Raw genomic sequence first — 60,948 nt, 5'->3', positions numbered from 1 at the left:
ATAAGAATTTGTTCTTAACTGACTTGACTGGTTAAATAAAGGTAAAATAAATAAATATATATGATCTATATCTCTCCCTCTCTATAGCTCGCCCTCTATCTATATATCTCTCTCCATCTATATCTATCTCTCCCTCTCTCTCTCTCCCTCTCTCTAACTATATCTATCTCTCTCCAACTATATCTCTCTCCCAGCGACATGTTTTTTACCCTTCTCTCTAAGTTCTTTCTCTCCACACAACGGACAACAGTCTCTCTCTCATTCGTCTGCAGCCTGTAGTAACCCTCCTAGCTAGATGTCGTTCCTCCATCTCTTCAACCGAAAGGTAATGTTATTCTCTCCTTTTCTCTGGGGATTTATCTTCCCTTAGTGCTTTAACTTTCACATTATTTTCATACTTTAGAATTTTCATTACATTCCATCACTATCTTACCTCAAAGTCTTTACTTGGTTTATTATACATATTACACAGTAGTTGGTTGATTAATACACATGCTATTTGTGAAGTTAGGATGTTACAGTAATGATTGCTGTGGTTATGATGTTAATAATTGCTATGTTTATGATGATAATGATTTATGTGGTTATGATGATAATGATTGCTGTGGTTATGATGTTACAGTAATGATTGCTGTGGTTATGATGATAATGATTGCTGTGGTTATTTTATTAATGATTGCTGGGGTTATGATGATAATGATTGCTGTGGTTATGATGATAATGATGGCTGTGGTTATGATGATAATGATTGCTGTGGTTATGGTAATAATGATTTCTGTGGTTATGATGTTAATGATTGCTGTGGTTATGATGTTACAGTAATGATTGCTGTGGTTGTAATGTTAATGATTGCTGTGGTTATGATGTTAATGATTGCTGGGGTTATGATGTTAATGATTGCTGTGGTTATGGTAATAATGATTGATGTGGTTATGATGTTAATGATTGCTGTGGTTATGGCAATAATGATTGCTGTGGTTATGATGTTAATGATTGCTGTGGTTATGATGTTAATGATTGCTGTGGTTATGATGTTACAGTAATGATTGCTGTGGTTATGATGTTAATGATTGCTTTGGTTGTAATGTTAATGATTGCTGGGGTTATGATGTTAATGATTGCTGTGGTTATGATGATAATGATTGATGTGGTTATGATGTTAATGATTGCTGTGGTTATGATTTTAATGATTGCTGTGGTTATGATGTTAATGATTGCTGTGGTTATGATGATAATGATTGCTGTGGTTATGATGTTAATGATTGCTGTGGTTATGATGTTAATGATTGCTGTGGTTATGATGATAATGATTGCTATGGTTGTAATGTTACCGTAATAATTAATGTGGTTGTGATGTTAATGATTGCTGTGGTTGTAATGTTTCCGTAATAATTAATGTGGTTGTGATGTTAATGATTGCTGTGGTTGTAATGTTACCGTAATAATTAATGTGGTTGTGGTGTTAATGATTGCTGTGGTTGTGATGTTACCATAATGATTAATGTGCTTGTGATGTTACCGTAATGATTAATGTGGTTGTGATGTTTCAGTAATGATTGCTTTGGTTGTGATGTTACTGTAATGATTCATGTGCTTGTGATCTAAATGATTGCTATGGTTGTGATGTTACCGTAATGATTAATGTGGTTGTGATGTTTCAGTAATGATTGCTTTGGTTGTGATGTTACTGTAATGATTCATGTGCTTGTGATCTAAATGATTGCTATGGTTGTGATGTTACCGTAATGATTAATGTGGTTGTGATGTTTCAGTAATGATTGCTTTGGTTGTGATGTTACTGTAATGGTTCATGTGCTTGTGATCTAAATGATTGCTATGGTTGTGATGTTACCGTAATGATTAATGTGGTTGTGATGTCTCAGTAATGATTGCTTTGGTTATGATGTTGATGATTGCTGAATGCATAAATGTACGTTACTGAAGAGTTTGGAGTTTGACAACAGTTCCTGGCATCAATACGTAGATTAGACATGTGTAGATGACATTGGATAAAGTCTGACATTTTTTCTCTCTAGATGGAACCTGCAGCAAGTAGATGAACCAGCCGGTTCAGCCTTCAGACCAGAGGGAGAGAGAATCCAGTGCTTGTTGGTGTGCTGTATATGTGTGTGTGTGTGTCTGCCGAGAGAAGAGAGGACTGCCTTCCAGTGTGTGTGTGTCGAAGTGACAGTGTTTCATTGCTTGAGCGGGAGAGTGAGTGTGCGAGTTTCTTGCTCTGAATAGTAGGAGACCGGCAGCTCACTAGTGTGTGTTCATGTGAATGGATGCATGAGCGTGCGAAGGAGAGTGTGTTTTTCCACAGTGTGTGTGTGTGTGTGTGTCCTCCTCTCTGAGGAGTAGTCGGAGGGCAACTCTCTCCCCCTGGCGGGTGTGTGTGTAGATGGCAGTGTGTGTGTGTTCTGCCCTGTCCTCCCTTCTCCTGCTCCTGAGCTGTGGTGTAGCGGGAGGATACCCCTTCAGAGCCCCCATAGACCTGGATGTCACCCCCAGGATCACTGTGACTACCAGCGGTAAGCACACACACGCGCACACACACACACACGCACGCGCACACACACACACACACACACACACACACACACACACACACACACACACACACAATAGATATGTAGAGGGTGTCATGACGTTGGCCTGTTGGGGGAGGTTTATGACCCCCCTAAATACCTTTCCCCTTTTCTCTCTCTCTACTTTATAGAGTTGACTCTTGTAAAGCCTTTGTAACATAGAGAGTCTGGTAACATCCAAAGGTGGGAAACGGAACCATATTTCGATAATCCAACCAGTTGAAAATATGTGTTGGCACTTAATGAATATGATCTCAGATCAGTTGCTGTCTGAGACATTACCACTAATGACAGGATGACATAAACTGTATCTTGGAAAGTTGACACATTCTAGTTATCAGATTCACATGGAATTGTTGTGCAATTTAAATGTTTAAATATGAAACTATTTGTGAAAAGATTCAATGTAATTTTAGCTTCTTAAATGAGAGAACAGTTTGTCATAGAGAAACTCTGCTCACTCAGAGGTCCAAGTGAACAGACTTTGGTTGTAAACTATGAAGCACGCCCTTCTTTCACCACTATATAAACCAGTTGACGGAAATTCAACTTTCTGTTCCGAGCACGTGAGGACGACGCTCCTACGTTAAAAGGGCCCAAATAATAACCTAACGAAATTAGCATCGTGTTCAATGTGAAGGTGACGATCGACACACAGAAAGGATGAATTTAAACTATACCAGCCAGAATATAGCTCGAGCTTAAAAGTATGGCAACTTGGTATGAACTTTGAACTCTTATTCACTCCAGAAGTGATACCTCCTAACCGTTGAGTTAGCAGCAGCCGCTGCAAATTTGAGCGAGGAAAGGATGGATGACGTATCCCATCTAAGACACACAATGATACTACAACGTATCTAGTTTACCACCAGAGACATTCTTCAGAGGACAGGTGATCCCTGCTGGGCGACCCGGCCTTCCATCCACGACCAACCTATTGAAGCGCAGCTCAGAGTAAATTTTCCTTGCAATTTCCTTTTCCAATGGATGGTCATTTAGAATGCATAAGACTCTGTATTTACGATAGCACAGCTTCTTCCTTTGTTACTCAGTCTTCCCGCTCTTTCATTCAAAACCCAACCCCCTTTCTTTGTGTAACCAGCCGTCATATCTCTTCCGTCCGCTAGGGACGTTTTCCTTTATGACATCATTTGTAATCAATGTATCTCCCATTCTGTGTAGATGTAATTCTGTGTGATTATTTGGGTATTTAGTAAATAAATAATTAAACCCAATTTTGTATTGCTGATTCAACTTGTTAGCCAGGGTTCGTGAAGATAACCAAGAATTTACAACTTTCAGATGAGACTGAATTAAGTGAAGATTAAATATTGACTGCTACTTAAAGACTACTAGGTCTTTAAGAGTTTAGTCAGAAGATAACAGCTCTATAAACACTCTTTCGTGGTGCCCCAACTTTCTAGTTAATTACATTTACATGATTAGCGTAATCAGGTAATATTAATTACAGAGAAATGGTTTTATAGAATAGCAGGTCATATCACTTAAGCCGGCATAGCCAAAGACACGACAAGGCCAGGAGAAAAGTATTGCTTTGGAGACCCTTTCCTCCCCATCCCTCTCCCTATTTCTCTCTCTCTCTCTTTCTGCCTCTCTGACTCGATAATCCACTGTGCAAACGACTAACTCTGGGAGGCCATAATGTTTGAGCTTAAAACAGAGCAAGAGAGAGGGAGAGAGAGAAAAAAGGACAGCTGTACTCTCACACCTGTGTGTGTGTGTGTGTGTGTGTGTGTGTGTGTGTGTGTGTGTGTGTGTGTGTGTGTGTGTGTGTGTGTGTGTGTGTGTGTGTGTGTGTGTGTGTGTGTGTGTGTGTGTGTGTGTGTCTCTCTCTCTCTTTGGAATGTCCCAGAGTGAATACAAATCTGTCTGTGGTTTTATGCAATCACATCTGGAAGAGTCTATTTGGTCAATGGTTCTCCACTTCTCCCCCCTTCTCTCCTCTTTTCCTCCCTTCTCTCCTCTTCTCCCCCCTCCTCTCCTCTTCTCCTCCCTTATCTCCTCTTGTCCTCCCTTCTCTCCTCTTCTCCTCCCTTCTCTCCCCTTCTCCTCCCTTCTCTCCTCTTCTCCCCCCTTCTCTCCTCTTCTCCTCCCTTCTCTCCTCTTCTCCTCCCTTCTCTTCTCCTCTTCTCTTATCTCACTCATTCTAAATAAACAATTTATCTCTCCTCCTTCTTTCTCATGTTCTTTCCCATGTCCTTTCTCATGTCTTTTCTCATTCCTCTCCTTTTCCTCCATGACTTGCTTGCCGCACCAATCCCTCCTCCCTATTAGACTTGGCTCCCTCTCTCTCTTCCTTCAAGTCTTTATTCTCTCGTCCTTCTCTTTCTTAAGTCTGTATTTTTGTCCTGTCATCACTGTGGCTTTTATCTGCACACTTTTACTAATCTCTTTCATCTAAACGTTACCATGGCAACACTCCAAGCCCACCACAGGGTGGTTAAAATACACACCTAACCTGAAAGGTAGACACAGCGAAATTATGTTGCCGCGAGCAGCACCGCAGATATTGAGATAAGTGAGATGCAAGACTTTGCTCTCACACAGTCACACACAGTATCTGCACATGTGCACGGGTTCCCTTCACTTTGTTCACAGCGTGGAAGCCAGGGCACCAAAACGGGGGAGAAGTTGAGCCTCGCGCTTCAACCCTCTTAGTTCTAGCGGAAATTGACCCACTATGCTGTTTACTTTCTGGATCTACATCATAGCCTATCGCTGAGTCTGATTGATGCTTTGGGAGGTGGTGACTTCCACTGTAAACATTACATAGTTTGAAAGATCCCGTGTGGCTCAGTTGGTAGAACATGGTGCTTGCAATGCCAGGGTTGTGGGTTCAACCCCCACGGGTGGCCAGTAAGAAAATACATGCATTTACTACTGATAAATGAATAAAATGTGACATGAAAGCTCAACAGAAAGAAAGGTTAAGAGTGGAGTGGGGCAAGTAGACATTAACGTGTGTGAAGTTTTTTCCAAAATGAAGACATTGTACTGTGACACAGTCGGTATGGAAAAGAAGCCTTGTGTGTTGACCTTGTACATAGGTGGTAAAGAGACTAGGTGGTGAGAAGATTGGCGGATGCACACAATTCTATGCTTAATGTGTATCAACGTAAAACATGTTTGAGTGTATATACAGTTCAAGTTGGAAGTTTACATACACTTAGTTTGGAATCATTAAAACTCTTTTAATGACTTTTGGCAAGTCGGTTAGGACATCTACTTTGTGCATGACACAAGTAATTTTTCCAACAATTGTTTACAGACAGATAATTTCACTTAAAATTCACTGTATCACAATTCCAGTGGGTCAGAAGTTTACATACACTAAGTTGACTGTGCCATTAAACAGCTTAGAAAATTCCAGAAAATTATGTAATGCCTTTAGAAGCTTCTGCTAATTAACATCATTTGAGTCAATAGGAGGTATACCTGTGGATGTATTTCAAAGCCTACCTCAAACTCAGTGACTGTTTGCTTGAAATCATGGGAAAATCAAAAGAAATCAGCCAATACCTCATCAAAAAATTGTAGACCACAAGTCTGGTTCATCCTTGGGAGCAATTTCCAAATGCCTGAAGGTACCACGTTCATCTGTACAAACAATAGTACGCAAGCATAAACACCATGGGACCACGCAGCCGTCATACCGCTCAGGAAGGAGACGTGTTCTGTCTCCTAGAGATGAACGTACTTTGGTGCGAAATATAATAATAATAATATATCCCATTTAGCAGACGCTTTTGTCCAAAGCGACTTACAAGTCGGCTGGGGCCACTACTTTTGCATATGGGTGGCCCCAGTGGGAATCGAACCCACGACGCTTGGCGTTGCAAGCGCCATGCTCTACCGACTGAGCCACACAGGACGCAAATCAATCCCAGAACAACAGCAAAGGACCTTGTGAAGATGCTGGAGGAAACAGGTGCAAAAGCATCTATATCCAGAGTAAAACGAGTCCTATATCGGCATAACCTGAAAGGCCGCTCAGCAAGGAAGAAGCCACTGCTCCAAAACCGCCATAAAAAAGCCAGACTACGGTTTGCAATTGCAAATTGCAATGGGGACAAAGATCATACTTTTAGGAGAAATGTCCTCTGGTCTGATGAAACAAAAATATAACTGTTTGGCCGTAATGACCATCGTTATGTTTGGAGGAAAAAGAGGGAGGCTTGCAAGCCGAAGAACACCATCCCAACCATGAAGCACAGGGGTGGCAGCATCATGTTGTGGGGGTCCTTTGCTGCAGGAGGGACTGCTGCACTTCACAAAATAGATGGCATCACGAGGGAGGAAATGATGTGGATATATTGAAGCAACATCTCAAGACATCAGTCAGGAAGTTCAAGCTTGGTCGCAAATGGGTTTTCCAAATGGACAAAGATCCCAAGCATACTTCCTAAGTTGTGGCAAAATGGCTTAAGGACAACAAAGTCAAGCTATTGGAGTGTCCATCACAAAGCCCTGACCTCAATCCTATCAGAAATTTGTGGGCAGAACTGAAAAAGCGTGGGCGATCAAGGATGCCTACAAACCTGACTTAGTTACACCAGGTCTATCAGGAGGAATGGGCCAAAATTCATCCATCTTATTGTGGGAAGCTTGTGGAAGGCTACCCGAAACGTTTGACCCAAGTTAAACAATTTAAAGGCAACGCAACCAAATACCAATTGAGGGTATGTAAACTTCTAACCAACTGGGAATGTGATGAAAGAAACAAAGGCTGAAATAAATCATTCTCTCTACTATTATTCTGACATTTCACATTCTTAAAATAAAGTAGTGATCCTAACTGACCTAAGACAGGGCATTTTTACTAGGATTAAATGTCAGGAATTGTGAAAAACGGAGTTTAAATGTATTTGGCTAAGGTGCATGTAAACTTCTGACTTCAACTGTTTCTGAAAACTGTGTTCTGAATTTCTGACCTGATCAGCTGAGGCCCCTTCAAAATATTTACTCAGTAAATAAAGTACACAGGATCTCTCCCTCTCTCATAAACACAAACACACTGTAATTAAAGGTGACAAACAGAATCGCTCATTAATGAGTTGAATAGCAGAGACGGTATGTGAGAATCCAGTATGTGTATTCCCAGTCAAGTTTAGCCGTAGCTGGTCAAACTAAGGCCCATGAATAATTCTTACCATGTACTGTCAGACTTTCAGGTCAACCCTGATGGGATTAAACCCCAGCCTGAGGCGGAGTTGAACTCTGACCGTTAGTATCCCCTGACCCCTCAGTGACCTCTGGATCCTCTCTCTCCCTCTACCACGCTTGGATTGTGTGTGTGAGGGAGGAAGGAAGGGTGATGTTGTCGTTCCTCTTAGGTGTGTGTGCGTTCATGTGTTCGCCTATTTGTGTGTTGGGTGTGTCGTAGTGAGATACAACACACTCATTGTCTCTGCAAACACTCATTGTCTCTGCAAACACTCATTGTCGCTGCAACACACTCATTGTCTCTGCAACACACTCATTGTCTCTGCAACACACTCATTGTCTCTGCAACACACTCATTGTCTCTGCAACACACTCATTGTCTCTGCAACACACTCATTGTCTCAGCAAACACTCATTGTCGCTGCAACACACTCATTGTCTCTGCTCCCAATGACAGGCACATTGTGTATACTGTGTGTGGGTGTGTGAGTGTGGGTTGTTCGTGGATGCACATGCATCAGTGTGTGTGAATGGCCTTGTCTTTCACAGTTGTGCTTGCAGAGGACATCTCACATGATTCCAGGGGAGAGAATAGAATAGGCTGGTTATACAATCACCCAGAAGGAATGTAATATGGCCGCTGTCCTTTGTGTCTGATTACAGTTTTTCTCAGTCGCTTTGGTGCATTTTTCACATCATCCCTAACATGTGCAAAATAATACGTGCATTTCTCAGAACAATTTGTACAAACTGCAATACAATAGATATCTTTCTAGAGTTAGTCAGTCACTAAAAATCCTTAGTACATATCTCAAAAGTAAATATTCATGCCAATGATCATGTCAGTTTCATCAGAATGAGTCAATGAGTCATTGAGTCATTGTTCACGAACAAGGTCGTCAAAATGTTTAGGCATGTTGTCAATGTAACTGTGTACTTTGACAGTATTACCTGATGTAAACTTAGGCTACAGTTTGGATGACCGTTACTTTATTGAAAATGCACAAGGCTGCACTTCTATGGCATATATCAATTTCAACAGTACTATTTACATATTACTGTATGTGGGTTATTGATTGAATGAGACTGGACAACCCAAGGGGCACAAAGGAAAAAAAACAAAATTCGAAAGAAACACAGGAAACCACCCCTAAGGCACAACTTTGCCCGCAGCATTGTTGTGCTGTCTCTACACATCCAGACGTTCCTGTCTGTCGGCCCACATATTCTCATCCACATCACACCGGATAATTTCTCTTCCAATGCAACATGGAAAGAATATTTTGGAATGCCTTATCCATCCTCTGCAGGCGTCTACTGTGATGTCCTCACATGCTGCATCCATTGCAGCCAGCAGGGTCATCTGTGTGTGTGGCTGACGATCGTACACCTTCCATCTCCATGCTGAAAAGAACTCCTCAATTGGGTTAAGGAATGGTGAATAAGGTGGGAGGAATTCTATGAGCATCCTCGGGTGGGTCACAAACCATGCCTTATGATGTTTTATCGATGGAAACTCACATTATCACAAATGACCACATACTTTGGCAAATCCTCTCTAAACAGACCCCTCTCATCATCAGGGATGAGAGCCCTGTAGAGAGTCTCTAAAAAGTTGAGTAAATGCTGGGTGTTGTATGGCCCTATAAGGGGGATATGAGTTAGGGCACCATGCTCCGAAATAGCAGCACACATGGTGATATTTCCTCCCCGTTGGCCTGGCAAATCCACAGTAGCTCTGTGACCGATGATATTCCGACCCCGCCTTCTGCATTTGGTCAGGTTGAAGCCAGCCTCATCTACGTATACAAAGTTGTGAGAGGGTTCACTTGATTCCAACTCCATTATACGCTATATCCCAGAACACACAGTTTAATTTGTTTTGGTAAGGAAGAGTGACATAAAATGTACATATATTGCATGATCATTCCACAGCAATGGAAATGTGTGCAGTTTTTGCTTACTGTACTGTATATCACTATAAAATGTTGCTGTAAAGTAGCTACATAGATATATGTTTTACCCGTACATACTGGTACCGTAGCTCCGTAACTCTGTCCTCATTCCTTTGGAATGGTACACGGTACAGCTGTTTCATACTCATCTGGTTTCTATGCAGCACCCTGTCGATGGTTCAGATGCTAATCGTATGGATGTTTTTAAAGACATCGTTGTCTTCTATAATGGTCCTTTTGTATTTCCCTGAGTCTCATGGCATTGTTTGCTCGGGCCATGGTGCAAATAGCCTCCTCCTGTTGAGGTGTGAAAAGGCGTCCTCTGCCACCAGTTTGAGGTCATCTTGCAGTCCTATGTGGGGAAAAATGCAATGATGCATCGCACACTTTCACATAGACGAAAACTATGCGAACACACATTTTACAGTAAAACATACAGGTGGGTGCATGTAAGGTGCAGTATGTATCTGCATAGAGTATATTTCTGTATGCTGTGAAATACAAGTGGACTACTGTAATATGAAGCATTGTAGGAAGTATACAGTATACTGCTTATATACAGTAACAGTGCACTGTACATTGGTGGACATACCTGTTCTCTCTTCGAAACGTTTTAACTATTGAGAACACGGTTGATCTCCCAATATTCGGCTGCACCCTTCGACCCGCCTCAGCCACTGTAAGGCCATGATTGACAACATGGTCTACAATAGTGGCCCTTATGTCATCAGATATGCGCCTATGTCCTCTTCTGCCTCTTCCTCTGTTTTGCCTTCCACCACGCATCCTTGCTCCTCTTCTTCCTCCTCTTGGCTGTTGACCCTGTTCGTTTCCTGGTCCATCCATTATTGGAAAATTGCAACTCTGTGTTGTGGTCTGTCTATATATGCTTGCCAATTGATTCTTCATGAGATGCACATTTGAGCAATTTAGACAACTGGTTGATTGTTGGTTGAACTAACACTTTACATTCCTTCATGAGTGAGGGTCAATTTCACCTGCACGATTCATCAATTCATGTGTTTGTACAAAAGGTCTAATAGAAATGTGTGTAAAACTATGCTTGACAGTTTATGACAAATAGTTCAACAATTTTGCATGTAATGGCTTATGCAAGGAACCAATGCCTAGATGTTTTGACTATTCAACAGAGAACCATCTACTATATTTTACTATATTTTGATCAACATGACATGAGCAATTGATAATGTGGAAAAAAGCTGACACTTGTACATTATCAATTGCAATTTGTTCAAAGGAATAAGAAATGGCTTTAATGATGTGCACAAGTGACTAGATGATTTGGAATTTGTACAAGTAGTATCAAGAATTGCACCAAAGCGACTGAGAAAAACTGTAATCCCAATGGGAAGTCAAAAACATGTAGAAAGATGGGATTTCAAACCTAGTATAAGAAATGAAACACAAATGTACCAGTTAGGCTGGACATTCACATGAGCAACACAAACACAGTTAGGCTGGACATTCACATGAGCAACACAAACATAGTTAGGCTGGACATTCACATGAGCAACACAAACACAGTTAGGCTGGACATTCACATGAGCAACACAAACACAGTTAGGCTGGACATTCACATGAGCAACACAAACACAGTTAGGCTGGACATTCACATGAGCAACACAAACACAGTTAGGCTGGACATTCACATGAGCAACACAAACACAGTTAGGCTGGACATTCACATGAGCAACACAAACACAGTTAGGCTGGACATTCACATGAGCAACACAAACACAGTTAGGCTGGACATTCACATGAGCAACACAAACACAGTTAGGCTGGACATTCACATGAGCAACACAAACACAGTTAGGCTGGACATTCACATGAGCAACACAAACACAGTTAGGCTGGACATTCACATGAGCAACACAAACATAGTTAGGCTGGACATTCACATGAGCAACACAAACATAGTTAGGCTGGACATTCACATGAGCAACACAAACACAGTTAGGCTGGACATTCACATGAGCAACACAAACATAGTTAGGCTGGACATTCACATGAGCAACACAAACACAGTTAGGCTGGACATCCACATGAGCAACACATGGCCTAACTTCACCCATTTTCTACCAAGTTATCCAGCAACCTAGTTTAATACATATAAAGCATGTAAGGGTGGTTTCCCAGACAGACTTAAGTCTATTTCTAAACTAACACACAGTAGAGGTTGTCCCTTGGAGGTGCTTCTTAGTCCAGAGAGATCGGCCCATAGAGAAGCACCTGTTTTCCAGGGAAATCAGCCCATAGAAAAGCACTTGTCAGTCCAGGGATATCAGCCCATAGAGAAGCACTTGTCAGTCCAGGGATATCAGCCCATAGAGAAGCACTTGTTAGTCCAGGGATATCAGCCCATAGAGAAGCACTTGTCAGTCCAGGGATATCAGCCCATAGAGAAGCACTTGTCAGTCCAGGGATATCAGCCCATAGAGAAGCACTTGTTAGTCCAGGGATATCAGCCCATAGAAAAGCACTTGTCAGTCCAGGGATATCAGCCCATAGAAAAGCACTTGTCAGTCCAGGGATATCAGCCCATAGAAAAGCAATTGTCAGTCCAGGGAAATCAGCCCATAAAGAAAGGAGCTACACAGTACACTCATTGTAAAATATTTTTTATAAAAAAGGTGCTATCTAGAACCTAAAAGGGTTCTTTGGTTGTCCCCATAGGAGAACCCTTAGAAGAGCCTTTTTTTGTTCCAGGAATAACCCTTTCCACAGAGGATCCTACAAGGAACCAAAAAGGGTTCTCCTACGGAGACAACTGAAGAACCCTTTGGAACTCTTTTTAATTATTTGTGAAATGTGTGACCACTCAGCCATGGCCTTAGATAAGTGTCTTCTTAATAACAGCTAAGATGCTACTAGCTACTAGTACCTTCACAGAGCTCAGATAAGTATATTCTTAATTAAGGATGACTCCAACAATGTACCAATATTCTAACATACACGTCTGTACTTAGACGTCAGTTTGGCATAAAGGAGAGGGCACTGCCTAATCCACTGGCTGCCCTAGCGTCAACATCCCCCGGACACAAACTAGTAGCTAGCTAGATGGAGATCACTGAGGTTATTTTTAATGAGTCCATTTCACAAGTGACTAGTTTGCTTCAACTGCCTTCACTAAAACCACTGCAAAGGTCTTGCCTGCAAACTTTGGTTTAGAATCATGACCTTCTGGCATGTCTGCCTACAGGTTATGGTAAGAGTTTTTCATGAGCACAATTCCTGCCTGCATTTTCATCTCCACATAGCCACACTGGTGATTTGTTGGGATAGTTGTCTGTCTGATTCTTTCTCCCCTTTTCAAAGTTACCAAGACAGTCCACCATGATTCCCAGAACCTAGTCACTGCTGTAGCCTACACCCTCAGAAAAAAGTGCTATCTAGAACCTAAAAGGGTTCTTCGGCTGTCCCCATAGGAGACCCCTTCGAATAGCCCCTATTAGTTCCAGGTAGAACCCTTTGGGTTTCATGTAGAACCCTTTCCACATAGATTCTAACTGGAACTAAAAAGAGTTCTACCTGGAACCAAAAATGTTTCTATTGAGGAAACAAAAAGGGTTCCCTAATACAACGATGATGACTTTGATCACAGTTCCGGCCCTTAACATTGTATCAATACAGTGATGTAAATACTCTAGGGATGGTCACAGAGATTGACGGAAAACGTTGACTCCTGTATTAGAGACACAGATAGACTGACAATGAGAATGTATTGTAGTATACACTGATCACATCCAGATGAATGTCTGAGGCACCCACATAATCTTCAGTGGAGTTGACTGAGTATTGAGGTTGAATATAACAGGAAGGATTTTCATCTCATTGTATTATACATAGCCTTGGCGCCGAGATGGCTGCCACACTGGCCAGCTTGAATGTAAATGATTTCTGGCAGCCTGTCCTTTGTTCAATGGATATTTATCCTCCTACAAATGTCCAAATATTTTCTTCATCTATCTATCTCTAAAATACTAAAGACATGTACGTAAAATACATTTTGGGCACATTTCTCAAAGGAAAATGTTATTTAGAATAAAAAATGTACAACATATCAACAATTCCCTCTGGGCAAGTTTGGAGAATCTAAGGATCACCGCACATAAATTGAAGAAAATGAGTTGGCAAAAGTGTAACTTTGGGGAAATGGCATTTGAAGACAAGTACACTGAATTTAGACTACCACACACCAAACACCAAACCCTATTTAGACTTGATCACCATCTCTTCAAAGTAAGTTACTGCATACAGCTCTGAAAAACATTGATACCACTGCAAACGTTTCTCTGGTTTTACTATACGTATGTGTTTGGGTAAAATTACAATTTCGGTTTTATTCTATAAACTCCTGACAACAATTCTCCCAGATTCCAAATAAAAATATTGTCATTTAGAGCATTTATTTGCAGGTTAAAATAAGAAAAGTATTGTGCGAGATACTGTGGCTTGTAGGCCTCTCCAGGTCTTACAACCACTGGGAAATCTGGCGGAGGATCGGTGATGATCTGGGGGTGCTTCATTAATCAGACAGATTTGTCTTTGTGAAGGACGCATGAATCAAGCCACGTACAAGGTTGTCCTGGAAGACAATGTTCCCAAACTCTGAGGATTTGTTTTTCCAGCAGGACACTGCTCCATGCCACACAGCCAGGTCAAACAAGGTGTGGATGGAGGACCTAGAGGCAAAAGAAACGCACACCTTGGTGCAAGGTGCTGGCTAGCGGAGTAGAACACTTAAAAAAATAAAGGAGAGCTGTACACTCTAGGAGCTCAGATGCAATAATATTTATGTCCAACATTTTGACAGACAAGCTGTCTTCATCAGGGTAGAATGACAAACACTGCGAGATGACTCATCTCACCAGATCAAGACCCTGTCATGGCCAGCCCAGTCTCCAGACCTGAACCCCATTGAAAACCTCTGGAATGTGATCAAGAGGAAGATGGATGGTCACAAGCCATCAACACAGACGAGCTGCTTGAATTTTTGCGCCAGGAGTGGCATAAAGTCACCCAACATCAATGTGAAAGACTGGTGGAGAGCAGGCCAAGACGCATGAAAGCTGTGATTGAAAATCAGGGTGATTCCACCAAATATTGATTTCTGAACTCTTCCTAAGTTAAAACATTAGTATTGTGTTGTTAAAAAATGAATATGAACTTATTTCCTTTGCATTATTCGAGGTCTGACAATGCATCTTTTTTGTTATTTTGACCAGTTGCATTTTCGGCAAATAAATGCTCTAAATTACAATATTTTTATTTGGAATTTGGGAGAAACTGTCACGGCTTTCGTCTGTAGAAGGAGAGGCGGACCAAAATGCAGCGTGGTTGTTATTCATTGTACTTTAATAAAGAAACTGTACACGAATAAACTAACAAAACAACAAACGTGCAAAAACCTAAACCAGTCCTATCTGGTGCAAAACACAGAGACAGGAACAATCACCCACAAACACACAGTGAAACCCAGGCTACCTAAATATGGTTCCCAATCAGAGACAATGACTAACACCTGCCTCTGATTGAGAACCATATCAGGCCAGACATAGAAATAGACAAACAAGACATCCAACATAGAATGCCCACTCAGATCACACCCTGACCAAACAAAACATAGAAACATACAAAGTAAACTATGGTCGGGGTGTGACAGAAACGTTGTCAGTAGTTTATAGAATAAAACAGAAATGTTAATTTTACCCAAACGCATACCTATAAATAGTCAAACCAGAGAAAAGGATCATTTTTCAGTGGTCTCTTCATTTCTTCCAGAGCTGTATAGTCCAGATTGTTACATTCTCTATGAAACAGGCTTTGAATTTATGGATGTACTCTACCAGTCAAAGATATTAGAACACCTACTCATTTTAGGGTTTTTCTTTATTTTTACTATTTTCTACATTGTAGAATAATAGCGAAGACATCAAAACTAGGAAATAACATGTATGGAATCATGTAGTAACCTAAAAAGTGTTATAACAAATGCAAAAGGCTAATTACATTGCTGTTGCCCTAGGACACTCCTTCTGTATGTGGGTGTGTCTGTTGTACTGTACCTGTGATGGTTGAGTCATTGTTGCACTCGTCTTGTACAACTGGCTTTCTGCAGTTTAGCTGTACACTGGGTTAGCAATAGAGGCCAGCACTAGGCTGTAAGTACATGTAGTGTAAAGTTCACACACACACTAGTACCCCCCTCTGTGTCTGGTCATTACTATCTCACAGCCTCTCAACTGGATAACTAATTAGAACAGATACTAGGCTGCTGAGTCAGGTTCACACACACACACAGAGAGAGTAGCAGTGTCAATGGGGTCAGGGTGTACATGTTAGAGGTCACTTTAATAAATTGTTCTTTCCTCCATCTCTCTCTCTCTCTCTCTCTCTCTCTCTCTCTCTCTCTCTCCTTCACACACACTCTCTCCCTTTCCTCTCCTCTCCCCTTCTCTCTCACAAGTTCACACACACTCTCCCTTCCTCTCCTCTCCCCTTCTATCTCCCTTTCCTCTCCTCTTCTCTCTCTCACACTCTCTCACCTTCAATCACTCTCTCTCACACCTTCACACACACACACACACACACACACACTCTCACACCTTCACACACACTCTCTCACATCTTCACACACACACACTCTCTCACACTTTCACACACACACACACACACACACACACACACACACACACACACACACACACACACACACACACACACACACACACACACACACACACACACACACACTCTCACACCTTCACACACACACTCTCTCTCCCTCTCTCCCATTCTCTCTCTCGCTCATCTTCTCTCCCTCTCCCTCTCCCATCCCTCTATCTCCCCCCAGGTCTGTTGGGCTGCAGGCGTTTCCAGTCCTCAGTAGTGAACTACAGTACTCTGCTACTAAAGGAGGACATGGGTCTTCTCTACGTGGGGGCCCGAGGGGCTGTGTTCGCTCTCAACGCCACAGACATCTCAGACAGCACAGCTCGCACTGTAAGAGAGAGAGAGAGTGTGACATCAGGGAATTTACAGTAGATCATTTAGGATCCTACCCCTCCCAGGTCTTTTACACTGAACACCTCTATTGCTAGGTTAACAAACCCACCTTGTACCATCTAGGGCTGGCACGATTACCGGATCATCGTTTAACCTACCAGTATGGATGAAGACCGTCATGAAAATGAAATAACCGTCATGACCTTTATATTTTTTGCTGGATCTTACAGCTGACAGTCCAGTTCATTTCCGCGGTGACATGGACTCTTTACAATGTGATGAGACTATGTTGCTCCTTGCTGAAAAAGGCAAGGTGTTGTAGCAAACGAGTCAAATGTTTGCCTTGGCTCGTTCACTGGAGCCGCAGCACATGGAGCCGCAGCACATGGAGCCGCAGCACATGGAGCCGCAGCACATGGAGCCGCAGCACATGGAGCCGCAGCACATGCAGTCAGGAGTGGAGGATAATTCTTCAAATAAATTCTAATCTAATTTTATTTGGCACATGCTTCGTAAACAACAGGTGTAGACTAACAGTGAAATGAGTAACAATAACTTGTCTATATACAAGGGCTACCAGTACTGGGTAATGATAACTTGGTTATACACAAGGGGTACCAGTACTGAGTAATGATAACTTGGTTATACACAAGGGCTACCAGTACTGGGTAATGATAACTTGGTTATACACAAGGGCTACCAGTACTGGGTAATGATAACTTGGTTATATACAAGGGGTACCAGTACTGGGTAATGATAACTTGGTTATACACAAGGGCTACCAGTACTGAGTAATGATAACTTGGTTATACACAAGGGCTACCAGTACTGAGTAATGATAACTTGGTTATATACAAGGGCTACCAGTACTGGGTAATGATAACTTGGTTATACACAAGGGCTACCAGTACTGAGTAATGATAACTTGGTTATACACAAGGGCTACCAGTACTGGGTAATGATAACGTGGTTATATACAAGGGGTACCAGTACTGGGTAATGATAACTTGGTTATACACAAGGGCTACCAGTACTGGGTAATGATAACTTGGTTATATACAAGGGCTACCAGTACTGGGTAATGATAACGTGGTTATACACAAGGGCTACCAGTACTGGGTTATGATAACTTGGTTATACACAAGGGCTACCCGTACTGGGTAATGATAACTTGGTTATACACAAGGGCTACCAGTACTGGGTTATGATAACTTGGTTATACACAAGGGCTACCCGTACTGGGTAATGATAACTTGGTTATACACAAGGGCTACCAGTACTGAGTAATGATAACTTGTCTATATACAAGGGGTACCAGTACTGAGTAATGATAACTTGTCTATATACAAGGGGTACCAGTACTGGGTAATGATAACTTGGTTATATACAAGGGGTACCAGTACTGAGTAATGATAACTTGTCTATATACAAGGGGTACCAGTACTGGGTAATGATAACTTGGTTATATACAAGGGCTACCAGTACTGGGTAATGATAACTTGGTTATATACAAGGGCTACCAGTACTGGGTAATGATAACTTGGTTATATACAAGGGGTACCAGTACTGAGTAATGATTACTTGTCTATATACAAGGGGTACCAGTACTGGGTAATGATAACTTGGTTATACACAAGGGCTACCAGTACTGAGTAATGATAACTTGTCTATATACAAGGGGTACCAGTACTGGGTAATGATAACTTGGTTATATACAAGGGGTACCAATACTGAGTAATGATAACTTGTCTATATACAAGGGGTACCAGTACTGGGTAATGATAACTTGGTTATATACAAGGGGTACCAGTACTGAGTAATGATAACTTGTCTATATACAAGGGGTACCAGTACTGGGTAATGATAACTTCGTTATACACAAGGGCTACCAGTACTGGGTAATGATAACTTGGTTATACACAAGGGCTACCAGTACTGGGTAATGATAACTTGGTTATACACAAGGGCTACCAGTACTGGGTTATGATAACTTGGTTATACACAAGGGCTACCCGTACTGGGTAATGATAACTTGGTTATATACAAGGGCTACCAGTACTGAGTAATGATAACTTGTCTATATACAAGGGGTACCAGTACTGAGTAATGATAACTTGTCTATATACAAGGGGTACCAGTACTGGGTAATGATAACTTGGTTATATACAAGGGGTACCAGTACTGAGTAATGATAACTTGTCTATATACAAGGGGTACCAGTACTGGGTAATGATAACTTGGTTATATACAAGGGCTACCAGTACTGGGTAATGATAACTTGGTTATATACAAGGGCTACCAGTACTGGGTAATGATAACTTGGTTATATACAAGGGGTACCAGTACTGAGTAATGATTACTTGTCTATATACAAGGGGTACCAGTACTGGGTAATGATAACTTGGTTATACACAAGGGCTACCAGTACTGAGTAATGATAACTTGTCTATATACAAGGGGTACCAGTACTGGGTAATGATAACTTGGTTATATACAAGGGGTACCAGTACTGAGTAATGATAACTTGTCTATATACAAGCGGTACCAGTACTGGGTAATGATAACTTGGTTATATACAAGGGGTACCAGTACTGAGTAATGATAACTTGTCTATATACAAGGGGTACCAGTACTGGGTAATGATAACTTCGTTATACACAAGGGCTACCAGTACTGGGTAATGATAACTTGGTTATACACAAGGGCTACCAGTACTGAGTAATGATAACTTGTCTATATACAAGGGGTACCAGTACTGGGTAATGATAACTTGGTTATATACAAGGGGTACCAGTACTGAGTAATGATAACTTGTCTATATACAAGGGGTACCAGTACTGGGTAATGATAACTTGGTTATATACAAGGGGTACCAGTACTGAGTAATGATAACTTGTCTATATACAAGGGTACCAGTACTGGGTAATGATAACTTCGTTATATACAAGGGGTACCAGTACTGAGTAATGATAACTTGTCTATATACAAGGGGTACCAGTACTGGGTAATGATAACTTGGTTATATACAAGGGGTACCAGTACTGAGTAATGATAACTTGTCTATATACAAGGGGTACCAGTACTGGGTAATGATAACTTCGTTATATACAAGGGGTACCAGTACTGGGTAATGATAACTTCGTTATACACAAGGGCTACCAGTACTGGGTAATGATAACTTGGTTATACACAAGGGCTACCAGTACTGAGTAATGATAACTTGTCTATATACAAGGGGTACCAGTACTGGGTAATGATAACTTGGTTATATACAAGGGGTACCAGTACTGAGTAATGATAACTTGTCTATATACAAGGGGTACCAGTACTGGGTAATGATAACTTGGTTATATACAAGGGGTACCAGTACTGAGTAATGATAACTTGTCTATATACAAGGGGTACCAGTACTGGGTAATGATAACTTCGTTATATACAAGGGGTACCAGTACTGAGTAATGATAACTTGTCTATATACAAGGGGTACCAGTACTGGGTAATGATAACTTGGTTATATACAAGGGCTACCAGTACTAAGTCATGATAACTTGTCTATATACAAGGGCTACCAGTACTGGGTAATGATAACTTGGCTATATACAAGGGCTACCAGTACTGAGTCATGATAACTTGGTTATATACAAGGGGTACCAGTACTGAGTCATGATAACTTGGCTATATACAAGGGTTACCAGTACTGAGTAATGATAACTTGGTTATATACAAGGGGTACCAGTACTGAGTCATGATAACTTGGTTATATACAAGTGGTACCAGTACTGAGTCATGATAACTTGGTTATATACAAGGGGTACCAGTACTGAGTAATGATAACTTGGTTATATACAAGGGGTACCAGTACTGAGTAATGATAACTTGTCTATATACAAGGGGTACCAGTACTGAGTCATGATAACTTGGTTATATACAAGGGGTACCAGTACTGAGTCATGATAACTTGGTTATATACAAGGGGTACCAGTACTGAGTAATGATAACTTGTCTATATACAAGGGGTACCAGTACTGAGTCATGATAACTTGGTTATATACAAGGGCTACCAGTACTGAGTAATGATAACTTGTCTATATACAAGGGGTACCAGAACTGAGTCATGATAACTTGGTTATATACAAGGGGTACCAGAACTGAGTCATGATAACTTGGTTATATACAAGGGCTACCAGTACTGAGTAATGATAACGTGGTTATATACAAGGGGTACCAGTACTGAGTCATGATAACTTGGTTATATACAAGGGCTACCAGTACTGAGTAATGATAACTTGGTTATATACAAGGGGTACCAGTACTGAGTCATGATAACTTGGTTATATACAAGGGCTACCAGTACTGAGTAATGATAACTTGGTTATATACAAGGGGTACCAGAACTGAGTCATGATAACTTGGTTATATACAAGGGCTACCAGTACTGAGTAATGATAACTTGGTTATATACAAGGGGTACCAGTACTGAGTCGTGATAACTTGGTTATATACAAGGGCTACCAGTACTGAGTAATGATAACTTGGTTATATACAAGGGGTACCAGTACTGAGTCATGATAACTTGGTTATATACAAGGGCTACCAGTACTGAGTAATGATAACTTGGTTATATACAAGGGGTACCAGAACTGAGTCATGATAACTTGGTTATATACAAGGGGTACCAGTACTGAGTCATGATAACTTGGTTATATACAAGGGCTACCAGTACTGAGTAATGATAACTTGGTTATATACAAGGGGTACCAGTACTGAGTCATGATAACTTGGTTATATACAAGGGCTACCAGTACTGAGTAATGATAACTTGGTTATATACAAGGGGTACCAGAACTGAGTCATGATAACTTGGTTATATACAAGGGCTACCAGTACTGAGTAATGATAACGTGGTTATATACAAGGGGTACCAGTACTGAGTCATGATAACTTGGTTATATACAAGGGCTACCAGTACTGAGTAATGATAACTTGGTTATATACAAGGGGTACCAGTACTGAGTCATGATAACTTGGTTATATACAAGGGCTACCAGTACTGAGTAATGATAACTTGGTTATATACAAGGGCTACCAGTACTGAGTAATGATAACTTGGTTATATACAAGGGGTACCAGTACTGAGTAATGATAACGTGGTTATATACAAGGGGTACCAGTACTGAGTAATGATAACTTGGTTATATACAAGGGGTACCAGTACTGAGTAATGATAACTTGGTTATATACAAGGGGTACCAGTACTGAGTAATGATAACTTGGCTCACTTCTCTTCAATGATTTGAAAGATATGACTGATGTGAAAAATGTGGTCGAACTCCTTCTTGTAGTGAACGAGTCTACTCCTCAATAGAAAGGAGATATTATTGGGACGCAGTGACTGTTTCTCCAGGAGCATTAGCCTACTGTCTAGTTGTACCGTATGGAACATAATAATGAAGATCTGTCACTGTATCTAGCCACACTAGGACAGAAACTCAACACCCTGTTTCAACTGACAACCTGCCATAAAAATGTTGGAAATCTAGTAAGCCAAGAACCCTTGTTAATGTTCTGGTCTCTCTCTCTTTCTCTCTTTCTTTCTCTCTTTGTCTCTCCCTCTGTCTGCCTCTCTCTCTCTGTGTCTTTCTTTGTCTTCATGTCTGTATCTGTCTCTCTATCTCTCCCTCTCCGTCTGTCTGTCTGTCTGTCTGTCTGTCTGTCTCCATCCATCTCTCCCTGTCTCTCTCTCTATATATATATATTGTATCAGATTGAATGGGAAGCCTCGGAGGAGCAGAAGCAGCAGTGTCTGAGCAAAGGGAAAGACGATAAGGTATGTCTTCCTCTCTTTTTTCTCATCCATCTTCTCCACTGCATCTTTCTCTCTCTTTCTTTTTCTCTGTGATGTAATCACCTCGAGGTTTACTCTCTCTTTCTGTCTCCCTCCCTCTCTCCCTCCATCTTTCTCTCATCCTCTCTCCTAGGGAGGTTTAAATCTACTCATCTCAATATGTGTGGAATTTCTATCTCATGTATCATTCATCATAAACAGTTTAACTCTCTCTCTAAACAACCTTATTCTCTCTCTCTTTCTCTCTCCCACCTTCTCTCCATCTCTCCCTCAGTCTCTATCTCTCCCTCTCTCTCTCTATTGCTCCCTCTATCTTCCCCCTCTCTCTCCCTCTCTCTCTCTCTCCCTCTCTATCTATCTCTCTCCCCTTCTCTCTTGCTTTCTCACTCGCTCTCTCTAGCTCTCCCTCGATCTCTCTCTCCCTCACTCACTCTCTCTCTCTCTCCCTCACTCTCTCTCTCTTGTTGATATATTATCTCTCTCTCAACAGACAGAGTGTTATAACCACATCAGGTTTCTCCAGAGATTTAATTCCACTCATCTCTACATGTGTGGGACTCACGCCTTCAAACCTCTTTGTGCGTACATAGTAAGTAACCTGCAGTACAGTACACAACCTACACACACTCATAGAATGAACATGCATAAAATATGTATATTTTTTTTAAAGTAATTTCATGTTCTAGCTAACTAACTCCTTCATGGAATTGTGTGGGTCGACTGTCTCCCTCTTTCCACAGTAATTGACCCAATATGAACCATATTATGCTCTACCACTGTGTTACCAGCCTCCGTAACCTCCTGTTCTCCTGTGTAGGATGAGGAGAGTTTTAAAGTGTCGTCTGAGTTTGAGGAGGGTAGAGAGAAGTGTCCGTATGGACCTGCAACAGGCTACACTGGCCTCATCGTGGGTAAAACAACCATTCTTAGACCCTGTATATACGACTAGCGTATATCCTTTATTGAGATGTGTTCTGTCACCAAACATGGGACCAATGTTTCTGGTCAGGTGTAGATGCAAAAAAGTACAACAACAAAAAAAGAACACACATTTTAACACTCATTTTTGGGGGGCATATTATTCACAATTTAAGTTTATGCTCAATGCTAATGTGTCATACTTATTCTGCAATGTGAACTTACCAATAACCATTGCTGTTCCTGTATTGTCCCAGACCAGCAGATGTACACGGCCTCTCAGTATGAGTTCCAGTGCTCTCCGGACATCCGACGTAACGACCCCTATCCCATGGTGAGGACAGAGGAGGCACCCACTCGCTGGTTTCATGGTGAGTTCCCCGGGGCTAGAATGGCTCCTCTCAAAGAACCTGTACCCATAGCCTCTTCCCTCTGATTGGAAGGACCATACTGGCCAAAGAACCTATACCCATAGCCTCTTCCCTCTGATTGGAAGGACCATACTGGCCAAAGAACCTATACCCATAGCCTCTTCCCTCTGATTGGAAGGACCATACTGGCCAAAGAACCTATACCCATAGCCTCTTCCCTCTGATTGGAAGGACCATACTGGCCAAAGAACCTATACCCATAGCCTCTTCCCTCTGATTGGAAGGACCATACTGGCCAAAGAACCTATACCCATAGCCTCTTCCCTCTGATTGGAAGGACCATACTGGCCAAAGAACCTATACCCATAGCCTCTTCCCTCTGATTGGAAGGACCATACTGGCCAAAGAACCTATACCCATAGCCTCTTCCCTCTGATTGGAAGGACCATACTGGCCAAAGAACCTATACCCATAGCCTCTTCCCTCTGATTGGAAGGACCATACTGGCCAAAGAACCTATACCCATAGCCTCTTCCCTCTGATTGGAAGGACCATACTGGCCAAAGAACCTATACCCATAGCCTTTTCCCTCTGATTGGAAGGACCATACTGGCCAAAGAACCTATACCCATAGCCTCTTCCCTCTGATTGGAAGGACCATACTGGCCAAAGAACCTATACCCATAGCCTCTTCCCTCTGATTGGAAGGACCATACTGGCCAAAGAACCTATACCCATAGCCTCTTCCCTCTGATTGGAAGGACCATACTGGCCAAAGAACCTATACCCATAGCCTCTTCCCTCTGATTGGAAGGACCATACTGGCCAAAGAACCTATACCCATAGCCTCTTCCCTCTGATTGGAAGGACCATACTGGCCAAAGAACCAATGTTAATTTTCATTCTCAAGTCACCTGGTCTTCAAGTCACCTGGTCTTCAAGTCACCTGGTCTTCAAGTCACCCTGCCTTGACTATAGCAGCGCCTTCTGTTCTGCCTCTTATTAAATGTGGATATGTTCTATTTCCGGGAAAAGCAATATTTTAGAATGGATAATTCCTGACTCTCAGTGTGTTTCTGTTTTCCCCAGAGGCTGACTTTGTGGGCAGTGCCCTGGTGAGGGAGAGTGAGGGCAGTACTACCGGAGATGATGATAAAATCTACTACTTCTTTACCGAGAAGAGCCAGGAGCAGACACCATACTACAGCCACATTAGAGTGGCACGGGTTGGACGAGTCTGTAAGGTGAGGAGAGGGAGAGAAGGGAGAGAGATGTGAAGGAGAAAGGAGAGAGGGGTGAGGGAGAGAGAGAGGGGTGAGGAGGGAGAGCGGGGTGAGGGAGAGAGAGAGGGGTGAGGGAAAAAGAGAGGGGTGAGGGAGAGAGAGAGGGGTGAGGAGGGAGAGAGGGGGGTGGGAGGGAGGGAGAGGGGTGAGGAGGGAGAGAGAGGTAAGGAGGGAGAGAGGTGAGGAGGGAGAGAGGTGAAGGGAGAGACAGCTGAAGAGAGGGAGAGAGGGGTGAGGAGGGAGGGGAGGGGTGAGGAGGGAGAGAGGGGTGAGGAGGGAGAGAGGGGTGAGGAGAGAGAGAGAGGGGTGAGGAGGGAGAGAGGGATGAGGAGGGAGAGAGAGGTGAAGGGAGAGAGGGGTGAGGAGGGAGAGAGGGGTGAGGAGGGAGAGAGGGGTGAGGAGGGAGAGAGAGGTGAAGAAAGAGAGGGGTGAGGAGGGAGAGAGAGGTGAAGGAAGAGAGGGGTGAGGAGGGAGAGAGAGGTGAAGGAAGAGAGGGGTGAGGAGGGAGAGAGGGGTGAGGAGGGAGAGAGCTGAAGGGAGAGAGAGAGGGGTGAGGAGGGAGAGAGAGGTGAAGGAAGAGAGGGGTGAGGAGGGAGAGAGAGAGGTGAAGGAAGAGAGGGGTGAGGAGGGAGAGAGAGAGGTGAAGGAAGAGAGGGGTGAGGAGGGAGAGAGCGGTGAGGAGGGAGAGAGAGGTGAAGGAAGAGAGGGGTGAGGAGGGAGAGATGGGTGAGGAGGGAGAGAGAGGTGAGGCTGGATGAGGGTGAGAGGCTGTGGGCAGTGGGAACTGACTTACTGTAGCAGGGAGAACTTTTAAAACAGAACAAAAAGTGAGATATCTGATGAGGACAAGTATCAAAGGGTCTGTTAGCACCCAGTCACCATATCTGATTCTAATGAGGTGCTTCCCGTGTGTGTGTGTGTGTGTGTGTGTGTGTGTGTGTGTGTGTGTGTGTGTGTGTGTGTGTGTGTGTGTGTGTGTGTGTGTGTGTGTGTGTGTGTGTGTGTGTGTGTGTGTGTGTGTGTGTGTGTGTGTGTGTGTGTGTGTGTGTGTGTGTGTGCTCCTCAGTGACTAGTGTCTATCACCACTCTCAACAGGGTTGCTAATGAGCTGTCACAAGGCAATGGTGTTGCTAGGCACATTCCCATAGCTATGCTCTCATCTCAGATCTTCACAGAGCTGCAGTTTAAGAAATGAAACAACCTTGGAGACATGATAATCTCCCTTGACCTCCTTTAAATTGTGCCCAAGAAAGGCATGTTTTCCAGACTCAGTTTGTTGTCTAACTCCCCTCCCATCATCCTCCACTCTTCTCCCTCTCTCGTAGGGAGATAGAGGAGGTCTGTTGACCCTCCAGAAGAGGTGGACATCATTCCTAAAGGCCACACTGATGTGTTCGCTGCCAGAATACAACTTACACTTCAACGTGTTGAAGAGTATTTACACGCTGCCGGGACACACACCTCACGACACGCTCTTCTACGGAGTCTTCAGTCCCGAGTGGTGAGTAATAGTAGAACATTAGAGAAGAGATGAGATGAGAGGAGAGGAGAGGAGAGGAGAGGAGAGGAGAGGAGAGGAGAGGAGAGGAGAGGAGAGGAGAGGAGAGGAGAGGAGAGGAGAGGAGAGGAGAGGAGTATTTTAATGAATATAGTGTTTGTGTGTGTGTGGCTCATGGCACTTGCAACACCAAGGATTTTGAGTTTGATTCCTGCTGGGGCCATCCATATGAAAAGTGTATGCACGCATGACTGTAAGACCCTTTGGATAAAAGTGTCTGCTCAATAAAATATTTGAAGGGAAAAATAGTGGTAGAAACTGACAGAAGGGGCGAGAGAGAAGAGATAGGATGTGTTAGCTGTGTCCAAGGGAAAGGTGTGACAAATGCAGAGATGGATGGAGAGAGATAGAAAGAGAAACAATCTGCAAGGGAAGAGAGGGGTATCAGGAAAAAGGAGAAAGTGGGGGCTTGAGAGAGATCAGGACAGAGAGGGAGGGAGAATCTGCCCAGATCTGTAGTTACAGTGCAAAGTATTCAGATCCACAGACTTTTTCCACATTTTGTTACGTTACAGCCTTATACTAAAATGGATTAAAAAATGTTTTTAAAATATATTACTTGACAGATCATACACGTAACGTTAGCTAGCAAACCAGCCAGCCAGCTAACGTGAGCTAACTAACAGTACGCTTTAACTTGCATTGCAATGAAAATGACTTTCTGACCAAATTAGAAACGTTTAATATCTTGCTAGACTCTCTTACCCGTGTACATGGTTGCTTCTCCCTCTCTGTCACGGATGCCATGGTTGCCCTTAGTTTGAAGATATAATCTGGAGACAAGTGTTTTTGCAGTTATTCGTGAATCTTTCAAAAAAGCAACGCTAGAAAGGATTACCTTCACATACTGAGCAGCTCATGTTATAGACAGAAGCGTGCTAAATGGCAGACCAATCCAAAGTCATCTCTCAGCATGTCCCTCCCACTCATTATCTCAGCCAATCATGTCTAGCAGGAAGGTTCCTGTCTTTTTTATTCATATTTGCAGATGACATACAAGTTTGTTATTAAGGCACCTGAAAGTTCACATGTTCCAGAAGACATTTCTTTGTTGTTTTTATTTTTTATTTATTTTTTATTTTACCCCCTTTTTCTCCCCAATTTCATGGTGTCCAATTGTTAGTAGCTTACTATCTTGTCTCATCGCTACAACTCCCGTACGGGCTCGGGAGAGACGAAGGTTGAAAGCCACTCGTCCTCCGAAACACAACCCAACCAAGCCGCACTGCTTCTTAACACAGCGCGCATCCAACCCGGAAGCCAGCCGCACCAATGTGTCGGAGGAAACACTGTGCACCTGGCAACCTTGGTTAGCTCGCACTGCGCCCAGGAGTCGCTGGTGCGCGATGAGACAATGATATCCTTACCGGCCAAACCCTCCCTAACCCGGACGATGCTAGGCCAATTGTGCATCGCCCCACGGACCTACCGGTCGCGGCTAGCGCTGCGATGCAGTGCCCTAGACCACTGCGCCACCCGGGAGGCCCAGAAGGCATTTCTGCCCAAAAACTCATTTTAATATAAAAATATATAAACAATAAACGTTCAAATGACTCTCCTGTGAAATAGTTACATGCGACATATGCATAGTTTCCTGAGTCACATTTGGTGTTTTGTTGATGGTGGTGGAAAACGCTGTGTCAGGCGCCGCTCCAGAATCTTCCAGAAGTGTTTAGTTGGGTTGAGACCCCTCTTTCAAAGTCACTGAGATCTCTCCTTCGAGCCTTGATAGCCAAAATAATGGGCAACTGGTCATTTCTATACCTGATCTTAAGCATCATGGGATTTTAATTGCTTTAATTAACTCAGGAACCACACCTGTATGGGAGCACCTGCTTTCAATATACTTTGTATCCCTCATTTACTCAAGTGTTTCCTTTATTTTGGTAGTTACCTGTAGTAGCTCAGCTCTGGTCACCAACTCCAGATGGTCAGAGAGGTGTTTACTATTGTATCAGTGTGACATGTTGTTCTCTTCTCTTGAGTTCTGTAGTGTTTACAGACCATGTCCCTGGAGAAACCTAGGAATTCTTGTGGATGGGAACAGTCACTGTTACCTCTTCACCAGACCTGGGTTCAAATAGCATTAGTTTTCTCTCCAATACTTTAGGTTTTCTTGATTTAGTGACTTAGACCAAAAAGTGAAAACCCATTGTTTTTATGTTGGGTATCCTAAACCGTTTAACTGTGTAACTGTTAATCATATCAACATCTTGGTTTGTGCGTGTGTGTACTATAGGAAGAACGTGAAGATATCAGCAGTGTGCCGGTTCTCTCTGTCTGAGGTCCAACGGGTCTTTGACGGGCCCTACATGGAGAATCAGGACTCTGGAGCCGAGGGGAGCGAGTACACTGGAAAGGTCCCTGACCCACGACCTGGATCAGTGAGTATCACACACACAAACACTTGGTCTTTTGCTGTCCAAGAGGACTCCTGTATAACAGGCCCAGTCAGTTCTTCTGAGTTGCTCTCTATCCACTTTATCTTCAGCATCCCAACATCCAATATATTGAGAGAGAGAAAGAGAGAAAGAGAGAAAGAGAGAAAGAGCGACGGACGGACGGACGGACGGACGGACGGACGGACGGACGGACGGACGGACGGACGGACGGACGGACGGACGGACGGACGGACAGACAGACAGACAGACAGACAGACAGACAGACAGACAGACAGACAGACAGACAGACAGACAGACAGACAGACAGACAGACAGACAGACAGACAGACAGGCAGACAGACAGACAGACAGAGTGAAAAACAGAGGGTAAACTGGGAAGGAGAGGTGGAAAGAGATTATAGAACTGCGTGGCAGCTACTTTGATGAGGATCAAACGGAACGAGCTTATGTCATTGAAAGCCGTTTCCATGGCGATTATCACCGGGCCAAGACTTGACAATGGTTGTGATGACTTATTATGGGCTACAAAGCCGTGACTTCATCAAGGAGAGGAGTCGTGATCTACAGTAGTGTTGTTTCAACATTGAAAAGCTTTATTCCCACTCTCCGGGTCTAGCTGTAAAATGGGATAGAGAGGACGTGACGGTTCCGGGTCTTAACTGTAGTGACAGTGTCAATGCCTCTTATCAGAGTTTGGAAAGTAATGTCACAGAGGACAAAGTTAGAGAAGTTGTAGCCTTAGTCAGGTGGAGAGAGATAAGCAGTCTACACGGATACACACACCGAATTCAACTCATAGTGGCCTACTATAAACTATGAACTATAAACTCAATGAGGGTTTGTCTTGTATACTGTAAACTCTGAACCCACCTGCTATACTATAAGGGAGGGCTATATCGCCCACTCATCTCTCTCTATCCATCTATCTATCCATCCGCCCACCCGCCCATAATATATAATATAATGATCAAATATATACTGAGCCTTCAGAAAGTATTCACCCCCTTTACTTCTTCTTTGCCATTTGGCCATCAGATGTGCCACCAACGCTCCTTCTAGGACACATCACTGCACTCTATACTCCTCTGTAAACTGGTCATCTCTGTAACCCCGTCGCAAGGCCCACTGGTTGATGCTTATTTATAAAACCCTCTTAGGCCTCACTCCCCCCTATCTGAGATGTCTACTGCAGCCCTCATCCTCCACATACAACACCCGTTCTGCCAGTCACATTCTGTTAAAGGTCCCCAAAGCACACACATTCCTTTTCAGTTCACTGCAGCTAGCGACTGGAACGAGCTGCAACAAACACTCAAACTGGACAGTTTTATCTCAATCTCTTCATTCAAAGACTCAGTCATGGACACTCTTACTGACAGTTGTGGCTGCTTTGCATGATGTATTGTTGTCTCTACCTTCTTTCCCTTTGTGCTGTTGTCTGTGCCCAATAATGTTTGTACCATGTTTAGTGATGCTACCATGTTGTGCTGCTGCCATGTTGTGTTGCTACCATGTTGTTGTCATGTTGTGTTGCTGCCATGCTATGTTGTTGTCTATGTAGTGTTGTTTCTCTTGTCGTGATGTGTGTTTTGTTCTATATTTACATTGTATTTCTTTTTAATCCCAGCCCCTGTCCCCGCAGGAAGCCTTTTGGTAGGCTGACATCGAAAATAAGAATTGGTTAAATAAATACAACATATATTTTATGTTGTTGTTTTACAGCCTGAATTCAACGTGGATTAAATGTATGTTTTTTGTCACCTACAGACAATACCTGACAATTACAAAGTGAACACATGTTTTTAGACATTTTTGCAGATTCTTTTGAAAAGAAAACAAATAAATATCTAATTTACATAAGTATTCACACCCCTGAGTCAATATATGTTAGAATCACCGTAAGTCTCTAAGAGCTTTTCTTACCTGGATTGTACAATACCCTGTTGATCATTGCTAGACAGACATTTCCAAGTCTTGCCATAGATTTTCACGCAGATTTAAGTCAAAACTGTAACTAAGCTACTCAGGAACATGCAATGTTGTCTTGGTAAGCAACTCCAGTGTAGATTTGGACTTAGGTGTTTTAGGCTATTGTCCTGCTGAAAGGTGAATTTGTCTCCCAGTGTCTGTTGGAAAGCAGACTGAATCATGTTTTCCTCTAGGATTTGACTGTGCTTAGCTCTATTCTGTTTTCTTTTTATCATAAAAATCTCCCTAGTCCTTGCCAATGATACGCATACCCAGAACATGATGCAGCCACCACCATGCTTGAAAAGAAGAAGAGTGGTACTCAGTGATGTGTTGTGTTGGATTTGCACCAAACATAACTCGTTGTATTCAGGACATTAAGTTAATTTCTACTTTAGTAGAAACGTGAAGATATCAGAGATATCTTATTTCAAACGGGATGAATCCTTCTCACCCCCTCTTCCCTCATGCCTCCAGTGTATTACAGACCAGTTGAGATCCAGAGGTATAAACTCCTCCACCTCCCTGCCAGACGACATGTTGAACTTTGTGAGGAGACACCCTCTGATGTCCCAGCAGGTCATGTCTACAGAGCAGCGCCCCTGTTGTTCAGGAGGACAACAGACTACACCCAGCTGGTGGCTCACAGGGTGGAGGGGCTGGACGGGCAGAACTACCATTTACTCTTCATGGGCACAGGTTGGTGTGGGGGGTTATGAGGGGGTGTCTCGGGGGGTGGCTGTACAAGCTTTAAGCTGTGTGTTTTTGTCATCCCAGTAAAGTAATGGAACAGACTTCAAACCACATGTACAGTACATCCCATGGTATGTGTTTGTGTGTGTGTGTTGTGACCCTGTATCTGTCTCCTGTTCCAGACGATGGCTGGCTGCACAGAGCTGTAGAGGTCAAGGGTCATCTACACATTATAGAGGAGCTACAGCTGTTTGACCAACCACAGCGTGTGGATAGCCTGGTTATTTCACATACACAGGTACACACTCACAAACGGACATGCAGGGACATGCACGGACTCTCTCTCTCTGTCTCTCACAAACAATAATATCAAGGTTTGTTTTGTTTAGTGATCTTCTAATTCAAGGATATTTTCAATAACACAAGCCTCAACATACCCTCCCTCCCTCCATCCTCTAGATGAGTGTGTATGTAGGTTCTCCCTCTGGTGTGGTCCAGCTACCCCTCTCCACCTGCAATAGGTACAATTCCTGTTATGACTGTATCTTCTCCCGGGACCCTTACTGTGGCTGGGATGGACAGGACTGTTTGGATATCACAGCACAGACTGACAGGTGAGAGTGTGGTTGGGTGGGGGTTAATGCACTGTGTGTGGTGGGGGGAAGGGGTAATGCTGTGGTGTGATGCTGTGTGTTTGTGTGTGTGGGGTAATGCAGCATGGGTGGGGGGTAATGCAACATTTGTGGGGGATAATGCAGTGTGCTTGTGTGTGGGGATAATGCAGTGTGTGGCGGAGGGGTAATGCAGTGTGTGTGAGCGTGGGGGGTAATGCAGTGTGTGGGGGATAATGCAGTGTGGGGCTAACATTGATGACAGGCTAACAGCGTCTACTCCTCTCCTCAGGTCTAATCTGACCCAGGACGTCCTGTATGGGAACAGAGGATGTGACAACGGTACAGACAGACAGACAGACAGACAAGACAGACAGACAGACAGACCAGACAGACAGACAGACAGACAGACAGACAGACAAGACAGACAGACAGACAGACAGACAGACAGACCAGACAGACAGACAGACAGACAGACAGACAGACAGACAGACAGACAGACAGACAGACAAGACAGACAAGACAGACCAGACAGACAGACAGACAGACAGACAAGACAGACAGACAGACAGACCAGACAGACAGACAGACCAGACAGACCAGACAGACCAGACAGACAGACAGACAGACAGACAGACCAGACAGACAGACAGACAGACAGACAGACAGACAGCAATGATAGGAGTTGCGTTAGGACTAGACACTGGTCTCACTATAGTAGTAATAATACATGGATTTTATATGGCTAGCAAAGATTACATTGTTTATAGTTTAGTCAAGTCCTTCCCACCTTGAAGATAAAGTAGGATGGTTTCAAAGTGATTCTGCACACTGAATGATGAAAGGAAATCTATAGTTAGAATATGCAGAAATACCATCAAATTGTTAGAATAAATATTTAGAGGTTGATTATGCAGCATCCTCATTTCCATAGCATCTATAATAAAATGTACTTTACATTATACTACACATATTAAGAAGTTAGAAAATACTTTTGAGCATTTATTTTCATATGGGAGAATGTAACATAATGGGTTTTTCATGCACCAGTGATTTTAGAGTCATATATGCAGTTTGGGACCCAATATTTACATCGCGAAAAATATCACCAAAATACAATCAGGAAAAATGTTTTATGCTATATTGATAATAAATGTATCAATTACAGTATATGACAAGGTATCAACATTTCCACCTCTTTCATTGTCAATAATTACATTTTGCCCATAGTCTTGATTAAGAATTTGAATAAACTCACTTGTTTGAGACCATAAAATCAATCAACAAAGTGCTGCTAATAGCTTTATATTGAAGATACTGTGATTGAAGAAAAACCTTTCAGAGTTGAAATTATATGAAAAAATCTAATTTCATTATCATCATAGGGCAGCGCACAATTGGCCCAGCATCGTCCGGGTTTGGCCAGGGTAGGTTGTCATTGTAAATAGGAATTTGTTCTTAACTGACCTAGTTAAATAAAGGTTAAGTGAAAATAAATAAATAAAAATCATTTCTACACACTGTCTACCTGTAATAAGTCCTTGACGTTCAGACTGGAGTTTTATATATTAAAACAATCTTCTTCTTTTTTTACTCAGACACTCGCGACCCACCAGTTGAGAATCGCTGGTCTAGGGGCCTTTAGTGACTGTTCTGAGGTCTATAACAGTGTATCAGTCTTATTAACTGGTCTGAGGTCTATAACAGTGTATCAGTCTTATTAACTGGTCTGAGGTCTATAACAGTGTATCAGTCTTATTAACTGGTCTGAGGTCTATAACAGTGTATCAGTCTTATTGACTGGTCTGAGGTCTATAACAGTGTATCAGTCTTATTGACTGTTCTGAGGTCTATAACAGTGTATCAGTCTTATTAACTGGTCTGAGGTCTATAACAGTGTATCAGTCTTATTAACTGGTCTGAGGTCTATAACAGTGTATCAGTCTTATTAACTGGTCTGAGGTCTATAACAGTGTATCAGTCTTATTGACTGTTCTGAGGTCTATAACAGTGTATCAGTCTTATTAACTGGTCTAAGGTCTATAACAGTGTATCAGTCTTATTGACTGTTCTGAGGTCTATAACAGTGTATCAGTCTTATTAACTGGTCTGAGGTCTATAACAGTATATCAGTCTTATTAACTGGTCTGAGGTCTATAACAGTGTATCAGTCTTATTAACTGGTCTGAGGACTATAACAGTGTATCAGTCTTATTGACTGGTCTGAGGTCTATAACAGTGTATCAGTCTTATTAACTGGTCTGAGGTCTATAACAGTGTATCAGTCTTATTAACTGGTCTGAGGTCTATAACAGTGTATCAGTCTTATTAACTGGTCTGAGGTCTATAACAGTGTATCAGTCTTATTAACTGGTCTGAGGTCTATAACAGTGTATCAGTCTTATTAACTGGTCTGAGGTCTATAACAGTGTATCAGTCTTATTAACTGGTCTGAGGTCTATAACAGTGTATCAGTCTTATTAACTGGTCTGAGGTCTATAACAGTGTATCAGTCTTATTAACTGGTCTGAGGTCTATAACAGTGTATCAGTCTTATTAACTGGTCTGAGGTCTATAACAGTGTATCAGTCTTATTAACTGGTCTGAGGTCTATAACAGTGTATCAGTCTTATTTACTGGTCTGAGGTCTATAACAGTGTATCAGTCTTATTAACTGGTCTGAGGTCTATAACAGTGTATCAGTCTTATTAACTGGTCTGAGGTCTATAACAGTGTATCAGTCTTATTAACTGGTCTGAGGTCTATAACAGTGTATCAGTCTTATTAACTGGTCTGAGGTCTATAACAGTGTATCAGTCTTATTAACTGGTCTGAGGTCTATAACAGTGTATCAGTCTTATTAACTGGTCTGAGGTCTATAACAGTGTATCAGTCTTATTAACTGGTCTGAGGTCTATAACAGTGTATCAGTCTTATTAACTGGTCTGAGGTCTATAACAGTGTATCAGTCTTATTAACTGGTCTGAGGTCTATAACAGTGTATCAGTCTTATTGACTGGTCTGAGGTCTATAACAGTGTATCAGTCTTATTGACTGGTCTGAGGTCTATAACAGTGTATCAGTCTTATTAACTGGTCTGAGGTCTATAACAGTGTATCAGTCTTATTAACTGGTCTGAGGTCTATAACAGTATATCACAGTCTTATTGTGAAAAGATATTAATTTTGTATGTGGGTTGCCATTCTTTCAGAGCCGGTCCAGCACCGGAGCCGATCTGTAAAGGTGGGAGATGACGTGCTGCTCCAATGTGAAATTAGCTCCAATCTGGCAACCCCAGTGTGGACTCTGGACGGGTCAGAGCTGCAGGGCTATGGCCTGGACTCTGGCTTCAGGGTGGGCACCGACGGCCTCCTGGTCATCGAGTCCCAACCGGAGCAGAGCGGCGAGTACACCTGCCACGCCCTCGAGAACGGTGTCCGAGTTGCTGTGGTTAAGTACTCTGTGACGGTACGTCTAGATATGCCACACCCCCCTCCCCCACCCATCGACCAATCCCAAGACCATCCCTACTACCCTCCTCCTCCACCCCTCACCCAGCTCTTCCACCCCTCGCTCCCCTCCTCTGAGAGGCCCCTGCCACCCTCTGCACCGGCACCTCTCCCCCCCACCTCAGAGCTGCCACCCTCTGCCCCAGCCCCTCCCCCCCCCACCTCGGAGCTGCTCTCCCCCAGGAGCATGGAGGCTATGTACCTGTCCTTGATCACCATCCTAGGAGGTCTGTGTCTGGTTCTCACCGTGGTCCTCCTCTACCTGGGCTTCTGTCTGCGGGGCAGCCATAGGGGGAAGTACTCTCTCCGCGCTGCCGCCGCCGCAGCCGCCTCTGCCAATCACACGGACAGGAAGAGGAAACACAGGAAGCAGCAGCAGAAACGCCACAGTAGCTCCGCCCACCTGGATCTCAAGACCATCTCCAGCCACTGTAATGGGAACGGGATCTGTAACGGTAACGGCGTCTCCCAACGACCGGGGAACGGTGACACGCACAAAGGGGGCTTCCTCAAGATCGTCCCGAGAGAGGGCCAGCCGTCCCCCAACAAGGATCCCCCCCCCTGCCCCTCCTCTCCCCCCGCCACCTCAGACCCCCCACACCCCCCTCAACCAATCAGAGTGTGACTTGCAAGACTTCCCCAGCCCCAACGGCCTATCGGCGACATTACCCAGCGTCTTGCGGAGGATGCACGGTAACAGCTACATGTTGTTAAGACAGAGTGAGGCGGAGAGCAGCTCCCCTCTCTGCCGCTCCTTCACTGAGGAACTCAACACGATTCTGGAGAAGAGGAAGCACACGCAGCTGCTGCCAAAACCGAACGAGAGCTCTCTGTAGTAGAGGGAACACCTCTCTGTGTCAGGGAGGTAGCTCCCCCTCTGGTGGGAGGACTGAACTGGACCCACTAATATTGTCCATTTAGCAGACGCTTTTTCCAAAGCAACGTACATCAGTGAGTGGCCATTGGTGGCCCAAAACAGAGTGCCGTAGAGATCCTTTGTGGATGACCCATGCTGCTCACAGAGTAAAATGTTTTTAAACTAGCCTGGACTGAATTATGAGAGAAGGAGATGTCCTGCTTATGTTTTTTGGTTGAAGTATCAACTGTGTTTCAAAATAAACTATTTCTGCACACTATTCGCCCCCCTATCGCTATCCCCTGTTTGACTCCCAAAGCCATGGGTTACAGTGAGTACACACATAAGAGAGGCAGAGAGAACCTACCCCAGCTCAGCAGAGCTCAGCAGGCTAGACCTAACCCAGCTCAGCAGAGCTTAGCAGGCTAGACCTAACCCAGCTCAGCAGGCTAGACCTAACCCAGCTCAGCAGGCTAGACCTAACCCAGCTCAGCAGGCTAGACCTAACCCAGCTCAGTAGACTAGACCTAACCCAGCTAGACCTAACCCAGCTAGACCTAACCCAGCTCAGCAGACTAGACCTAACCCAGCTAGACCTAACCCAGCTAGACCTAACCCAGCTCAGCAGACTAGACCTAACCCAGCTCAGCAGGCTAGACCTAACCCAGCTAGACCTAACCCAGCTAGACCTAACCCAGCTAGACCTAACCCAGCTAGACCTAACCCAGCTCAGCAGACTAGACCTAACCCAGCTAGACCTAACCCAGCTAGACCTAACCCAGCTAGTCCTAACCCAGCTAGACCTAACCCAGCTAGACCTAACCCAGCTAGTCCTAACCCAGCTAGACCTAACCCAGCTAGACCTAACCCAGCTAGACCTAACCCAGCTCCAGTCAATACACCTCAGTCTGGATCAATAAAAGATGAGCCCTGGAGGGGGTGATTCAAGGGGCAGGCCTCAAATCTCAGCCCCAGATTAAGGCTCCTCTCTGGGCAGGACACGAGGGGCGGAGACCCTGGAAGTCTCAACACAGCCCAAGATGACAAGGAAGAAGAGGAGGAAGACGAAGAGGCTCACGGGAATATGAGTTCTTGTGAAATGTGACAATGACTTGACTTGTGTTTTTAAATGGAGGCAGCTGTCCAAAGGAGAGACCAGACGTGTTTTAAGATGTTGTGCTCTACACCTTTGTAGCTGGTTTCATATTGGACATTGAGGGCAAAATGTGTTTTTATTCTTAGAAGTTTGTAAATTATGTAAATATTGATTACAATGGTAACACAACATGTAATAACCAAATTTGAGTAATATTATTAACACATATAAACTCTTAACCCCAGACAGAGAGAGTAATGAAAATACCCTTTGTACATTATTTTTGTGTTATAGGAAATTGGACAGTATTAACCGTTTTAATGAAATGTAAATGCCGTTTCCTTCCTTCCCTGGTTATTATCTACTCAACTCAATGGACACTACAACACATCAGGAATATGAGAGAATCAACCCCATCTGAGTAGGAGCCAATGGATTACCAGAATCCATACACTGCTGTCTGTCTCTCTCCTATCCAACCCCAACATAATGGGTCTGAACTATGGTTGGATAGGTCTGAGCTTTACCACAACATCACAGCTAGGCCACAGAGGACCAGACATCATGTACACCTGAGGTAACCAGGCTAAGTTTTGCTTTCTGGCAGTTGGTTGGTTCTACAGACAGGCAGCCAGGCAGACAGACAGACAGGCAGACAGACAGACAGGCAGACAGATATCGTGGCCAGATAGTGACATCCAGGGGAACTCTGTCTAGTTTTCCCCTTTTCTTTGAGTGTTGGTTGTGCGAAAGAGAGGGTAGAGTAGAGAGGATAGGGTAGAGAAGAGAGGGTAGAGTAGAGAGGATAGGATAGGGTAGAGAAGAGAGGGTAGAGTAGAGGGGGTAGAGAAGAGAGGGTAGAGTAGAGAGGTTAGGATAGGGTAGAGAAGAGAGGGTAGAGTAGAGGGGGTAGAGAAGAGAGGGTAGAGTAGAGAGGTTAGGATAGGGTAGAGAAGAGAGGGTAGAGAAGAGAGGGTAGAGTAGAGAGGATAGAGTAGAGAGGATAGGGTAGAGAAGAGAAGGTAGAGTAGAGAGGTTAGGATAGGGTAGAGAAGAGAGGGTAGAGAAGAGAGGGTAGAGTAGAGAGGATAGAGTAGAGAGGATAGGGTAGAGAAGAGAAGGTAGAGTAGAGAGGTTAGGATAGGGTAGAGAAGAGAGGGTAGAGAAGAGAGGGTAGAGTAGAGGGGGTAGATTTCAGCGAAGCAAAATAAAAACATCAAAGGCTGCAGGTACAGGGAATGGAGAGGAGATGAGACTAATGTACACCTTTCTCTGAATCTGATGCTCTTTCTCCATTTCTCTCTCTTTCTCACTCTCTTGCCTTCTTTTCTCATAATTACACATTTTATTTTTCTGCATCTTTTCTTCCTCCTCCAAAAACATCAAAGGCTGCAGGTACAGGGAATGGAGAGGAGATGAGACTAATGTACACCTTTCTCTGAATCTGATGCTCTTTCTCCATTTCTCTCTCTTTCTCACTCTCTTGCCTTCTTTTCTCATAATTACACATTTTATTTTTCTGCATCTTTTCTTCCTCCTCCCTCTCCCTTGTCTCCTGCCTCCCTCTCCCTCATCTCCTGCCTCCCTGCTCTCTCCTCCCTCACCTCGTGTCCTGCCTCCCTGCTCTCTCCTCCCTCACCTCGTGTCCTGCCTCCCTGCTCTCTCCTCCCTCACCTTGTCTCCTACCTCCCTCACCTCGTGTCCTGCCTCCCTGCTCTCTCCTCCCTCACCTCGTGTCCTGCCTCCTTCCTCCCTCATCTCATGTCCTTCCTCCCTCATCTCGTGTCCTGCCTCCTTCCTCCCTCTCCCTCATCTCTTGTCTTTCCTCCCCTTGCATTCACTAGCTATGTTTCCAATAACTTTTCCAGTGTTTTTTTTAGAAAGTTGGCATAGAAAATAGATGTGGTAATTGCCTGCTAGGGTGAATTTCCATTGAACTATTTTGTGTGGATAAAAACAGCTAGACGTATTGATGACACTTTTAAAACAACTAGTGTTGAATACAAACGCAGTGTTTGAAGTGTTTCCATTACCCATTTAGGCAAATTGTGCATTAATACATTGGCCACCGCCTGTATGCCCTTCCACCTACACTATATATACAAAAGTATGTGGACACCCCTTCAAAATAGTGGATTCAGCTATTCAGCCACATCTGTTGCTGACAGGTGTATAAAGTTGAGTACACCGCCATGCAATCTCCATAGACAAACAGTGGCAGTATAATGGCCTTACTGTAGAGCTCAGTGACTTCCAACGTGGCACCGTCATAGGATGCCACCTTTCCAACAAGTCAGTTCGTCAAATTTCTACCCTGCTAAAGCTGCCGCGGCCAAGTAAGGGCTATTATTGTGAAGTGGAAAAGTCTAGGAGCAATAACGGCTCAGCCGCAAAGTGGTAGGCCACGCGTGCTCCCAAAACGACTAAACTGATTGAAGTAACCCTAGATTGTATACTGTCATGGTCAAAACATGTTGATACAACAGTAGCTAAGATGGGGAGAAGTCTGTCCATAATAAAGCGCTGCTCTACCTTTTTAACAACACTATCAACAAGGCAGGTCCTAAAGACACTAGTTTTGTCACACCCGGACCATTGTTCAGTCATGTTGTCAGGTGCCAAAAAGAGGACCTTAAGAAAATTACAATTGACTCCTCACTACTTGTTTTTGTAAGAAGTGTTGACATTGACTGTTTAAACTACTGGCCCACAGCTCGGACACCCATGCATACCCCACAAGACATGCCACCAGAGGTCTCTTCACAATCCCAAGTCCAGAACAGACTATGGGAGGCATACAGACCTACATAGAGCCATGACTACATGGAACTCTATTCCACATCAGGTAACTGGTACAAGCAGTAAAATCGGATTTAAAAAACAGGTAAAAAGACACCTTATGGAACAGCGGGGACTGTGAAGAGACACACACAAAGGTACAGACACACACATATGCACACAAGCGCTAGCACACGCACTCTACACACACGCACTCTACACACACGCACTCTACACACACGCACTCTACACACACGCACTCTACACACAAGCACTCTACACACACGCACTCTACACACACGCACTCTACACACACGCACTCTACACACAAGCACTCTACACACACGCACTCTACACACACACACTCTACACACACGCACTCTACACACACGCACTCTACACACACGCACTCTACACACACGCACTCTACACACACGCACTCTACACACACGCACTCTACACTCACGCACTCTACACACACGCACTCTACACGCACGCACTCTACACACACGCACTCTACACGCACGCACTCTACACGCACGCACTCTACACGCACGCACCCTACGCGCACGCACTCTACACGCACGCACTCTACACACACGCACTCTACACGCACGCACTCTACACACACGCACTCTACACGCACGCACTCTACACGCACTCTACACGCACGCACTCTACACGCACGCACTCTACAAACACGCACTCTACACACACGCACTCTACACGCACGCACTCTACACGCACTCTACACACACGCACTCTACACACACGCACTCTACACACACGCACTCTACACGCACTCTACACGCACTCTACACGCACGCACTCTACACACACGCACTCTACACACACGCACTCTACACGCACTCTACACGCACTCTACACGCACGCACTCTACACACACGCACTCTACACACACGCACTCTACACACACGCACTCTACACGCACGCACTCTACACGCACGCACTCTACGCGCACGCACTCTACACGCACGCACTCTACACGCACGCACTCTACACGCACTCTACACGCACGCACTCTACACACACGCACTCTACACACACGCACTCTACACGCACGCACTCTACACGCACGCACTCTACACGCACGCACTCTACACGCACGCACTCTACACGCACGCACTCTACACACACGCACTCTACACGCACGCACTCTACACGCACTCTACACGCACGCACTCTACACACACGCACTCTACACGCACGCACTCTACACGCACGCACTCTACACGCACGCACTCTAAACGCACGCACTCTACACGCACGCACTCTACACGCACGCACTCTACACGCACGCACTCTACACGCACGCACTCTACACACCCGCACTCTACACACCCGCACTCTACACACACGCACTCTACACACACGCACTCTACACACACGCACTCTACACACACGCACTCTACACACCCGCACTCTACACACACGCACTCTACACACACGCACTCTACACACCCGCACTCTACACACACGCACTCTACACACACGCACTCTACACACACGCACTCTACACACACGCACTCTACACACCCGCACTCTACACACACGCACTCTACACACACGCACTCTACACACCCGCACTCTACACACACGCACTCTACACACACGCACTCTACACACCCGCACTCTACACACACGCACTCTACACACACGCACTCTACACACACGCACTCTACACACACGCACTCTACACACACGCACTCTACACACACGCACTCTACACACACGCACTCTACACACACGCACTCTACACACACGTACTGTACATTGTAATATTGTTGTTTATTTTTTAATTTTTTTATTTATCTGTTATTTTACCAGGTAATTTGACTGAGAACACATTCTCATTTGCAGGAACGACCTGGGGAATAGTTACAGGGGAGAGGAGGGAGGATGAATGAGCCAATTGTAAACTGGGGATTACAAATTAAGTGACCGTGATGGTTTGAGGGCCAGATTGAGAATTTAGCCAGGACTGTCATGTCTTGTTATGTCTGTTCCTGTCCTTTCTCTTCATTCTCTCTCTCTGCTGGTCTTTTTAGGTTACCTTCTCTGTCTCTCATCCCTCAGCTGTTCTACATTTCTCCTAACTAGCTCATTCTCTCTTTCCCCACCTGTTCTCTCTTCCCCCTCTGATTAGGTCTCTATTTCTTTCTCTGTTCCTGCTACTTTCAGTGTCTGATTCTTGTTTGTGTTTTTTGATGCCAGAAGCAAGCTGTCGTCTCGTTTGCTTCCACCTTGTCCTGTCCTGTCGGAGTCTGCCTGGCTGAAGCATCCTGCACTATACTAACGTTCTTTTTGTTCCCCTGACAACGTTGGAAGAGGATTTATGCCATTCCTGTATTTTCATTAAAGAACTCTGTTTTCTGTTAAAACCGCTTTTGGGTCTTCACTCAAGTTCATAACAGAAGAATCAGACCAAGAATGGACCCAGCGGCTCCGGACCCTTTTCACTCCGCCGTCGAGATCCAGGGAGCGATGCTAGGCAGACACGAGGAGGAATTGTCTGCTGCTCAACATGCCGTTGAGACCCTGGCCGTCCAAGTCTCCGACCTCACAAGACGGGTTCACCAACTCCACCTCGATCCACCGCCCACTTCCTGGGTTTCCGAGTCTCCGGAGCCCAGGATCAACAACCCGCCGTGTTACTCTGGGGAGCCCACTGAGTGCCGCTCATTCCTCACTCAGTGTGATGTGGTGTTCTCTCTCCAGCCCAACACTTACTCCAGGAGCGCAGCCCGCATCGCCTACGTCATTTCTCTCCTTACCGGACGGGCGCGTGAGTGGGGCACGGCAGTCTGGGAGGCGAGGGCTGAGTGTATTAACCAGTATCAGGACTTTAAGGAGGAGATGATACGGGTTTTTGACCGTTCTGTTTTTGGCGAGGAGGCTTCCAGGGCCCTGTCTTCCCTATGTCAGGGGAATAGATCCATAACGGATTATTCTATTGAGTTTCGCACTCTCGCTGCCTCTAGTGACTGGAACGAGCCGGCTTTGCTCGCTCGTTTTCTGGAGGGTCTCCACGTCGAGGTTAAGGATGAGATCCTCTCCCGGGAGGTTCCTTCCAGTCTGGACTCCTTAATAGCTCTCGCTATTCGCATAGAGCGACGGTTTGATCTTCGTCGCCGAGCTCGTGGAAAGGAGCTCACGTTCTCCGTTGCTCCCCTCTCCACATCACTGCCACCTGCCGCATCACTGCCACCCTCCCCGCCGGCTCGGATGCTGAGCCTATGCAGCTGGGGGTATTCGCATCTCGGCCAAGGAGAGGGAACGGAGAATCACCAATCGCCTCTGTCTCTACTGCGGCTCCGCTGGTCATTTTGTCACCTCATGTCCAGTAAAGGGCCAGAGCTCATCAGTAAGAGGAGGGCTACTGGTGAGCGCAACTACTCAGGCCTCTCCTTCTGGATCACGCACTACCTTTCCGGTCCATCTCCGCTGGCCCGGTTCATCTGCTTCCTGCAGTGCCTTGATAGACTCTGGGGCGGAGGGCTGTTTTATGGACGAGACCTGGGCTCGGGAACATGACATTCCTCTCAGACAGTTAGGGGAGCCCAGGGCCTTGTTCGCTTTAGATGGTAGTTCTCTCCCCAAGATTCAGCGTGAGACGCTGCCTTTAACCCTCACTGTCTCTGGTAATCATAGCGAAACCATTTCTTTTTTAATTTTTCGTTCACCTTTTACACCTGTTGTTTTGGGTCATCCCTGGCTAGTGCGCCATAACCCTTCTATTAATTGGTCTAGTAATACTATCCTATCCTGGAATGTTTCTTGTCATGTAACCTGTTTAATGTCTGCTATCCCTCCTGTTTCCTCTGTCTCTTCTTCACAGGAGGAGCCTGGCGATTTGACAGGGGTGCCGGAGGAGTATCACGATCTGCGCACGGTGTTCAGTTGTTCCAAGGCCACTTCTCTCCCTCCACACCGGTCGTATGACTGTAGTATTGATCTCCTTCCGGGAACTACTCCCCCGGGGTAGATTATACTCTCTGTCGGCTCCCGAACGTAAGGCTCTCGAGGATTATTTGTCGGTTTCGCTCGACGCCGGTACCATAGTCTCCTCCTCCTCCCCCGCCGGCGCGGGGTTCTTTTTTGTTCAGAAGAAGGACGGGTCCCTGCGCCCATGCGTGGATTATCGAGGGCTGAATGACATAACAGTTAAGAATCGTTATCCGCTTCCTCTTATGTCTTCAGCCTTCGAGATCCTGCAGGGAGCCAGGTTTTTCACCAAATTGGACCTTCGTAACGCCTACCATCTCGTGCGCATCAGGGAGGGGGACGAGTGGAAGACGGCGTTTAACACTCCGTTAGGGCACTTTGAATACCGGGTTCTTCCTTTCGGCCTCGTTAACGCTCCAGCTGTCTTTCAGGCACTAGTTAACGACGTCCTGAGAGACATGCTGAACATTTTTGTTTTCGTTTACATGGATGATATCCTGATTTTTTCACCGTCTCTCTCGATTCATGTTCAGCACGTGCGACGCGTCCTCCAGCGCCTTTTGGAGAACTGTCTTTATGTGAAGGCTGAGAAGTGCACTTTTCATGCCGCCTCTGTCCCTTTTCTCGGTTCCGTTATTTCCGCTGAGGGCATTAAGATGGATCCCGCTAAGGTCCAGGCTGTCATTGATTGGCCCGTTCCTAAGTCACGCGTCGAGCTGCAGCGCTTTCTGGGCTTCGCTAATTTCTACCGTCGTTTCATCCGTAATTTCGGTCAGGTGGCAGCTCCTCTCACAGCCCTTACTTCTGTTAAGACGTGCTTTAAGTGGTCCGTTTCCGCCCAGGGAGCTTTTGATCTTCTTAAGAATCGTTTTACATCCGCACCTATTCTTGTTACACCTGACATCTCTAGACAGTTTGTTGTTGAGGTTGACGCATCAGAGGTGGGCGTGGGAGCCATTCTTTCTCAGCGCTCTCTCTCTGACGGCAAGGTCCATCCTTGCGCGTTTTTCTCTCATCGCTTATCGCCGTCAGAACGTAACTATGATGTTGGTAATCGCGAACTGCTCGCCATCCGCTTAGCCCTAGGCGAATGGCGACAGTGGTTGGAGGGGGCGACCGTTCCTTTTGTCGTTTGGACTGACCATAGGAACCTTGAGTACATCCGTTCAGCCAAACGACTTAATGCGCGTCAGGCTCGTTGGGCTCTGTTTTTCGCTCGTTTCGAGTTTGTTATTTCTTATCGTCCGGGCTCAAAGAACACCAAACCTGATGCTTTATCTCGTCTCTTCAGTTCTTCTGAGGTCTCCACCGACCCCGATGGGATTCTCCCTGAGGGGCGTGTTGTCGGGTTGACTGTCTGGGGAATTGAGAGGCAGGTAAAGCAAGCACTCGCTCACACTCCGTCGCCGCGAGCTTGCCCTAGGAACCTTCTGTTCGTTCCCGTTCCTACTCGTCCGGCCGTTCTTCAGTGGGCCCACTCTGCCAAGTTAGCCGGCCACCCCGGCCTTCGGGGTACGCTCGCTTCCATTCGCCAGCGTTTCTGGTGGCCCACTCGGGAACGTGACGCGTCGATTTGTCGCCGCTTGTTCGGTCTGCGCGCAGACTAAATCTGGGAACTCTCCTCCTGCCGGCCGTCTCAGACCGCTTCCCATTCCCTCTCGACCGTGGTCTCACATCGCTTTAGATTTTATCACCGGACTGCCTTCATCAGCGGGGAAGACAGTTATTCTTACGGTTGTCGATAGATTCTCTAAGGCGGCTCATTTCATTCCTCTCGCTAAGCTCCCTTCTGCTAAGGAGACGGCTCAGATCATTATCGAGAATGTTTTCCGAATTCATGGCCTTCCGTCTGACGTCGTTTCCGACAGAGGCCCGCAGTTCACGTCTCAATTTTGGAGGGAGTTTTGCCGTTTGATTGGGGCTTCCGTCAGTCTCTCGTCCGGCTTTCATCCCCAGTCTAACGGTCAAGCCGAACGGGCCAATCAGACTGTTGGTCGCATTTTATGCAGTCTTTCTTTTCGTAACCCTGCGTCTTGGTCAGAACAGCTCCCTGGGCAGAGTACGCCCACAACTCGCTTCCCTCGTCTGCTACCGGTCTATCCCCTTTCAGTGTAGCCTCGGGTACCAGCCTCCGCTGTTCTCATCTCAGCTCGCCGAGTCCTGCGTCCCCTCCGCTCAGGCTTTTGTCCAGCGTTGCGAGCGCACCTGGAAGGGGGTCAGGTCGGCACTTTGCCGTAATAGGGCGCAGACTGTGAGGGCCGCTAATAAGCGTAGGACCAAGAGTCCTAGATATTGTTGCGGTCAGAGAGTATGGCTCTCCACTCAGAACCTTCCCCTTAAGACAGCTTCTCGCAAGTTGGCCCCGCGGTTCATTGGTCCGTTCCGTATTTCCCAGGTCATTAATCCTGTCGCAGTGCGACTTCTTCTCCCGCGCTATCTTCGTCGCGTTCACCCGGTCTTCCATGTCTCCTGTGTTAAGCCCGTTCTTCGCGCCCCCGCTCGTCCCTCCCCCCCATCCTTGTCGAGGGCGCACCCATCTACAGGGTTCGTAAGATTTTGGACATGCGCCCTCGGGGCCGTGGTCATCAGTACCTAGTGGATTGGGAGGGGTACGGTCCTGAGGAGAGGAGTTGGGTTCCCTCTCGGGACGTGCTGGACCGTTCGCTGATCGATGATTTCCTCCGTTGCCGCCAGGTTTCCTCCTCGAGTGCGCCAGGAGGCGCTCGGTGAGTGGGGGGTACTGTCATGTCTTGTTATGTCTGTTCCTGTCCTTTCTCTTCATTCTCTCTCTCTGCTGGTCTTTTTAGGTTACCTTCTCTGTCTCTCATCCCTCAGCTGTTCTACATTTCTCCTAACTAGCTCATTCTCTCTTTCCCCACCTGTTCTCTCTTCCCCCTCTGATTAGGTCTCTATTTCTTTCTCTGTTCCTGCTACTTTCAGTGTCTGATTCTTGTTTGTGTTTTTTGATGCCAGAAGCAAGCTGTCGTCTCGTTTGCTTCCACCTTGTCCTGTCCTGTCGGAGTCTGCCTGGCTGAAGCATCCTGCACTATACTAACGTTCTTTTTGTTCCCCTGACAACGTTGGAAGAGGATTTATGCCATTCCTGTATTTTCATTAAAGAACTCTGTTTTCTGTTAAAACCGCTTTTGGGTCTTCACTCAAGTTCATAACAAGGACATCGGGGTTAACACCCCTACTCTTATGATGAGTGCCATGGGATCTTTAATGACCTCAGAGAGTCAGGACACCGGGGTTAACACCCCTACTCTTATGATGAGCGCCATGGGATCTTTAATGACCTCAGAGAGTCAGGACACCGGGGTTAACACTCTTATGATGAGTGCCATGGTATCTTTAATGACCTCAGAGAGTCAGGACACCGGGGTTAACACTCTTATGATGAGTGCCATGGAATCTTTAATGACCTCAGAGAGTCAGGACACCGGGGTTAACACTCTTATGATGAGTGCCATGGTATCTTTAATGACCTCAGAGAGTCAGGACACCGGGGTTAACACTCTTATGATGAGTGCCATGGAATCTTTAATGACCTCAGAGAGTCAGGACACCGGGGTTAACACTCTTATGATGAGTGCCATGGAATCTTTAATGACCTCAGAGAGTCAGGACACCGGGGTTAACACTCTTATGATGAGTGCCATGGTATCTTTAATGACCTCAGAGAGTCAGGACACCTGTTTAACGTCCCAACGGAAAGACGGATGGGGGTATTATACATTCTGTACCTTTATACATTATGTATAATACCACCAGGAAGAATCTGAATCCTCGGTTGCAACACTCCCTACCAAGTCTCTGGAAGCAATGTCAGCACAATAACTCTTCATCTGCAAAGGGTTGCTACTTTGAAGAATCTTAAATATAAAATATCATTCAATTTGTTTTAACACTTTTTTGGTTACTACATGATTTCATATGTGTTATTTCATAGTTTAGACCTCTTCACTATTATTCTACAAAATAGAAAATAGTAAAAATGAAGAAAAACCCTTGAATGAATAGGTGTGTCCAAGCTTTTGACTGGTACTGTACATTCAGTCACAGTGGGGCCGACGTCGTTGATGCGCTCATTGATGAAGCCGGTGACTGGGGTGTTATACTCCTCAATGGAATTGGGTGAATCCCGGAACATGTTCCAGTCTGTGCTCGCAAAACCTTCCAGTAGCGTAGCATCCGCGTCATCTGACCACTTCCGTATTGAGTGAGTCACTGGTAATCCCTGTTTTAGTTTTAGCTTGTAAGCAGGAATCAGGAGGATAGAATTATGGTCAGATTTGCCAAATGGAGGGCAAGGGAGAGCTTTGTATGCGTCTCTGTGTGTGGAGTAAAGGCAGTCTATTTTTTTCCTCTGTTTGCACATGTGACATGCTGGTAGAAATGAGTTAAAACTGATTTAAGTTTCCCTACATAAATGTCCCCGGGCCAATAGGAGCGCCACTTCTGGATGAGCATTTTCTTGTTTGCTTATAGCCTTACACAGCTCATTGAGTGTGATCTTAGTGCCAACATCGGTCTGTGGTGGTAAATAGACGGCTACGAATAATATAGATGAGAACTCTCTTGGTAGATAGTGTGGTCTACAGCTTATCATAAGGTACTCTACCTCAGGTGAGCAATACCTCAAGACTTCTTTAATATTAGACATCGCGCACCAGCTGTTATTGACAAATAGACACACACCCCTGCCCCTCGTCTTAGCAGACGTAGCTGCCCTGTCCTGCCTATGTACGGAAAACCCAGCCAACTCTATATTGTCGGTGTCGTCGTTCAGCCACGACTCAGTGAAACATAAGATATTACAGTTTTTAATGTCCCATTGGCAGGATATTCTTAATCATATATCATCCAGTTTATTTTCCAATGATTGCAAGTTGGCCAATAGTACTGATGATAGTGGTGATTTACCCACTCGCCTCCAAATTCTCACAAGGCGCCCCAACCTAATCTTTTCTTCACACGAATGATGGGGATTTGGGCCTGGTCTTGAGAATGCAGTATATCCTTTGCGTCGGACTCATTAAATAAAAGTTCTCTGTCTAGTTCAAGGTGAGTAATCGCTGTTCTAATGTCCAGAAGCTCCTCTCGGTCATAAGAGACTGTAGCAACTCCATTATTTACAAACAATGCAAAAAAATGAACAAAATAGCACGGTTTGTTAGGAGCCTGTAAAAAGGCAGCCATCCCCTCCAGCGCCATTCTTAACATACTAAAGAACGGTCTCTAAATGTGTTGTTGGAGCAGGTGTCGATACTAATAGGATCAAAAGAAAGGCAGCACTGCGATCAGCTTTCTCCATTTAAATCTTTCCTTTACATTATAGTTATTCCACAATACTGACGACGGATCAGCTCCTGGAGAGATATTACCACCTACGGGTGCAAATATTGAGGCGGCTTATTCTAATGCTTACCCAATAAAAATGCACAAAATCATCAATTTGGCACATTTTTGCGCACATGTAAGGCTACACATCATGGCATACATGGAGATAAATTATAGACAAGCAGCAAAATAGAACTCAATATGATTGAAAACACCTGTAGCCTGTTTTTATGAATTCATCTCAGTTTTCATTTGAAGCATATTTGTATACTTCGCTTGCAAAGACAAATTCATATTTGCAGACAACTTTTGTTCTGAAGTTATCAGCCTCACAGAGAAAACCGCTCAACTATTTAACAATGTTCCTACGAGTGTTCTAACGATGAACTTAGCCTTAAGATGCTTTTGGTAAACCAGGCCCTGGACTGTGATTTAGGTCTGTGATTTAGGTCTGTGATGTGGGCTGGAGAAGCAGTAAATTGAATGTTGCAGTAAATTCTAAAAGGCTATAGATGGCTGGAGACCAAAGCTCACCCCACTGGTCAAAAACTGGTTGAATCAATGTTGTTTCCACATCATTTCATGTGATGACGTTGAATCAACATGGAAAACAGTTTGGATTTGCAAAAAGGGAATTTCATATTTCTTTCTTTAACCAACTTTTAACTTAAATTCAACCACATGTTCAGTTTTTTGTTGATTTCACATTAAATTCCCATTAATTGACAACTCAACCAAATGTAAATCAAAAGTAGACGTTGGACTGATGTCTGTGGGACCATGGCTTTACTAGAGGAGATGAAGGGGAGACAAACCAACACAAACCATTAGCCCATTAAGCCCTATCCAACTAGTCTCTAAATATAGTGAGTGACGAAACAAGATGACAGTTAGTTATTTACTTAGGTAGGTAGGCTATACTCCCAAGGGGAACATGTTAAATGAGGGTTTGGGATCTACAAATGATTGGAGGATATGTTTGAAGAGCTACTGCCAGCTTTACACACACACACACGCGCACGCACGCACGCACGCACGCACACACACACACACACACACACACACACACACACACACACACACACACACACACACACACACACACAGGGACAGCTCTGATGCTATCTATAGCACTGTGCTAGCTTTCATCTATTTTAGTTCTTACATTTTCTTTTTTTATCTTTTTTTCTCAAGTTGTTTCTGTTTCCCATACCTACTGTTGACACATCAAAACATCACCAGGAAGTGAACACAGTGCAGATCTCTGTTTCTGATTCACTGCTGTCTTGTTCTTCCACAGGCCTGAGAGATGCTGTCTAGTTTGCTGTCTGTTTGAAACAGATCTTGCTAACTTCAACTCCAGACATTCTCAGATATGGTGTGATGTCTGGTACTGTGACACTAATATCTTGCCAACCGGGAATAGCTTCAAAATGTCTGAATAACTTTGAATAGTCACTGTTTGGAATCAAACACAGTTCCAGTACCATTGGAAGACCAATTATAATCCAGAGGGACTGAGGAAACAGTCTAATAATCCATTCTACAACAGCCAGTATGCTCTATCCCATGTTAACCAGAGAACCGGATAGTAATATAGGCCAGGGTACAGTACAGCTACTCTGTAACTGTGTGGTTCATCACAAGGGCAAACTGGGGAAAGGGGCATTTAATGGTTCTAGTCTTCACATCAAACAACTCTGCCCTCTCTGTAGTCCTCTCTGTAGTCCTCTCTGTAGTCCTCTCTGTAAGGATGACAAACTATGACAAAATGGATGCTTACTAATCATGATCCCCATCCTAATTGTTGCCAGGTTTTAAAATGAATACACTATTAGTGACACTATGTTCTTTTTAAGTTTAAAACAAGTACATGTTTTGTAATTTTGTTCTATGTTGCTATTCTATTGCCAGTGTTGTTGTTTTGGTGCAATTTGCATTGATGTGAGTGTCTAGTCCATTAGTGTTGCACTAGTAATCTAATAGCACGGTAGAACAACAGGGGTCTCCAACTCTGGTCCTGGAGACCTACGGGCGGTGCAGGAATTCTTTCAACCCGGCACTACCACAGCTGATCCATCTTATCATGGTCCAGAGTCAGACTGAAGACTGTGATGAATTGAGTGTGTTTAGTAGGTACGTTAGTGACTGGTTGGAGCAAAACCCTGCACATGCAGTCACTCTCCAGGGCCGGAGTTGGAGAACCTGTTGTTGAAGCATGGTATCTTCGCTAACAACATGATGAACGGAATACACCACCACAACCATAATGTGACAGATGATAAGACTCTTCAGTCTGGCCCATTCGTCTGGGTTTTCTTAGATAAAGTTCCCCACAGCTCGTTAAGCAACTTCCACAGCATTCATCATTCTGTCTTCCACAGCATTCATCATTCTGTCTTCCACAGCATTCATCATTCTGTCTTCCACAGCATTCATCATTCTGTCTTTCGTTCTCGCTCTCCCTATTGCTCGCTCTGTCTCTATCTCTGTCTCTATCTCTGTCTCTATCTCTGTCTCTATCTCCGTCTCTATCTCCGTCTCAATCTCTCTCTGTAATTTTATGAATATTAAGTCTAATGCAGACACAATATGTCATCCTGCTTTACTAACAGTAAAACATTGAGTAGCAGTTCACCAGTGAAGGCTGCTGAGGGGAGGACAGCTCATAATAATGTCTGGAACAGTGCGAATGGAATGGCATCAAACACATGGAGACCACTGATTCCGCTCCAGCCATTACCACAAGCCCGTCCTCTCCAATTAAGTTGCCAGCAACCTCCTGTGCAGCTCACTGACTTCTGGTTCATTTAAATGTCATTTATCTGAGTTGAAATTCTAATAAACAATGTGTTTCAAACTCTGTGGTTTAACATTGCTTATAACTAACACTGTGCTCTGGTCAACCCATATCCATCTGTCTTAAGACCTGTATTGCAGTATATCAGTTAATCAGTGAACCTCGAGGTAGTGAAGCATTAAGGAAGGAACGGTGCATTTACAGTATTGGAGCATGGCCCTACGTTTTACATCTGCTAGGCTCAACAAGCCAGCCAGTTAACATTGACAAACACTCAGTATGAGGGAGGATTACATGAGTAAAATATTGGAGGCCCAGGTCTCTAGAGAGTTGCCTGCCTGGGGTAGACAGACACTGACAGCTGTATAGAGAGTGATACTGAAGAGGCAGTCATCTGGGCCTGTTTCCTAGGAAACTACTTGGTTAGCATCCAGCCTCTACTCCCACAAATCACTGGCTACACAGTGACACACACACACATAGCAGGGCTGCTGTCTCAAGGTGGTTCTGTTTGTGTTCTTGGAAACATAACCATCACGGTATAAAGCATTAAAAAAAATGTGTGTCTTGTTTAGTGGACGTTTGGGAACTCAGTAAACAGTGTGTTTCTGTCACAGATTACTGTTCTAGAGACATTGTGTTTCTGTCACGGTTTAGTGTTCTAGAGACATTGTGTTTCTGTCACAGATTACTGTTCTAGAGACATTGTGTTTCTGTCACAGATTACTGTTCTAGAGACATTGTGTTTCTGTCACAGATTACTGTTCTAGAGACATTGCCAAAGGCAGCAGCTAAGAGAAAGCACAGTGATTGAAACAGACTACATTTGTAGATCTAGAATAAATTCCCCAGGTCAGTGGTGTTCTAAAGTACTGTACCAACGTTCCACCCTGGTGGACTTCAAATTGGATAGTTCATTAGTAGTAAAACAGCTGGACATTTTTATAAGGGTTGATACGTTTTTCATCAGGGAAAATCAAGTCAAGACATCCTTTTTTAAACCTTAAATACTCTACAAGTTCTCCTGCAACAGGGTGATCAAATGAACATCCTACATCTGTACAGGATTGGCTTGTTCTGCTTGTTGGGGGATACGACTTTAGATGGATCACGTCTGATAGAGAGAGACACTGAATGGTCTGGAGAAGGCCTAGATTGAAGTAAGACGGTATGAATTCTGTTTTTTCTTCACATTCTGGGGATGCAGGCATGAACTCAAGGTCACACATGCTCATTAAATTTTACTGTCACGGGCGTCGTTGGAAGTAGACCAAAGTGCAGCGTAGCGAGCATACAATTTATTTTATTTTCTTTTAAAATGTCGCCAACAAAACAACAAACGAAAGCAACAACCGTGAAGCTTACAGGGCTAAGTGCCACAAACTACGTTAACTACCCACACTGAAGGAGTGGAAAAAGGGCTACATAAGTATGATTCCCAATTAGAGACAACGATAGACAGCTGTCCCTGATTAAGAACCATACCCGGCCAAAACATAGAAATAAAGAAACATAGAAATCAAACCATAGAATGCCCACCCCACATCACACCCTGACCTAACCAAATAGATCAATAAAACTGCTCTCTAAGGTCAGGGCGTGACATTTACTGCTAGGGGTTCCTCTAGCGGAATGTTTCGACAACATCCAGTGAAATTGCAGCTGTTTCTGTACCTAGTAAAACTCACCGTATCAGGTGGCTCCCCAGAGAGAGAGCCAGCAGCCCTTGTTGGTTAGACACTTAGCTCACCCTGATGTTGCCCAAAACTCTGAGACACGAGGGTTGTGTTCGTTATGGCACACCATAGAAAAATATTTAGCAAAAACAACTAAAACTAACATTTCCTGCTGGACATGTTCAGACGGTACCTTCTCGATTCAGACCATTTTCTTCTGTTTCATGCCTTCTGAACACGACTCAGGACTTTGAGGGCCTTGAGGCTTTCAGTGAAACTGAAAGATGGTGAGGGACAGATGATGCATAGTTACCTTCTAATCAGGGTTTCTTCACCTCCAGGTTTCAAGGGCAACATTCCACCTGCAGGTTTGATAAGCTTATTCCCTCCTGATTCCGGGACACGCTATTACCAGGATTTTGGGGAAACCAGGGAATTTATTGAAAGTTCCAGAAATGTTTTCAGAAACATTTGACTGATAACAGATGCCTAGTTCTGAGGGATTTGACATCAGTTCTATTGAGCACTAGTCTGAAAGATCTGAAAGGTTTGATCCGACCCACAACAACTGATTCCACTAAATCAAGATCTTGGCAATTAGTTGATAGTTGAATTAGGTGTGTAAGTGCTAGGCTAGAATGGAAGTGTGCAACACCTGGGGATCCCTGAGGAATGTGCACCACCTGGGGATTCATAAGGAATGTGCACCACCTGGGGATTCATAAGGAATGTGCACCACCTGGGGATTCATAAGGAATGTGCACCACCTGGGGATTCATAAGGAATGTGCACCACCTGGGGATTCGTAAGGAAAAATTCCTCTGTTTTAATACCCAATTAAAATCAAACACTCTGTCAATTCATAAGAATTTGTATGACCCTTATTTGTATAAAATGGACAGAGCCCAGTCTTAAAGTCAACCAGCAGCGTTTATTCACGAGAGTACTGCTCATGATACATTTTACCACAGATTATAAACTGAAAATGACGTCAGCGTTTTCTAAATGTTCCGTCTCTTCTTGACACTGGTAGAAAGGCTGTATAGTTCTCAAGCTTTCCCACATCGTCTAGAGCCAAGGCCAGTCTGTGTAGATAAGCATTCTAGCCAGTCTGGCGATATAGTTCATTCATTTCTACCAAGGAACAGACAGTCATTGTTCTAATTCTTGATTATATTTACACACATTATATTCAGTACTAGGATTAAAAGAAAATTCATACATATACAGTAACATAATAGTATTCTGATTAGTACATATACAGTAACATAATAGTATTCTGATTAGTCAGTCCTGATTGAAATGTATACATAATTAGTCATTATTGATAAAAATTCCCTTAACAGAATTCATAAGGAATGTGCACCACCTGGGGATTTGTAAGGAATGTGCACCACCTGGGGATCCCTCAGGAATGTGCACCACCTGGGGATCCCTCAGGAATGTGCACCACCTGGGGATCCCTCAGGAATGTGCACCACCTGGGGATTTGTAGGGAATGTGCACCACCTGGGGAACCCTCAGGAATGTGCACCACCTGGGGATTTGTAGGGAATGTGCACCACCTGGGGAACCCTCAGGAATGTGCACCACCTGGGGATCCCTCAGGAATGTGCACCACCTGGGGATCCCTCAGGAATGTGCACCACCTGGGGATTTGTAGGGAATGTGCACCACCTGGGGAACCCTAAGGAATGTGCACCACCTGGGGATTTGTAGGGAATGTGCACCACCTGGGGATCCCTCAGGAATGTGCACCACCTGGGGATCCCTCAGGAATGTGCACCACCTGGGGATCCCTCAGGAATGTGCACCACCTGGGGATTTGTAGGGAATGTGCACCACCTGGGGAACCCTAAGGAATGTGCACCACCTGGGGATTTGTAAGGAATGGATTGAGAAAGACTATAGATTTAGAACCCTCTCCTAGAGTCTGAGGTGTGGGAGAGGAGGTGGAACAGGTTGTATTACTTTGTTGGTTACAGGGAGTTCAATTGTCATGAAGGTGATTCTGAATATTTCCTATAATATTCCATCTATTCTATTCTTCACATCTCACATTATTCTCTGTTCTCTATGCTGAGGCCTTGGGCGGCTGCATCGATGTCTCTGGAGACTGGGTAAACAACAAAACACACACGCTTCACTTGTTACACACATACACACACACACACGTGAACACAAACACACACACACACAAACAAACAGATATAATTTACACACAGTCACACACAGACATTTCCAGCATCTTCAGGCAGTTTAGCCTGACGGCTCTGCCACAAAGACAGGGTCAGGAAACAAAGTCAAGATGACGTTGTGAATTAGCTCAACCGAGACGAGAACACGCTCACTGGTTTAATGATCATAATACACACTCATTATTCTGACAATACACATACAGGATATATCGTCTTCCAGTTATTCCATTGAAAACACAAACACTGCTTGTCATTCAGGTTCTGCCTAAGTCTGTGTATGCCTCATATTGTCATTAGCAAGCACAGCACAGATGTGTGTGTTATTTCCAATCTACCAGAAGTGGAGTGACTATTAGAGGTTCATGTGATGGGTCAGTGTCAATGAGATTCATGTGATGGGTCAGTGTCAATGAGATTCATATATGGGTCAGTGTCAATGAGATTCATGTGATGGGTCAGTGTCAATGAGATTCATGTGATGGGTCAGTGTCAATGAGATTCATGTGATGGGTCAGTGTCAATGAGATTCATATATGGGTCAGTGTCAATGAGATTCATATGATGGGTCAGTGTCAATGAGATTAATGTGATGGGTCAGTGTCAATGAGATTCATATATGGGTCAGTGTCAATGAGATTCATTATGATGGGTCAGTGTCAATGAGATTCATATATGGGTCAGTGTCAATGAGATTCATATGATGGGTCAGTGTCAATGAGATTCATATGATGGGTCAGTGTCAATGAGATTCATATATGGATCAGTGTCAATGAGATTCATATGATGGGTCAGTGAATATCAAAAAAAAAACATACATAAAAAAACATTGTGTAACATGAAGTCCTATGAGTGTCATCTGATGAAGATGAAAAATGGCTTATGGACAACAAAGTCAAGGTATTGGAGTGGCCATCACATGACCTCGATCCTATCAGAAATTTGTTGGCAGAAGCGTGTGCGAGCAAGGAGGCCTACCAACGTGACTCAGTTACACCAGCTCTGTCAGAAGGAATGGGCCAAAATTCACCCAACTTATTGTGGGAAGCTTGTGGAAGGCAACCCGGAACGTTTGACCCAAGTTAAACAATTTAAAGGCAATGCTACCAAATTCTAATTGAGTGTATTCAAACTTCTGACCCACTGGGAATGTGATGAAATAAATAAAAACGGAAATAAATCCTTATCTCTGCTATTATTATGACATTTTACATTCTTAAAGTAACTGACCTACGACTGGGAATTTTTACTAGCATTAAATGTCAGGAATTGTGAAAACTGAGTTTAAATGTATTTGGCTAAGGTGTATGTAAACTTCTGACTTCAAATGTATATATACACTGTTTATGTCACGCCCTGTCCTTAGTTATCTTTGTTTTCTTTATTTTGGTTAGGTCAGGGTGTGACGAGGGTGGTATGTGTGTTTTTAATTGTCAAGTTTTTTTTGTACATTTATGGGGTTTTGGTTTGTCTCTAGGTAAATGTAGGTCTATGGTTGCCTGAATTGGTTCCCAATCAGAGGCAGCTGTTTATCGTTGTCTCTGATTGGGGATCCTATTTAGGTTGCCATTTTCCATTTTGGCTTTGTGGGTTATTGTCTATGTGTAGTTGCATGTCAGCACTCGTGTTTATAGCGTCACAGTCATTTTGTTCTTCAGTGTTCTTCATTTAAATAAAGAAGAATGTATTCATCTCACACCTTGGTCTCCTCGTTATGACAGTTCATATATATTATAATAAGAAGGCAAATACCCTCGCATGCCAAAGTTGCCAACCCCTGTTCTATTGGTTGCAGGAATTTTGTATAATCATTTGAATTTAAACATTTTACTTTTAAAATCGGGAGTCATTTTGTGTATCATTTCATAAACCATGTGCCATGGAATCGGTACATCAAAAATCTCAACTTTTTTGCAACAGCTGTCAGACACCTGTATGGCACAGCTTTCAACCTGTACGGCACAGCTTTCAACCTGTATAGTACAGCTGTCAACCTGTAGGGTGCAGCTGTCAACCTGTACGGCACAGCTTTCAACCTGTACGGCACAGCTTTCAACCTGTATAGTACAGCTGTCAACCTGTAGGGTGCAGCTGTCAACCTGTACGGCACAGCTTTCAACCTGTATAGTACAGCTGTCAACCTGTAGGGTGCAGCTGTCAACCTATATGGCACAGCTTTCAACATGTACGGCACAGCTTTGAACTTTTATGGTACAGCTTTCAACCTTTATGGTACAGCTTTCAACCTGTACGGCACAGCTTGCAACCTGTACGGCGCAGATTTCAACCTTTATAGTGCAGCTTTCAACCTGTATGGCGCAGCTTTCAACCTTTATGGTACAGCTTTCAACCTGTATGGCACAGCTTTCAACCATTATTGTGCAGCGTTCAACCATTATGGCACAGCGTTCAACCTTTATGGTACAGCTTTCAACCGTTATGGTACAGCTGTCAATTTTCATGGTCCTTAAATTAAACGGGTGTACTTTTAATGTACACCAGTTTGCAGGGTGGACAGACAAGTTTCTTACCTTCTCACCCTTCCACTTGCTTCCTCCATTTTTGAGGTAATGCTGCAATCAGTTGGTTGTAATGTTGGGTAGAGCAGACATTTCCATATATTTCTGTTAGCTGCATGTGTGACATAACTCCACCAGTCCTGTATATGATATAATTCACAAAGATGATACAACTTTTTTTAAACATAAAATAATGTTTTTCTAATAAATGTGTATATTTGAGTATAACCACAATATTGGTTGTAATATTTGTTCTGTCTTTTCTGGTGGATTAAACTGAAATTGCAACCAGCTTTCTATGTCTTGTTTTAACAACAGCAATATTGTGGACATGATTTCATTTTCTAATACCTGAAAGTGAGAGATCTGAATGAAGGGGAAAGGGCCATTCTGAACACGGGGTGAGCCATTCTTACTAATCTGCTAGAGAACCAGTTTGGATTTAAGTATACTTTTTGTATGACTGAAGCCTTAAGTGAGAGGTCCAATGCTTTCATATTTAATAACAATTTATCACAGTGATTTTTCCACAAATAGACAGGTGTTTGTCTTTTCCATAGTAGCAAGATCTTACATATTTTGGCTAGCTTTCTATTAAAATGTGTTGTTTAAGATCATTTATTTATTTGGGGATATGAATACTGAGTATGCCCACTTCACCGTCAGACCATTTTATTGGTAAACTACAAGGATAATGTAAAAGTATGTTTTAGCAATTGATTAAGTAATATGGTGCATTTATCATAATCCGGTTGTAATCCAGAGAGGTTAGAAAAAGTATCTAGACCCTCTATGAGGCTGTGGAGGGATTCTAATTGCAGATTTGAAAGAAAACATGAATCATCAGCGTACAATGACACCTCTGTTTTTAAGCCCTGGATTTCTAGCCCCTTGATATTATTATTAGATCTGATTTTAACAGCTACAATATTGACGGTCATAACAAACAGATATGCTGATAGTGGACAACCTTGTTTTACTCCTCTTGACAATGTAACACTTTCTGGAAAGTAGCCATTATTTACTATTTTACACCTGGGGTTAGTATACATAAGTTTAACCCATTGTATAAGAGATTCTCCAAAATCAAAATAGTTTTTAAATTCCAGTCGTACTTTATCAAAGGCCTTTTCAAAGTCAGCTATGAATACCAAGCCTGGTTTCCCAGATATTTCATAGTGTCTTATATTATCTCCAATGTATCGTCCATGTAAAAAATCTCTCTGATTAGGATTAATAATATCCGACAATACCTTTTCTATCCTATGCGCTATGCATTTTGCTAGAATTTTGGCATCACAAGTGTCACGTTCTGACCTTTATTTCCTTTGTTTTGTCATTATTTAGTATGGTCAAGGCGTGAGTTGGGGTGGGCAGTCTATGTTTGTTTTTCTATGATTTGGGTATTTCTATGTTTCGGCCTAGTATGGTTCTCAATCAGAGGCAGGTGTCATTAGTTGTCTCTGATTGAGAATCATACTTAGGTAGCCTGGGTTTCACTGTGTGTTTGTTTCTGTGTCTTTCACCACACGGTACTGTTTTGGGTTTTGTTCATGCCACGTTTATTGTGTTTGTATTCAGTTGTTCATGTGTACATTTTCGTATTAAAAGAACCATGGACACTTACCACGCCGCATATTGGTCCTCTGATCCTTTTCGCCTCTCCTTCGGAAGAGGAGGAAATCCCTTACAACAAGACTGAAGTGTAAGGGGTCTCCAGTTTTTCAGGTGGACTGGATCGTTATATTTACCACCCGGGTCCTGTTTCAGTAAGAGTGAAATCAGACCTTCTGGCTGAAGTATAC

The 60,948-nt window shown here is 44.0% G+C and overlaps 1 long non-coding RNA gene and 1 pseudogene across 1 annotated transcript in view; one reads left to right on the top strand and one right to left on the bottom strand.

The window, feature by feature from the left end:
* Positions 1-244: 244 nt before the first annotated feature.
* LOC135511195 (semaphorin-4G-like) lies at positions 245-38,627 on the top strand (annotated as a pseudogene).
* A 20,123-nt stretch (positions 38,628-58,750) lies between these two features.
* Positions 58,751-60,948, bottom strand: part of LOC135510055 (uncharacterized) — a 2,932-nt gene continuing 734 nt past the window's right edge. The window contains exons 2-3 of the long non-coding RNA XR_010451056.1: positions 60,771-60,904; positions 58,751-59,283 (exon numbers count right to left, since the gene is read on the bottom strand). This is a non-coding gene — a long non-coding RNA (uncharacterized LOC135510055). The remainder of the gene's footprint in view (positions 59,284-60,770; positions 60,905-60,948) is intronic.

Source organism: Oncorhynchus masou, chromosome 23 (assembly GCF_036934945.1).
Source record: "Oncorhynchus masou masou isolate Uvic2021 chromosome 23, UVic_Omas_1.1, whole genome shotgun sequence".
Classification (NCBI taxonomy): domain Eukaryota; kingdom Metazoa; phylum Chordata; class Actinopteri; order Salmoniformes; family Salmonidae; genus Oncorhynchus; species Oncorhynchus masou.
The sequence above is the reverse complement of the archived record's forward strand: the minus strand, read 5'-3'. Positions and strand labels throughout refer to the sequence as shown.